This window comes from Somniosus microcephalus, chromosome 17, assembly GCF_052327205.1.
Source record: "Somniosus microcephalus isolate GS21.2 chromosome 17, FLI_Smic_1.0, whole genome shotgun sequence".
Taxonomy (NCBI): Eukaryota; Metazoa; Chordata; class Chondrichthyes; order Squaliformes; family Somniosidae; genus Somniosus; species Somniosus microcephalus.
Window position 1 is genome coordinate 42,294,504 of NC_141003.1, and position 72,089 is coordinate 42,366,592.

Sequence of the window (72,089 nt, forward strand, 5' to 3'; positions counted from 1 at the left end):
CTGTTAGTTCACCTCCAGACTTTGTTCAGTAAACACCTGTGAAACCAACTCCTGCATTCCGTTTCTCCATTAACACACGGATACAACATTACCTTTTTCTTCGTCTCTATTCGTCTCGTCTCGTTTGCCTCATTTCCTCTGCCCTCTCTCGTGGCTCGGGTGACTTCGGACTCGGGTCTCGTTCCCCTCCCCTGCGCTTGGTATGGATGTCCTTGACTGTTGAAAATTTACTGCGGGGAGCGAGGAGAGAACCCACCACGAGGCCAGGGCACGAGTACAGGCGGCGGCAGCCCAAGGCCCGACAAGAGGTCAGAGTCGAGAGAGCAGAGAGCAGAGTCAAGAGCCAGATTATTTATGTGGACAAACTAATGGCCTCATGTTAGGCCTAACTGGTTTTGATTTGTCTACAATCTGGCGTGATGCACATTCAGCGTAGCTGTCTGGCTTTCAAAACACAAAGTCCTTTTCACAGAAACTGCATTTTAAGTTTCGATTTCCCAAAGCTGCTTGTGCTGCCACAGAGTCCAAGCTTTTTAAACTCTTGCAGGCTTTTGGTCACGAGGTGCGGACGCCATCTTTTGGGTACCCTTTTTAAAATGTCCATGCAGGGTCTCTTTTATTAATAACCTTGGGGGAATATGGGAATTTTGCAAACCTTACACTCCCCATGGCCCACGTGATCCCAGGGCCTCTGGGATACGTGGGCCCTGCACATTTCGAGTTGGAGAGGCCCAGGAGCGGAAGTGTCTGGACCTCGGGAGCCCTCGGGTAAGTCCATAGATTTTTTCCAGATCGGAGGCCTCCGCACGCAGGAAGCCTCCGATCGGAAAATACGGGCCATTTCATCTCTTTGCTATTGGTGTATTGTTGTTGATCTGGAATGGCTTCTGCATGTGTTGACATAACAGAGCTCTCTAAAAGTAATTCATTGTGTAATGCTCTTTGAGACATTTCAACAATGTGCAAGTATTTCGTTTACAAGAAGAGCCTGGGCCTCTGGCCTCTGGTGCGAGATTTAAACTCTAGAATGCCCTGGTAGTTGCCTGCGAAAGGCTTCTCAGTAAATGGACTATTTCTGCAGCCACTTCTAAATGTAACCGAAACTGAATTAAAACAGCTTGAATAACGCTCAAACATTTTGTATTGTCTGTTAGATTCCAGCCTGTAACTAACTCCTGGGCATCTATTCCATAAATAATTCATCATAACCCCTCAATTAGATTCAAGCCTGTAACTCCCGCTGGGATATCTTTTATTTCATATATAAACCATCCGAACCTTTCAATTAGATTCCAGCCTGTAACTTACTTCTGGGTATCTGTTATTCTTATATAAACCACCTGAATTCCTCAATCAGATTCCAGTCTATAATTCCCTTTTGGATATCTGTTATTCTACATGTAAACCATCAAAATCTCAGAATTATATTCCAGCCTATAACTGACTTCCAGGTATCTGTTGTTATAGAATCATAGAATAGCACAGCAGAGAAGAAGGCCATTCGGCCCATTGAATCTGCGCTGGCTCTTTCGAAGAGCAGTCCAGTTAGTCCCACTCCCCCGCTCTTTCCCCATATCCCTGCAATTTCTTCTCCTTCAAGTGTTTATCCAATTCCCTTTTGAAGGCTACTATTGAATCTGTATCCACCACCCTATCAGGCAGTGCATTCCAAATCCTAACCACTTGTTGTTCTATATATAATATCAGCCTTGTCTCAGTGGTAGCACTCCCACCTTTGAGTCAAGCGGTTTTGGGGTCAAGCCATACTCTACAGGCTTGAGTACATAATCTAGGCTGACACTTCAGTGCAGCACTGAAGGAGATCTGCACTGTTGGAGGTGCCATCTTTTGGATGAGATGTTAAACCGCGGCCGTACCTGCCCTCTCAGGTGTACATAAAAAATCCTATGGCTTTATTCGAGGAAGAGCAGGGGAGTTCTCCCAGTGTCCTGGTCAACATTCACCCTTCAACCAACATTACCAAAACAGGTAATTTATCTCATTGCTGTTTGTAGGACCTTGCTGTGCACACAATGGGGTCGATTTTCATTCAGCAGTCTGGAAGGAGGCGGGACTACAACTTTCGGGTTTTAGTCCCACCTACATCGACGTCCGGCCAACTCACGCGATTTTCCCTTGATTGACCTTGTTGAGCCCGCCCAGCGGGCTCAGCAGGCCAATTAAGGGCCACCTGGCAACAGGTGACGTCACAGGCTGAAATTTCATCTGTCAAGACATCTTGACAGATGAAATATCAGTGTTTCACAGCTGTTTGAAGCTGTCAAACACTGACAGTCTGACTTCTAACCTGAGTCCTTCTACGCAGACTCAGTTAGAACTCTCACTGGCAATGAAAGCTGAAGGCTGTCACTTTTGACAGCTCGCAGCCATTTTGCTTTCAGTGCCGGCTGAGTGATGGACTCCCAAAACCTAGAGGAAGAAAGGCTGTAAAGGTAAGTACAGGTAATTTAAACTTCTTTACACACTTTAGACACACCAAACATACTTACCTTTGCACTCATGCACCCATCACTCACCTAAACACCGACACCGCGACCCCTCCAAGTCCTTCAACCCGACGGCCCGACTCCTCTAACCTGGCGTGGTTTGGAGCCGTCGGGAATCCCGCACAACACCCCTCAAAATAGGGATTAGGCTAAAAACTGCCTGTTAACTAACAGGCAGTTAATTGGCACTAATCCCTTCCCACCTCGAGTCGGCGGGTCCCAGTGCGGGGCAGGTACCCGCCTCCTGTGAAACTTATGTGGAGGCGGGTTTTGGGCGGGATGGTGTCGGGACCCCCGAATTCAGGATTTTAGCCCCCCGCACGCCTAAAAGCCCGCCTCACGGCACACTGAAAATCGAGGCCAATGGCTGCTGCATCTGCCTACATTATAACAGTGACTACAACTCAAAAGTAACTCATTGGTTGTGAATCACTTTGGGACAGCCTGAGATTGTGAAATACACTTTATAAAAGCAAGTTCGTTCTTTATTTTTCTTATTTTATTGCCCAAGGACATTTGGATTAGTACAGAAAAAGAAACCTGTCAAATCTCCAGTAATAAGATAGACTGGTTGATCTTGAAGGGAATTAACCATTCTACTGCAAATGCACTTGTACTAATCCCACCTTCAGTCACTGTGTGCATTCTAGAATACATTATTTTGTGAGCACACCATGGCTTCTCAATGCACTAGAGAATGTTGCAATGGAGCCAATTATCCTGCTTCAATATCCGGAATATTGGCAGATATACTCCAAGTTTACAACATTTCCAGGTAGAGATTTAATTTTGTTATACAGGCATGCTCCTTGTACTGGGCTGTGCACTCTCTGACCAGCTCAACTGGTGATAGAGCTGAAGAGGCCCTGAAAAGGTAAGTTTGAACATCGGGACAGATATGAGCCATGGAGGGTTGGTTTCCTGCACCTCAAAGAGTTTCTGATTTTATCTGCATTGCCGCGGGAGGCATCAACTGGACAGAGGCCTTGGAGCAGCTCACCAGTCTGTCCTCACCGCTGTAGCTAGTGCGTGGGCTAGGGAGAAAATACTCTTGAAAGAAATAGCAATAGAAAACTTATAAAGGAAAATCTCGTAGATCAAAATATCTAATAGCTGTTTTAACTAAAGAAAGATAACTTCACACTCCTCTGCTTAAAGGGGAAGGAAAACCAGTTCAAAGTGAAAGCTCCAGAGCCACTCCACCCCAAGAAACAAAGCTTAAAGGCAGAGAATGTGGTTTCCCAGGATCAGGCAGCTCCACAGCAGCTCATATTCTGGTCTATAGTTGTGTCCCCTCCCTCAATGTTTGCAACAGAGTCTCTCCAGGATGTTCAACTGGTGTTAGAGCTAAAGAGGCCCTGAAAAGGTTGTAGGAATCGATCGATCCCTAACTGAAGCACTGAAGTCGAGTCAGTTCAATAATTCAACTGAATTTAATCAAACAAGTGAACAAAACAAAAACATGCAGGAGCAACAGCAAACAGGTCTTTTCAGCAGCTTGTTACACGAGGTCTGGGCTTAGAACCTCCCACTCTCTGACATCATGACGTCATCACGTTTCCCGCCGTTCGGGACATCACACGACCAACGTGATGACGTCATCACGTTGTTTCAGGGCTTTTGCAGAAAACTTATTTACACTCAGCCAACAAACACAGATGCTGTAGCATTGGGTTAAAGATAGTTATGCATTTGTACAGAAGATCATTGGTGGTTTTGCCACATGCGCCCCCCCAGAAGTGTCTTTAATCGCAAAGGTCAATCGCAGAGGAGGTCGGACAATCCTGTCGGAGCGACTCCGATATTCCCGGAATCACCAACCGTCATTGTGGACGCGAACCCGACCTCGGTGTCGTTCTTCCGTTCTCGCGCACGGTTTTGCTGCTTTCTCGGTGCCGGTGGCACGAAACTACATGGGGGTCAGCAGTATCTGGCTTTCGGTCCGAACCGGGCGTGGTAGTAACAGAGGCCGGTCTGTGGAGGCGCCGAGGCGGGGTTCCTCGAGGCAGGATGCTTCGAAGTGGCACAGTACTGTTGCATCACCGCGTGAATGGTGTCGGCTTCGGCCGCGAGCGCTATGCCGTCCGTAGCCTCCGACCTGGCGAGGGCTGCTTGTACCTGCTCAGGGAGCTGGCTCAGGAACAGTTCCCGAAACAGAAAACACTGTGGCTCAGACCCGAGGAGTATGAGCATTTGGCTCATCAACTCGGAAGGCTTAGCGTCGCCTAACCCGGGGCGTGCGAGCAAACGTCGTGCGCGCTCCGCTTTCGTGAGACTGAATATTTGCATAAGGCGCGCCTTAAGCGTTTCATACTTGTCATCCACGGGCGGGTTCTCCAGCAGGCTGATGATTCGGGATGCCGTCGAGCTGTCCAGTGCGGAGACCACGTAAAAGTAACGGGTCTGATCCAGCACGATGTTCCGAAGTTGGAACTGAGCCTCCGCTTGCACGAACCAGGAGGCTGCCTGTCGTTCCCAAAATTGAGGGAGCTTCAAACTCGCTGCGTTCACATCCATCTTGCTCTCGAACTTTCCTCTGCGAAAATCGTCCGCGAAGCTTCGGGGTCACCAATGTAGGAATCGATCTATCCCTAACTGAAGCACTGAAGTCGAGTCAGTTCAATAATTCAACTGAATTTAATCAAACAAGTGAACAAAACAAAAACATGCAGGTCTTTTCAGCAGCTTGTTACACGAGGTCTGGGCTTAGAAGCTCCCACTCTCTGATGTCATGACGTCATCACGTTTCCCGCCGTTCGGGGCATCCGTCATCACGTTGTTTCAGGGCTTTTGCAGAAAGCTTATTTACATTCAGCCAACAAACACAAATGCTGTAGCATTGGGTTAAAGACAGTTATGCATTTGTACAGAAGATCATTGGTGGTTTTGCCACAAGGTAAGTTTTAAATTATTTTGTGGGGCCAGGAGAAGCAGAGTGAGCCTGACCCCCCACCCACACGATCATGTCCCCACCCTCTCGGCCTTACCTTGCTGTCGTCCAGGCAACCTCTGGCCCACCTGATATTGCGCTGGCCTGACTCCGCGGGCTGCATCGGGACACCCGTTTGGGACGGGCAGCTCGCAGGCTTCTAGTTAAATGAGGGCCTCCGCGGGCTGCATCGGGACACCCGTTTGGGGCGCGCAGCTCGCGGGCTTCTAGTTAAATGAGGGCCTGGGCCTCAAAACATTCTCCAGCCTTTTTGTTGCCGGAACAGGTGAGCGGCAGACACACCCCACAGGTCCTTGGCCCAAAAGTTAAAATCGAACCCTTCATTAATTCTATCTCTTCTGAGGCAGGATGATCCATAGTCTCGCCAGCTTTTGGGTGAAGAGATTTTTTTGTCAATTCTGTATTAATCACTTTAGTTTGAATTTTGAGATTATGTTCCCTTGATCTGGAAAGTCAATCGTACTTGGATTGCGGTGGAAGAGCTTTCCATAGGGTAACCCTGCTTTTAATTGTCCTGTTTCCCATTAAAAAATGCAACCAAAAATGTGATCACAATGCAGCAGTACAGGGACCCATGTGCATCTGGCATTGGCCACATGTGTAGGGTTACGAGCTGGACTTGGCCCATAATGTGAAGTCAGCTAATTTAAACAATGCTCCCAGAATGTAGTGCATGACGCAGTGGGAGAGTGCTGAGGTTGCAGGGGTAATTATTGGGAATAAGCAATGTTAAAGGGCTGCTGGCAGCTCTGAGAGCTCTGTCTGTCTTGCGTTCTAAAATATTTAGTTGGGGGAGTCTGCGCCATGGTTTCTAAGGCAAATCAGGCTTTAGAGGGCATGGTGTAGGAAGTCCTACCTTATGTGGAGTAGAGCGATACCCAGCAAACCAATCTTCCCACTTTTTACCTGGTCCCCCTTGAAGTTCCCATGTTATTAGCCCCAATGTCTCTTACTTGCCTCAGATAGCCTAGATGGTATATATGGAGAATATCATACTGGCGAATCATTAAGTTGCCGCCCTATGATATAGGCTTCAGTGCACTGGCTAGCTCAACACTTGATATATGAATTTGTTTGAAGGTACTTTTCTTCAGTGAAGACCTTTTGACCAAATAGATTCAGCTTGTGGTATGACAGTTGTAAAGTCACATAGTGTAAAATTACATTTGTATTCTCTGAAGAAATAATAACTATGCAACAGTTAATTGAGCGATGTCATTCAAAGTGACTACATGCTTCCAGTTTGCCTTCTAAGACACCTTTAAAATATTAACCTTTCAGTGTGTCTTTGGAAAAACAATGGAGCTATTAGAGCCCAGTCTAATGGAATATTATGCTTTAATGTATAGGGACTAAATCTTTTTACATTCTATGTAAATTGGTATTACCACTGTGAAGGATTTAATATTAAATTAAATACCCATGAAACACATTTTCTTTGATAGCCAGACAGAATATGCCTTGACTTATTTACTCCAAACTGGCAATAATGCATCGTGAACTTTAACTGTAGACAGTAACTGTGTTTACAGTCACTATGGGATCCAGTTAGCTTAATCAGATGATTTGCTCCCAGCAAAAACTGATGGGAAAATGAAAAAAGCATTCATTTAAAACTGGCTGTAGTTTCACAGCAGCTTTTAATCATAAAGCAATGGAATTAAAATGATTAAATCTGGCACTTAAAAAAGGATGTCCCAAAGCACTTCCTAGCCTCTGAAATACTTTGAAGTGTAGTCACTTGTTTTGTAGGCAAACTCAGCAGCCTATTTGCATACAGCAATGAGATAAATGATGAGATAATCTGGTTTTCGTGGTGTTGCTTGAGGGACAGGTATTGATCAAGATGGTGGGAGAACTCTCTGTTCTTTTTCAGACTCCTTTGCGATTTTTTACATCTACCTGACCAAACAGACTGGCACTGATTTAACCTCTTAAAGGTGGTCCCTCTGACAAGGCAGCGCACCTTTCGTACACCCAGCCTCGATTGTGTGCACGCCACAACCTCCTCTGAGCTGAGAGTGCAAACAACTGAGCCAGACTGATACTGCAGTTTTGTAAGTTTTTAGAAATATGATTATTTTCACCTGTGAATAATCATGGGGCCAGCCATGAAATATAGATCTTAAAAATTATAAAAACCAAGCTGGATGATCAAATAGGGACATAAAGGCAGTATAGAAAATATCTTGGAACTTGAGCAAAATTATTCCTTATTTATAGTGGTTAAGGGTGGGGAGGTCACGGGATGTGGGGGGGGGGGGTCGTGGGGTGGGGCATTCTTTTGTTGCCCAGGTGTCACCTCTAGGGTTATTGATTCATTGAGTTGATTCATGTTATTCATGGGCAATTACTATACAGAACTTTTTGCAAACCACTTTGCAAACAGTTGCCCTGATGGTACCAGTCTCTGCGCTCTGGAACCTGCCCACAAAAGCACCAAGAGCCAAGGCAAACCAAACAACTTTGATTTGAAATCATTTTGCATATTGTAAGCACAGATTGACAAAATTGCCTGCCTGTTGGGGGGGAATTTTAACCTAACTCGCTGGGCGGGAAACCCACGGGATCGGGTGGAAGGCCAGTTTTACACCCCGCCCAATATTACTCTCCACTGACATCAATAGAGAGTGAAATCGGACGTGGTGTACAACCAGCGTTGCTCCCGATCCCATCAGTTTCCCAATGGATGGGTTAGGTTAAAATGGCCCCCCAAGGTGTCTACAATAAATTGTTCCAGTATGGGACGAGCAATTCTTTTTCTTTGGATTAATTGACTGGCTTCCCTTCCAGTTTCCGTTCCATTGAATTCATTGCAAATAGACGAAATGATGATATGTATTACCGAGCTTCCACAATAAATACTAGATAAATAGAAGAAGCTGAAACAGAAGGACCTCAACCTCTTTTTATTTTAATTTGAGGAAACGCCACCCAAAGCACACAATATTAACGACAGTGCCGAAATCTAATGCTGATTTTTGAGAGGTGCTGCTTAATAGACAATGGTCTCGATTTTCATTGAGCCATGGAGTCGGGCTTGGAGGCGTGCGGGGGGTTAAAATCGCAAAAACTGTCGGGCGGGACCCCCCCCCCCCCTGGCCTGGTTCCCGACTCTGAGCTATTTTAACTCAGTCATGTCTGATGGTCCTGACACCGTCCTGCATCCAACAGGCGGGACTGGTCGTTAAGGCCCTTGACAACCACTAAATGGCCTCTATAATCCTAGTTTGAAAGGCCCTTGTGAATTTAACCCTTTTCCCACGTGAAACACGCCTGGTGGGAAACACGAATGTGAAACCTGGCGGGAGCACCATTGGATTGCTGACTATCAACTGCAGGTCAACGATTAAAGAGGAGATTTGATCAGCCATGATTTGCAGGTGGCAGGACTTAGTGGTATCAGGTCTGGGGCAACTTTTAGAAGGCTTAACCATACCTGTAGAAGGTTGGAGCCTCACACCCATCTCCAGTGTGACCTCCTGGGAAACCCCTCTCGCCACCTTCACTCAGCGCTTCCTCAACAGAGGCATATACCAGAAGCATGGGAGCCATTTATTTCCTCCCCATCTGGGCATTAGAGGAGCTCGAGCACTAGCTGTGGCAGCAGCAGAACCAGGAACCACAGCAGCAACAGCAGCAGCAGCAGGAGCGGCAGGCTGCTGCTCACCCACCGGAGGCTGCACAGGCCAGAAGGGGCCAGCGCCTGGAAGCCCATTGGTGCAGGATATAACCCCCAAACAGGGTCTACAGACGCAGGGTCAGCTACCTCAACATGTCTGAGCAGCAGTGCCAAAGGCGGCTCCGACTTTCGCGAGAGGTAGTGACTGACATCTGCGCAATGCTACAGCAAGACCTGCTGCCCAGAGGACCAGGTGGACAAGCATTGCCAGTGGCCATCAAAGTCACCACCGCACTCAACTTTTTTGCCTCAGGCTCATTCCAGGGATCAGCAGCAGACATCAGCGGCATCTCCCAGGCAGCCGCACACACTTGCATCATGCAGGTAACCGATGCCCTCTTTGCCCTCGCGCACAATCACATCCATTTCACCAAGGATCGAGCAAGTTTCATGGCGCGAGCGGTTGGATTAGCTAATCTAGCAGGCTTTCCAAGGGTGCAGGGTGTCGTTGACTGCACACATGTGGCCCTTAGGGCACCCCATCGCAATCCAGGTATTTTTGTCAACCGCAAGGGCTTCCACTCCCTCAACGTTCAGCTAGTGTGTGACCACAAGAAGGAAATTTTGCATGTTTGTGCCATGTACCCTAGCAGTTGCCATGACTCCTTCATACTGCGCCAGTCTAGTGTGCCTCCGCTATTCAGTCTGCCAGACCAACTTAACGGATGGCTACTTGGAGACAAGGGCTATCCCCTGAGGACGTGGCTAATGATGCCGTTGAGGAGGCCAGCCAACGAAGCTGAGGAGCGCTACAACTCCAGCCATATTTCCACCAGATCCATTATCGAGCAAACCATTGGTTTGCTGAAGATGCGCTTCAGATGCCTGGATAGATCAGGTGGAGCCCTGCAGTACTCAGCAGCCAGGGTCTCCAGAATCGTCATGGTTTGCTGTGCACTTCACAACATGGCACAGCGTCGTGGCTTGCAGATTCCTGAGGACCAAGTGGCTCCTCACATATCCTCCTCAGATGAGGAGGAGGAGGAGGAGTGCGAAAACAAACATCCTGCAGAGGCCTATCAACCAGTGGCAGCATTACGCGAGAACATTGCTGCCCGGGATGCAAGGAACGCATTCATCCTGGCTAGATTTGCTTAGCCTAGTCAATCAAACACTTTTGCCTCACTGCTTCTTACCAGAGCTTTGACAATGGTCAAGAACCAGAGGATTCCTAGCAATCTGACCACCATACTGACAGTTGCAAGTATTCCTAAGGCCTCAATGTGGAAGTCCCAATAGCGAAATGACAGACGCCACAACTGCAACATTTGCCATCAGAATTTTTATGTTCAATAACGACGTGATGGCGTTTTTACAATAAACACAAAATTGTACCCAAGTGACTACCCTTGTGACTACTTGTGCAGAATTTTCCTCTTATGTGTGCTCCTACGTGGTGCCTCCCCTGTGGCTTCAGCAGATGTGGAGGCCCCTTGCTCACTTTCCTGCTGCTCCTGTCTCGACACCTTTGGCGGGCGTCCTCTGTGGTTGCGAGCCTGTGAGGGCTCGTCAACAGTCTGCTGCTCCTGCGGCTGTGCAGGGGTTGAGACGTCTATCTCACTTGGGTGTGGACTCCAGTGGGGCTCTGACCAAGGGCTCTGCAGTGGCATGGAAGTGTGAGCGCCTGGAGAGGAGCCCCCACTTCCTTGAGGTCTGCCACCAACCTCCCTCTCATGGGTCAGGTCCCCCTCAGCACCTGCAAGTGGCTGGAGAGCAGCTTGCTGCACATCAGGGGGGTCATGGGGACCTGTATCTGCAATGGCAGTCCTACTCAAAAGGACTTCCATGAAGGTCTGGTTTCTCTGTTCAATAGATGCCCATCGCTCCTCAAGAGATGTCATTCTATTCTGAACAATGACCATATTTTCCATACCCTGGCGACTAAGCTCCTCCATGGCCGTAGCCCTCCTCTCCTCTACCGTAGCCATCCTCTCCTCTACGGTAGCCAGCCTTACCACGGAGGTAGCAATCCTTTCCACGGAGGTAGCCATCCTTTCCGTGGTGATGCGTTCATGCGCCAATGACTCCACAAAGGCTCTGCTCATGTTCGCTATGGACTCCTCCATTCGCTCCACACTCACAGCGACCCTAGAGACAAAACCTGCCAGAGACTCCTGCATCTGTGCCTGGAGTTCCATCAACTCTGATCTTATGGATGGACCCAGAGGCAGAGGGTCGACATGCTACTGAGTCGAGCTGGCAGAGTCCTGCGCCCTCCGACTAGGACTCTCCGCTGCTGTCCCTGTCTCCATAATCTGCTGATGCTCACTCGTGAGCTGTGATACACCAGGTGACAACACTACTCTATGCCCCGAAAGTCCCACCGAGGTGTGAGTGTCTGCGCTGGTGCTGGGTGCGCTGAATTCTGCTGATGCTGTGCCCTCAGATGTTATAGCTTCCTCTGAGGAGTCTGGCTGCTCAGCCTCTTCTTCCTGGCTAGGAGGGACGGATGCTTGTGATGGTCCTGTGGGGGAGTAAAGGAAAGAGTCAGAGATGTGATGCAAAGGCTACATGCACATAGCTTTTTGCAGATGCTCATAAGTCCATCTGTTACAGCTTCACAATCATTATCAGCGACTCATGCAATGTCAAAGAGACAGATGGGAAACTTTTCTGTCACCAGCTTGCTGTGTTACACCCGTCTGCCCATCCCCCACGCGCGAATCATCCCCTATTCCCATAATTTCCAGGACGGCCTCCTCCCAGGGGGTCAGCTGGGCTATTGAGGCTGTCCCTCCTCCTGTCCTGGCTCACTCTATTTTGTTGTGAGCTCTCTTTTCCTGCAATGAGGGAGACAAGTGGAGGTTGAGTGAGAATGAAGGAGTGAGTGTAGAGATTGCATAGCATAGATACTTAGAAGGAGACAAAGATGGAGTGAGGTTGCAAGACCAAGGGCCCTCCCTATGTGTTGTCAGTTGTGTTCAAAGCATCAGAGTGATAGGGAGTGTGAGGGCTGCATGGTCGAATGGTTATGTGAATGTGAGAACGAGAGAGAGGGAATGGGTAAGGGTGCATGGATGTCAGTGTCAAGTGGGATGTGGAGGAAGAGATTGCTAAAGCTGAGTGCTGGTGAGGAAAGGCAATGAGGATCAGATTGAGGGTGATGGGAAATTCATACTCACTTTTCCAGTGCGCTGAAGGTCATGAAATCTTTTCCTGCACTGTATCCAGGTTCTGCGGGTGACTCCCAAGGAGTTGACCTCCTCAGCCACCTGCATCCACACTGCCTTGGTCTGAGTGGGAGGCCTCTTCCTCCCTGATGAAGGGAAGAGCACCTCCCTGTTGGCCCTAGCCCCATCCACTAATGCCTGCAGCATGGAGCTGATCTGGCCCTCCCACTTGTCATATTTGCTGCAGCTCCCTCACACTGCACAGTCAAGAAGCTTGGCAGTCTGCAGAAGAAGCAAGGCTTGCTGTGGACCTTAAATGCAGCAGCAATGATGCCGTCATCGGAGGGGACTTTCAGTCTTCCCACACGTTGGAAATCAATTGGCCAATTAAGTTAAAATTGCATCAATCTCCCACATCCATTTAGATTTGTGTGGGAAACACGAAATTCGGATGACACGACACCATCCCGCACTTGAGTTAAAATGCCCCCCAGTGCATGTTTCTAAGGTGGTCGACTAGTTTCTCTCTCATCACTGTTGTAAGTAGCTGCCAGTAACTTCACCAGCAGTTCTCATGATGCAGGGAGCCATTTCCCCCCATTGGGTTACTAGCTGAGTTTATCAGAGATTATTTCATGCTTGAACAGCTTGTCTACTCTGCAAAGGGTTGTCCTTGATGGGTGTTTGTTTGTCAGTAGCAATGAATTGCCGAACAGATTGAGACACTTGCTGTGAGGCGAGCAGGATCAAACTCTATCTCTGATCCTTATTAGTTTAGTGGTTAAAATGAAATGCTGAGCTGATAGGAGGCACATTTATTGCAAGGTGACACATGAAAAAGCTCAGCCAAGAAACAGTCTTCATGAAATATAACATATCTAATTTAAGCATGTTGGTGTTTTTTTTTATGACCCCCTTACATTACAGGGCGGCTGTAAAATAAATCAGGTTATAATGCTGCTTTTGGACGCGCCACCTCAACAATTGGTTTCCCTGGCACCTCAGGAGGCAGCAACGCCAATGGTGGTAAATATAAACACTGCTGATAGTGGTGCCAACTGCTATTTTTTGTGGTCATTTGGCAGGCTGCAAGTTCAGTCCAGGCTATCAGTTTACCCCCCAGAATATTCATTGCTCACTTTACAACCTAACATGCATCGCTTACCTCACAGGAGACGAAGAACAATATGAAATGGGCACAAAAATGACAACAACTCTGCATTGAAACCCAACAATCCAAACAACACTGCCCCCAACAAGAGTAGAACAATTACTCCCAACCCCTTCCCTGTGTGCGCCACAGCAGAAGTCAGTTACTTAAGAACATTAGAAAAGTCAGCAATGAGAAAAGGCCCTTCAGTCCAGTGAAACATGCCACAATGTGTCAGCCTTGGCTCAGTGGTAGCTCTCTTGCCTCGGAGTCAAAAGGTTGTGGGTTCATAACCCCTGTTTCTGTGCCGTATATCCTATGTAATCCTATGTAATCCCCACTCCAGAGACTTGAGCACATAATCCAGGCTGACAATTCAGTGCAGTACTGAGGGAATGCTGCACTGTCGGAGGTGCCATTTTTAGATAAGATGTTAAACAGACCTGCCCTGTCAAGTGAATGTAGAATCATAGAATCATAGAATGGTTACAGCACGGAAGAAGGCTATTCGGCCTGTCGAGTCCGTGCTGGCTCTCTGCAAGAGCACTTCAGCTAGTCCCACTCCCCCACCCTTTCCCCGTAGCCCTGCAAATTTCTTTCCTTCAGATACTTATGGGCAGCACGGTGGCATAGTGGTTAGCACTGTTGCCTCACAGCGCCAGGGACCCGGGTTCGAATCCGGCCTCGGGTGACTGTCTGTGTGGAGTTTGCACATTCTCCCCGTGTTTGCGTGGGTTTCCTCCGGGTGCTCCGGTTTCCTCCCACAGTCCAAAGATGTGCGGGTTAGGTTGATTGGCTATGATTAAAAAAATTGACCCTTAGTGTTAGGGGGATTAAATATGTGGGGTTATGGGGATAGGGTGGGATATGTGTTGGTGTAGGGGTTACGGGGATCGGGTGGGATATGTGTCGGTGCAGGCTCGATGGGCCGAAATGGCCTCTATCTGCACTGTGGGGTTTCTGTGATTCTGTGATTCTGTGAGATACTTATCCAACACTCTTTTGAAAGCCGTGATTGAATCTGCCTCCACCACCCTTTCAGGCAGTGCATTCCAGATCTTAACCACTCGTTGCGTAAAAAAGTTTTTTCTTATGTCGCCTTTGGTTCTTTTGCCAATCACCTTAAATATGTATCCTCTGGTTCTCAACCCTTCTGCCAATGGGAACAGTTTCCCTCTATCTACTCTGTCCAGACCCCTCATGATTTTGAACAACTCTATCAAATCTCCTCCCAATCATCTCTGCTCCAAGGAGAACAACCCCAGCTTCTCCAGTCAACGTAACTGAAGTTCCTCATTCCTGGAATCATTCTCGTAAATCTTTTCTGCACCCTCTCCAAGGCCTTCACATCCTTCCTAAAGTGTGGTGCCCAGAATTGGACTCCAGTTGGGGCCGAACCAGTGTTTTATACAGGTTCATCATAATTTCCACACATTTGTACTCTATACCTCTATTTATGAAGCCCAGGATCCTGTAAGCCTTTTTAACTGCTTTCTCAACCTGCCCTCCCACCTTCAACGATTTGCGCACACATACCCCCAGGTCTCTCTGTTTGTGCACCCCCTTCAGGATTGTACCATTTGGTTTTTATTTCCTCTCCTCATTCTTTCTACCAAAATGTATCACTTCACACTTTGCTGCATTAAATTTCATCTGCCACATGTCCGCCCATTTCACCAGCCTGTCTGTGTCCTCTTGAAGTTTATCACTCTCCTCCTCATTGTTCACTACTATACTTCCAAGTTTTGTGTCATCTGCAAATTTTGAAATTGTGCCTTGTACACCCACATCCAAGTCATTAATATATATCAAGAAAAGCAGTGGTCCTAGTACTGACCCCTGGGGAATACCACTCTGTTTCCTATCACTTAGCCAATTCTGCATCCATGCTGTCACTGTCTCTTATTCCATGGGCTTCAACTTTGCTGGCAAGCCTATTATGGCACTTTGTCGAACGCCTTTTGGAAATCCATGTACACTACGTCAACTACATTACCCTCATGAACCCTCTCTGTTACCTCATCAAAGAACTCAATCAAGTTAGTTAAACACGATTTGCCTTTAATAAATCCATGCTGGCTTTCCTTAATTAATCCACACTTGTCCAAGTGACTGTTAATTTTGTCCCTGATTACTGTTTCTAAAAGCTTCCCCACTACCGAGGTCAAACTGACTGGTCTGTAGTTGCTGGGTTTATCTTTACACCCTCTTTTGAACAAGGGTGTAACATTTGCAATTCCCCAGTCCTCTGGCACCACCCCCGTATCTATGGTGGATTAGAATATTATGGCCAGTACCTCCGCGATTTCTGCCCTCAATTCCCTCAGCATTCTAGGATGCATCCCATCCGCTTCTGGTGATTTATCTACTTGACGTACAGCCAGCCTTTCAAATGCTTTCTCCTTATCAATTTTTATGCTATCAAGTATCTCCACTACCTCCTCCTTTACTATGTCTATGGCAGCATCCTCTTCCTTGGTGAAGACAGATGCAAAGTACTTATTTAGTACCTCAGCCATGCCCTCTGCCTCCATGCGTAGGTCTCCTTTTTGGTTGCTAATTGGCCCACCCCTCCTCTTACACTTTTATTATTTATATGCCTATAGAAGACTTTTGGATTACCTTTTATGTTGGCTGCCATTCTATTCGCATACCGTCTCTTTGCCCCTCTTATTTTCTTTTTTAATTCTCCTCTGACCTTTCTATATATAGCCTGATTCTCAGATGTATTTGCAACCCGACATCTGTCATACACGCTCTTTTGCTGCTTCATCACATTCTCTATCTCTTTCGTCATCCAGGGAGCCCTGACTTCAGTTGCCCTGCCTTTCCCCCTAGTGGGAATGTACCTCAACTGTATCTAAACTATTTATGTTATATTGCTTTGCGTGTCAGCTTGGCTCAATTGGTAGTACTCTTGCCTCTGAGTTAGAAGATTGTAGGTTCAAGTTCCCCTCAGGTCTTGAGTACAGAATAAATGCTGACATTTCAGTGAGGGAGTGCTGTATTGATGGAGCTGCTATCCTTCAGATGAAGTGTTACACCTAGACTTTATGGATGTAAAAGATCTCATGGCATTATTTGAAGAAGAGCAGAGAGTTTGTCTGGAGACCTGGCTAAGATTCCCATTTCAAGCAACACTGCCAAAACCAGTTTAAATGTTAATATCTCATTTGCCTTTTGTGAGACCTTGCTGTTTGCAAATTGGCTGCCATGTTTGTCTACATAACAACAGTGGATAGACCTAAAAAAAATAATGGGTGTAAAATGCTTTGGGATATTCTGAACAACAACAACAACAACTTGTATTTATATAGCGCCTTTAACGTAGTAAAACATCCCAAGGCACTTCACAGGAGTATTATAAGACAAGAAATTTGACACCGAGCCACATAAGAAGAAATTAGGACAGATGACCAAATGCTTGGTCAAAGGTTTAAGGAGCGTCTTGAAGGAGGAAAGAGAGGTAGCGAGGCGGACAGTTTTAGGCAGGGAATTCCAGAGCTTAGGGCCTAGGCAACAGAAGGCACGGCCACCAATGGTTGAGCAATTATAATCAGGGATGCTCAAGAGGGCAGAATTAGAGGAGCGCAGATATCTCTGGGTTGTGGGGCTGAAGGAGATTACAGAGATAGGGAGGGGCGAGGCCGTGGAGGGATTTGAAAAAAAGGATGAGAATTTTGAAATTGAGGTGTTGCTTAACCGGGAACCAGTGTAGGTCAGCGAGCACAGGGGTGATGGGTGAACGGAACTTGGTGCGAGCTAGGACACGGGCAGCTGAGTTTTGGATGACCTCAAGTTTACATAAGGTAGAACGTGGGAAGCCAGCCAGGAGTGCATTGGAATAGTCAAGTCTAGAGGTAACAAAGGCATGGATGAGGGTTTCAGCAGCTGATGAGCTGAGGCAAGGATGGAGACGGGCGATGTTACAGAGGTGGAAATAGGCTTTGTTATGCTGCAGGTATGTGGTCGGAAGCAGATTTCAGGGTCAAATATGACACCAAGGTTGCGAACAGTGTAGTTCAGCCTCAGACAGATGTTAGGGAGAGGGATGGAGTCAGTGGCTAGGGAACAGAGTTTGTGGTGGGCACCAAAATAAATGGCTTCGGTCTTCCCAATATTTAATTGGAGAAAATTTCTGCTCATCCAGAACTGGATGTTGGACAAGCAGTCTGACAATTTAGAGACTGTGGTGGGGTCGAGTGAAGAGGTAGTGAGGTAGAGCTGGGTGTCGTCAGCGTACATGTGGAAACTGACGCTCTATTTTCGGATGATGTCACCAAGGGGTAGCATGTAGATGAGAAATAGGAGGGGGCCAAGGATAGATCCTTGGGGGGCACCAGAGTTAACAATGCGGGAGCGGGAAGAGAAGCCGTTGCAGGTGATTCTCTGGCTACGATTAGATAGGTAAGAATGGAACCAGGCGAGTGCAGTCCCGCCCAGCTGAACGACGGTGGAGAGGCGTTGGAGAAGGATGGAGTGGTCAACCGTGTCAAAGGCTGCAGACAAGTCAAGAAGGATGAGGAGGGATAGTTTATCTTTGTCACAGTCACAAAGGGTGTAATTTGTGACTTTGATGAGAGCCATTTCAGTACTGTGGCAGGGGCGGAAACCTGATTGGAGGGATTCAAACATGGAGTTGTGGGAAAGATGGGCACGGATTTGGGAGGTGACACCACGTTCAAGGACTTTGGAGAGGGAAGGGAGGTTGGAGATAGGGCGATAGTTTGGAAGGACGGAGGGGTCAAGGGTTGGTTTTTTGAGGAGAGGGGTGATGACGGCAGATTTGAGGGAGAGGGGGACAGTACCTGAGGAGAGAGAACTGTTAACAATGTCAGCTAACATGGGAACCAAAAAAGGAAGGTGCAATATAAATGCACATTTTCTTTTTATTACTTATAAACAAAATGTCATCATATAGTTTATCATATTTATATATACAGGTCCACATAAATGTCCCGCATTTTTTAAAAACAAAATATTTTAAGCGGGGCAGGTGTGATGGTTTTACTGGGAGAGATGACTCCAGCATACTATAGGTTTTAAGCTTCTGCTCTTACCAATGACTTTCTGTGTAATAATGAAATGTGTGGTAATCCTCTAGAATCACATCCATCCTCGATATGAAGAGCTGCATATAAAACTTATTATAAAGTGATGGTAACATTTCAGTTAATAGGCAGTCAAGTATCTCCAGAATCCATTACTGCCTGATCGAATTATCTAGGTTTCTGCTTAAGAAGGTTTACACATCAATGTGTAATCCATAAGAGCTACTAATCATATAATATTGATTCAGATGCTGCAGAAGTAGGTAATCTAATTGCAATATTGTGAAAGCTTCTGAAGGATTCTATAATGACTGCTTTTTTAATCCTGTTTGCAGGTGAAGGTTCTGAAGTACATTCGTGAAGTGCATATTGAAAATGTAGCACTTGGTCAGTACTCTGGCAACCCAGCAGCTGAAGGAGAAGATGCGAAGGAGTATCTGGACAAGTCAACTGTTCCGTAAGACTTGCTATTGTTGTTGTCTACATACAGGATGAGAGATGGGGGTGGAGCGGGGGCGGTAACTTTCAGTCAATGTGACTGTAAGATACTTTTCAGTTTCTTGAGGGCAGCTTTAGCCTTTCACACGCAGCTTCAATGTTTTCTTCAATAGGATTTTTGTGGGCAGAGGTGGATGATAAAATGTAAGTTTGTGCAGAAACGCAGGTTCCAAACCATCTCTTATACTTTTTACTTGCTGCATTAAAATGCTTCAGATGTATCACTCTGTTTTGACTGGACTCTGACAGAAGATTACATAAGTTTCTGCAAAGTCAGATAATGGAAACAAGCTCCTCAAATTAGTAAAAAAAATGTCTGTTTTACCCAAAGATGGAACATCTGAAACACATCAACAGGTTTGCTTTCCTAAACCTCTCCGCCTCTCTACCTCTCTCTCCTCCTTTAAGTCGGTCCTTAAAACCTACCTCTTTGATCAAGCTTTTGGTCAGCTGTCCTAATATCTCTTTATGTGCCTTGGGATGTTTTACTACATTAAAGATGTTATATTAATGCAAGTTGTTGTTGTTACTCCCATCGCTGCAATGTCACCAACTATGTATAAGAAAGCCTTACCTGGAGGAATAACCAAAGAAGTGTTTCTGTGGAGGTACATCGTGGTACTTCAATTACCTATTTTAAACTAAATATTTGTTGATGCGGCATTGCACATAATGGAGGCTTCAGAACTTTACTATTTACTCAGTATTGCCCTTTAATACAGACTTCTTCACAGCATTCAAATTTCACCTTTTTGTTATCCCTGCTGTGTGTCTAACAATTTCTTTTGTAGCTTAATAGAACGCTAAAAAGGAAATGTCACTTTTTACAGTTTCACAACCGTAAGCCTTCCATATATCATAAGTGTAGTGTATGTATCCGTCTACCTTTAAGAAAACCATTGTATGTAACCGTTCACCTTTAAGAGAACTATTTTAGGTGTGGCACTACTTTGTTGGCTTCTGTATACTGTAATACCGACGGTGACCACACCGGTATATAAGTGCTGTGTCAGGAATTATTGGGCAGATTCGCCCTGACCTTCGAATAGTAAAGTCCTGTTTTAAGTTACTCTTGGAGTCTGTGTATTAATTAACTAAACAACCCACAGACTTTACAGTGGCGACGAGTCCGATCGTACCCTGCGGCAACAATACTTCCGAAGCAGTTAACGAGCGTCGAGAAGAGGCAACCGCCCTCGTCGTTCTGCTGGGAGAAAACTCGAGGCTGCAGAACTAGAAAGGAGGAAGAATTTAGAGACAAAGACTTCCATCAGCAACAGGCACTGACTGTCCCTTCTGCCACGGTGAGGAGTGAGCCGATCAGCACGAGAAGCAAGCCGGCCACGGTGACTGTGAGTAAGGGAAAAGTAAAAAGAATAACCGGAGGATAAGGGCGGTGCACTCGACCACGGTCGAGGGGGAAAGGAGCCGGACAGAAGTCGGGCCCAGAGGCGCTGAGACTGGGGCAGCGTGGAGCAAGGAAGCCGCGGTACAGACAGGCTGGGGACGCAACGGCGTCGTGAGACAGCTAGACCGCGACCGGCGAAAAAGGCCGGGCAGCGACCGAAGCCACGAAGCGCTGCGACCGGGAACGTAGGCGCGGGAAGAGATAAACTCAGCCGCAGCCGGGGAGGGAAGCACCGGACTGCGAGAGGGCTGGGAGGCGCGATTGGGAGCTGAGCGAGCGGGAGAGGCAGAGCCGACCAAGGGAGACTGAGCGAGAGCCAGTCCAGCGGCTGAAACTGTTCTCCGTCAACGGGGTGTACCCAGCGCCGGTAGAGCCGAGCGAGCGGGAGAGAGACAGAGCCCGAGCAAGGGGAACTGAGCGAGAGCCAGCCCAGCGGCTGAAACTGTTCGCCATCAACGGGGTGTACCCAGCGCCGGTTGCCCTGCCGAGAAAAGGGAAAGCACTGAAGCCGACGCGCAGGCTGTGAACCTGAAAGCCAGCGGCCGTCGCCCGTGGGGAAAGTGTACCCCTCCTGCCAGGGAAAAAACGCAGGAAGCCGCCAATAGGCGGGGAAGAAGACACAAGCGGGAAACCGCCATTTTCGCGGGAACTGCCATCTTGAAAGAAAAAAAAAAAATTTTAAAGAAATAATTCGTGGTGTTTATCAGGAAGAGAGGAAGATGCCTAAGCGTGGTAACATCAATGATTTTAATTCCAAGGTCGAAGACTGGGCCACGTATGTGGAACGCATTGAGATCTATTGTGAGGCCAATAAAATAGAAGAAGATGACAAAGCTATAACCTTGCTAAACTCGATGGGCGCAAAGACATATGGGCTCTTGAAGCATCTACTAGCACCGACTAAACCGGCGGATCAGACTTTCGATGATATTGTGGCTGTTCTGAAGGATCACTTGAACCCCACACCGTTGATGTTGGCGGAACGATTCAAATTCTATGCGAGAACACAACGGAAAGACGAAAGCAACGCAGAATACTTGGTCGAACTGCGTAGACTAGCGAAATACTGCCAGTTTGGAGGGAATCTGACAGAGGCATTGCGAGACAAGTTCGTGTGCGGATTGGCAAAGGAAGGAACGCAAAAGGGACTACTCGAAGAGAACGACCTTACACTTGACAGGGCTGTCCTTATTGCAGCATCGCACGAAGCCGCAGCGAAGGGAACTGCGGAAATGCAGCTAAAGACAGCGGCACTCAGTGTGGATCAAATTACCTCGACAACAACAAAATGCTATCGTTGTGGGAAGACAACACACGACCAGAACCAATGCTGGTTTAAGAACCAGGAATGTAGGAAATGTGGCAAACTGGGTCACATAGCTAAGGTATGCCGGTCAGGGAAGAAGACCAACAACCAAAGGACCAACAGCCAAAGGAAGCCATCACAGGAAAAGTACAACAAGGTACACAAGGTGGCTGAGAAGAGTTCAGACGAACAGAATTCAGACTCAGACCCAAACCGCCAGGAGCTGGGTAGTCTGAGAATTCACAATGTGAGTAAGGAAGCTGACCTACAAACTATCTGGGTCATGCTAAAAATAGCTGGAGTCCAAGTGAAAATGGAGTTGGACACTGGATCAGCTCTATCAGTCATAAATCGAAGGGATTACCACCAGCTATTCTCACATATACCCTTAAGGGATACCAAGTTCGTATTGCAGACATACACGGGGCATAAAGTATACCCCATGGGAAAGATAAGAGTTAAGGTGAGAGATAGGGGTAAAGAACACCCAAGAATGAACTTATACGTACTACCTGAGGGAGGACCACCACTTCTAGGACGGGAGTGGATCAAGAAAATAGACATGGAATGGCACTATCTAAAAGCCATAACGAGTGAGGACTCGGTGCAGACAATCAGCTCAGATTCTGAATCGGATGACGATAAGACCAACCCAAATGTGAAAGACAAGGCTAAAATGGACTTGCCGACTAAGGTTGGAAAAACGAAGGCATGCAGAAAGGCTTATGCTCCAGAGAAGAACAAAGTTTCAGAACAGATCTCCACCGAACAACGACAACATAGTTTGACAGAGAATTCTGAGTCTGTTCAGTTTAAGGACATATCCATGACGGAAGAACACCGAGCTCGGACTCAACTTTATTTCAAATTACGACAACAATTAGAACAATTGAGTTACCGTCTCGTACAAGAGATGAAAACAATGAAAAAGTTCTATGACACCGAATGGGAGAATCTGGAAAGACAACAGAAGCAGCTAGCTCAAGCAGAGAGCGACCATAGAGCCATCGTGACCAATCACCGGTCACATCTCCCTTATGATGTTCAGGAGTTAGAATATTTGCAGAAAGAAGCAAATGAAGAGGAATCTTCAGGAAGCCAGGATTTTATTCCAGTTCTTCTCTACGACTCCTTACAAGCAGAGTTTGAGAAGTTGAAGGAACAGTATGAACAGGCCCAGACTACAATCCTGGAGGGGGTTAACTCGGCAACCTCCAAAAAGCTAGTTTCAGTGGAAGCATATGAGCAACTAAAGGTTGAACATGAACAAGAAGTCCAACGGCTGCAGGAAATTCTTGATGAGCTCAAGGCCAAGACAGACTCATCGGTAGAAGTTCCATCCATAGATGAGAAATTAGAGGTGAAAGACATGGCAGAACATGGAAGTCAAGAGGTCCAAGAACTCATAAAAATATTGAAGGAAACCCAAGACAAATATGAGGCGGCAATGACCGAGGTTCAACAACTTGAAGAACAGATTCAACTGGGAATTCTTTCAGTGAAAGAAAAGGCAACTGTAAGAAACACAGAGACTGTAAGAATGGCCCCTGAACATGAGCTAGAGAGCATCAAGGCGCAACTTCTCCGAGCGCTTAAAGCCAAAGTACAAGAGGAAAAAAAGGTGAAAGCATTGGAGGAAAAGGTGGATGAAATGGAGAAGACTCTGATCCACAGGGTCCCCGTGGAAGAGTTAACGGTCAGCCAACTCCTTCATATGCTGAGAGACAAGACTCTGCAATGGGAACCATTTGAACACGAGATTCAACCTTCAAAGGGAAGGAGTTCGGAGCTCTCAAAAGTTATGGAAATAGCTGAGGTTGCAACACAGATTTTACTGGGATGCCGAAAGTACGCTGAATCACGTCAATGTGAACTACAGAATGTTGAAACAGCTGCTCCAGTAGAAGGAGTGAATAGCCCGATCAATCAATCCCCGATGGAAGGGGAAGTATTGGAATCACAAATGAGGTCATTAGTGAAGGATTGGCAGGAAACCCAGGAAGAGCGGGATGAATATGAACGCATGAAGAAGTCTCTTCAGGAAAGATGTCTAGGGAGGGAACAACAGTCGGCTAACGTCCAGTTGGGTAAGGAAGAAGTAGCAGGCCCTCTCGCTAGACTAGTTCAGGACGACACCGAATATTAGCATGACCTGTTGAGTGACACGGAATATTACGAGGACTTGGTCTGCCCAGCTTGTGATGAAAACCCCCAAAGTGCAGAAATCAGGATGAAGCACTTAAAGTCTAAGGAACATAGGGAGATGGTGGCGCTACAGCTGGCAGCTGATAAGGGAGCCCCGAGAGTCTCCAAGAAGCAGAAAAGAAAAAGACGAAGCAGAAAGTGATAACCATCTAAATCATTATCACTTCTACCAGATCATGTACGTGGGCCCTACGAAGGGAGCCAAATCAGTTGGCAAGTAGGAAAAATTACCAAGGCAGTCCAGCTGTTTGTAAAAGTCAGCACTGCTGGTTCAGCAGGACGGAAGTTCAAGATGTTAAGTCAAGGGAAAGACTATTGGATGAGTCACGCTAGCAATGTGAACCGGCTACACCACAGAGATGTTGTTCGGACCGAGTCAAGACCAGAGACTGAATCTGTGAACTGTTCCCGCAGAGACTGAATCTGTAAATCACAGAATCTACAGTGCAGATAGAGGCCATTTCGGCCCATCGAGCCTGCACCGACACATATCCCACCCTATCCCCGTAACCCCACGTATTTAATCCCCTAACACTAAGGGTCAATTTATCATAGCCAAATCAACCTAACCTGCACATCTTTGGACTGTGGGAGGAAACCGGAGCACCCGGAGGAAACCCACGCAGACACGGGGAGAATGTGCAAACTCCACACAGACAGTCACCCGAGGCCAGATTTGAACCCGGGTCCCTGGCGCTGTGAGGCAACAGTGCTAACCACTATGCCACCGTGCCCCCCATAGATTATACCTGTGAATTGTTTTACATGAAGTTGAATATATGTTATGTTTAATGGGGGACTAAGTATGTTGTAAGCTAAAAAGGGAGGATTGTAGTGTATGTATCCGTCTACCTTTAAGAAAACCATTGTATGTAACCGTTCACCTTTAAGAGAACTATTTTAGGTGTGGCACTACTTTGTTGGCTTCTGTATACTGTAATATCGACGGTGACCACACCGGTATATAAGTGCTGTGTCAGGAATTATTGGGCAGATTCGCCCTGACCTTCGAATAGTAAAGTCCTGTTTTAAGTTACTCTTGGAGTCTGTGTATTAATTAACTAAACAACCCACAGACTTTACAATAAGCGCTGCAAAGTGATTTTGAAGCTATTTCAGATTAAGAGGCTTTTTTCCCTAAACTAGTTGATCTCCTATGGCATCGCTGACTGGTAGTGCAGACCCTGGAGCATGAGTTGGGCATTGGTCAATGACGGATTGTTTGAGGGAAGTATCACAGTGGCAGAGGAATAACCAATGGAGAAGCATTGCTGGCTCCTCACATTTGTCAGGGTGTCACTCGGAGGTCAGGGGTTTGTCAGACACATGCTGCCCGTACCGCTCCATCTCAATTCAGGTCAGGCTACTCAACTGGTGCCATTGGCAGTCTGAGTTTTGTTTTTAACTGTCATGGTCACTTTCTGTTTTTGGTTTTTCATTCTGACTGGTCATTATTGGATCAATCAGAAGTGAGTCAAAACCTTACATCAAGCCCGCTCTGCCACTTTTGTTAGCTGTGACAGCTTTATCTTTAAGATGATGCTACTTCCCTACTTTTTCCATATTCCTGGTCCCAAAAATGGCAGAAATGGGTTTGAACTGGCCCACCGCACAAGCGTGCCTGTGCCAGCAGCTCAGACGTTTAGCCATCCCAAAGTTTCAAACAGGAACATAGAAATAGGTCTCCCGCCTCCCAATTTAAATAGACTCCTGGCACATGAAAAGCTCACCCAGAAAGCTTGGCCTTTAGCACACTTGACTTAAAAGGACATTAAAGTGGGAATTGTGGTGGTGACAGAAAAATTCACTAGTATCAGCTTGGCTCAATAGTAGTGCTCGTGCCTGTGAGCCAGAAAGGTCACGGGTTCACGCCCTACAATGGACTTGAGCACTTAATCAAAGCCAACACTTGATTGCGGTACTGAGGAGTGCTGAATTGTTGGAGGTGCTGTTTTTAAGATAGACATTAAATCAAGGCCTCATCTGCCTGTTCAGGTGGACATAAAAGAGCAGGGAGTTCTCCCAGTGCCCTCGCCAAAATTCCTCCCTCAACAAACATTACTGCAAACAGATTAACTGGTCATTAGTTCAATTGCTGTTGATGGGGACCTTGCTGTATGCAAATTGGCTGCCATATTTGCCTACATAATGACAGTGGCAACACTTCAACAATAATTAAATGCCAAAATGATTATGGACATCCTGAAAGTGGCTTTGTAAATGCAAGTTCTTTCTTTCCTCTTTAATTGTTCACAATGGTACAGAGGAGACACGTAGGCAGCACTGCTACTTTTGATGAAGAGTTGGAGGTCCGGCTGCAAGAGATGTACAAAAGGAGAGTGTCCCTAACTGGGACTGAAGGCCACCCCTTAGTAAAAGCATGGGTGCCTGCTACATGAAGGGGAGTAAATACAGTCACCCAGGCCCTTTGTAGCTGATTCTAAATGAGAAAGAAGTTTGAGGTATCAGAACAAAGGCAATTTTTCTCAATTTTGCTGATATTTCTTTTGGATCCATCAACTACAGCACAAACCTAAGTTTAAAGCACTGGCCTTTTGCACTCATTGTACCAAAACTCCATGGCAACCATTTCTTGCAGGTGGAAGAGGCAGCTGGGAATTATCAAATAGATGTTGAGGTATCCAGGCCAAGGTGCGTCTCTGCTGTTAAAGGCTTTCTCAGTGGACTCAGCAGCTATGATGCAGAGAACAGCCCTGTTCTCCTAAGAGACATCACACAGCATTTCTTCTCTTTCAAATAAAGAAAGACTTGTACGATAGCAAAATACTGCAGATGCTGGAAATCCGAAATAACAACAGAAAATGCTGGAAAAACTCAGCAGGCCAGGCAACATCCGTGGAGAGAGATTAGAGTCAACGTTTCGGGTCAAAACCCTTTATCAAGACTAAAGAGGCACAGGGAATGAAATAGATTAAGAGGCCGGGCTGGGAGAGAACAAAAGAGAAGAAGAAAGAGGTATTCAAAACGAGACGAGATGGTGATAGGACTAGTGGAGACAAAAGACAGCTCTAGATTAGAAAGACTTGTATTTACATAGTGCCAATCATGACCTCAGGACGACCTGAGGCGCTTTACAGCCAATGAAGTACTTTTGAAGTGTAGTCACTGTTATAATGCCTGTGCACATGACTGTGTATATATGATCAACTCATTTCAGCCCAGCAGTATTGGTTTTTGCTTTGCCGACTCGCTACTTACCTGGATGGATGCAGCTGCAATAACACTCAGGAAACTCAACACCATCCAGGACAAAGCAGTTCACATAATCAGCGTCCCTGTCTTCTGCTATTTCTTCAGTGCTTAGCAACCCGAGATACTCACTGAGAGTAAATGAGGCTATAATGAGGAAAAAACGCGACAGAAATTACTACACCATTACCGCCTGATTTAAATATGCCCATCCATTTCAGGCTGGGTGCTTCCCCTGCCCACCAGAAATGATGTTGGAAGATTTGGTGGTCAATAAAATGGGTGGGGATCTGAAGGAATGGACCCCATCACATTTTCTACCACAGCCTGCCCAAAAACCAACTAAAAATTGAGTGGTAAGAAAAGGAGAATCCAGGCTACTATTTCGAGTTCATGTTTTAATTTCTACATTAATAATTAACTTTGTATGAATGCACCAGTATTCACTCAAGTATGGAATGCCCTGATCTCTTTGAAGCACAAAATGTACACATCCAGTTAACTTCTGTCCAAGCACTCAATTCTACTTAGTTAGAGAATATTAAATTGTAAATTTTTGGAAGGCTTCTTTCCTGGCATGGGGCCTCAATTTGGAGTGTGAATTGGGCAATCAGGCGCAGACATCACTGTGCCCAACACTTGATGTTTCCAATGTTCTCGTGATTCATTTTAATAACCAGAAAATCAGGAGGTGATTCTGAGCCTGATTCTGCAATCCACACTCCCATCTGGTGAAGCTCTGCACTGGGACGAGCTACGTACCAAATCTTATCCTTTTACTTTTATGGCTCAAGGTTTTCTTTATGAAGATTTAAGACCAGACTTGAGTGCATAATCTATGCTGACACTTCCGTGCACTCCGTAAACTGCAGTTCACCCAAACTCAAAAAATGTCACTATTTTTATACATTATTGTATTTTCTGGTTGGCTGGTTCGAATGAAGCAGATACCATTGATACCAGTGCTGATGAAGAGATAGATTGCCAGAGGTCCCATCTTCTGGATGAGGCTTTAAAGCAAGACGCATCTGCCTGGTCAGGTAGACATTAAAAGGTCCAATAATACTATTTGATGGTGTCCTAGTCAAACATTCCTTCCTCAACTAACACCACTAAAAAGTAGATGAATTAGTCATTCAAAACTGCTTGTGGGATCTTGCTGTGCACAAATGGCTGCTGTATTAGCCAATATAACAACAGCGACTACATTTCAAAAGTAATTAATAATAAAAACAGAAAATGCTGGAAATACTCAGCAGGTCAGGCAGCATCTGGAGAGAGAAACAGAGTTAACGTTTCAGGTCGATGACCTTTCGTCAGAACCGGGAAAAGTTAGAGATGTAACAGATTTTAAGCAGGGAAAGGGGGGGAGGGGAGGAAGGAACAAAAGGGAAGCTTAATTAATTGGTTGTGAATTGTTTTGAGCCATTCTATAGATGTGATGAGACCGTATAAATGCAATTATTTTTATTTTTATAAATTAGTACATTGAGTAACTGAAGCCGCTTTTATATTTGTTAGGAGGTTCCTGGGGTGCGGGGCTCAAACGGAAGTGCATGACCTCTGTATGCCACTCTTCCCTGCTGTGGCCGTTTCTAATGAAGACAGGTAGCGAGCTGAGATCCATGATTCCTAATGCAAGTGAATTCAAATACTTTGAAGTAGAGATTAAACAGCAGCTTGTGAGACCCGGAAAATCTGGAACAACTAAAGGCTGGGTCCTTTATCTTTACAAATGCAGCCCACATTCGGAGAAACTTGAGTTTCCAATCAGGTGCACTCTTCTACTGTGAAAGTACCTGAACAATCTTTTATTGTAGCCCAAATATCATTGACTACCACTCAGTAAAACAACCTCAATAATAGTATTCTCTCGCTTCAGTCTGTAATAGTGCTTCTGCCAAATAACAACCAATTACTTGTTGGCATAAAGTCACTGAGAGTGTGAATTGCCTTAATCTTGCCCCTTTAGCAGCTGTGCAGGGTGGGCTGAAAGGTGTTAGCAGTAATGAGGCAGGGGGATACCAAAGCACTGATGGATGACATCTGGGGGACTGGTGCTTTAAAAACAGTTGCAAAAATACAGCCACCCGGTGGCACAGAAATAGGTTTTCAAAATCTATGTACAACTTGCCAGCTGTTTTAGGAAACCCAGGAAATTCCAACGCATTTACCAAGCTGCAAAAATCTCACAGTTGATTTTAACGTCCCAATATTCATTGTTGTATTTTCTGTTAATCTGCAGCAGATACATTGCAAACATATACCCCGAGCTGATGCTTAGTCAAAATATTCCTTTACAACCAATGAGGTACTTTTGGAGTGTAGTCACTGTTGTAATGTAGGAAATGCAGCAGCCAATTTGCACACAGCAGGCTCCCACAAACAGCAATGTGATAATGACCAGATAATCTGTTTTTGTTATGTTGATTGAGGGATAAATATTGGCCAGGACACCGGGGATAACTCCCCTGCTCTTCTTCGAAATAGTGCTATGGGATCTTTTACGTCCATCTGAGAGACAGACAGGACCTTGGTTTAACGTCTCATCCAAAAGACGGCACCTCCGACAGTGCAGCACTCCCTCAGCAATGGACTGGAGTGTCAGCCTAGATTTATGTGCTCAATTGTCTGGAGTGGGACTTAAACCTACAACCTTCTGACTCACAGGTGAGAGTGCTATCCACTGAGCAACAGCTGACAAGGGAACAATAATGACCCAATCCAGGATTTAGGACAATTACGACACATCTTGAATCATCCTGGAAAACCAAGGATGATAGAGGGCTATGTTTTGAAGTAGTTGCCAAAATTGAATTAATTATTTAATGTAAAAGGTGTCGAAAGTAACACTGCCAAAGCACTGCTGGTACTATAACACATCATTTCAAGTGTTTAACTGCAACTATAAATTGTTACCTGAATTGCTGAATGATTTTCTATATATTCCCTATACATGCAGATGAGAATGCATTAATTGAGAAAACAGTTAAAATTGTTAAGATATTGTTATCCGTGGTGTGTAATGTTCTAAAAATATTGTTATGCGCTAAGACATTCAAGAACAGGGGACCCATCCAGTATAAGGCCAATGCAAAAACATTTTAAAACTATGGGTAAATGGCACATGATCAAATATCATGTGATCATAGCTCCAGGATACATCCACCCAGAGTTGGCAACTCTAATTGCAATACAGCACAATGTAAAGCAGTGTGGTGCTCCATATTGGAGTGAAGAGCAGGGGGCATGGGAATAAGATAGTAGGACCATTCTAACACTGTTTCAGGTATCTTGTGTTGACCAGTGATCATAAAGTGGCACTGGTGGCATCTATGCAGGAGTCTGGAGGTTTGATGGCAACTGTCTAGCATCCCACCTGTGAACATCCCCTTCCTCTTCCAAAACCTGCAGATATAGAGGATTGCCCGAGGAATGCTCATATAGGCATCTTATAGTTAAAAATCCTTGGGCAAACAAGCACCTTTAAGAAGCTGACTATACAATTTTTTCTTCCTGAAGCAGCTAAATAGCAAAACACCTCTCCATTTGGGTCAAAAAAATACAGCACATACTGGCAGCAATTGATGAAGCAGTGGGCCTTTTAAGAACCACGAACCATTATGAGGGAAGCAACCTCCCTTCCAGTACCTATTTCATATAGGTGCTAAGGGTCTATAATACTGTCCAGATGCTCCAAATACATTATGGGACAAAACACTCATTTAAATATGTTTTGGGAGTATAATGTGTCTTGCACATAACAGGTGAGCAGACAATGAGTGCTACAAATGTTTATGTGGCACATTATACCTAGCTGGACTCATACCTAGCACAAAGGAAGATGGTTGTGGTTGTTGGAGGCCAATCATCTCAGCCCTAGGACATTACTTCAGGAGTTCCTCAGGGCAGTGTCCTGTGCCCAACCATCTTCAGCTGGTTAATCAATGACCTTCCCTCCATCATAAGGTCAGAAGTGGGGATGTTCGCTGATGACTGCACAGTGTTCAGTTCCATTCACAACTCCTCAGATAATGAAGCAGTCTATGCCCACATGCAGCAAGACCTGGACTACATTCAGGCTTAGGCTGTTAAGTGGCAAGTAACATTCATGCCACACAAGTGCCAGGCAATGACTATCACCAACAAGAGAGAGTCTAACCACCTCTCCTTGACATTCAACTGCATTACCATCACTGAATCCCCCACCATCAACATCCTGGGGGTCACCATTGACCAGAGACTTAACTGGACCAGCCACATAAATACATAAAAAGAGCAGGTCAGAGGTTGGGTATTCTGCGGCGAGTATCTCACCTCCTGACTCCCAAAAGCCTTTCCACCATCTACAAGGCACAAGTCAGGAGTGTGATGGAATACTCTCCACTTGCCTGGATGAGTGCAGCTCCAACAACACTCAAGAAGCTCATCACTATCCAGGACAAAGCAGCCCACTTGATTGGCACCCCATCCACCACCTTAAACATTCACTCCCTCCACCACCGGCATACCGTGACTGCAGTGTGTATCATCTACAAGATGCACTGCAGCAACTCGCCAAGGCTTCTTCGGCAGCACCTCCCAAACCCGCGACCTCTACCACCTAGAAGGACAAGGGCAGCAGGCGCATGGGAACACCACCACCTGCAAGTTTCCCTCCAAGTCACCCACCATCCTAACTTAGAAATATATCGCCATTCCTTCATCACTGCGAAGTCAAAATCCTGGAACTCCCTCCCTAACAGCTCTGTGGGAGTACCTTCACCACACAGACTACAGCGGTTCAAGAAAGCGGCTCACCACCACCTTCGAGGGTAATTATGGATGGGCAATAAATGCTGGCTTTGCCAGCGACGCCCACATCCCATGCATGAATAAGAAAAAATTAGGGGCAGTGTATATTGGCACTCCGTATGCCCCAGGCCTCATAATCCAGGGCACTGGTGCCTGAAGCACAAGTGGTACAGGCACCAAAGTTTGCATTGTTGGCCTCATAGGATATCCCACAAGAGTGCCATTTTATTATTTAAAGGATAACAAATAAACAACTGTCCAAACGGAAAATTAAGTTATTGCTGTCTGAAGTACGGTTTATTTGAACCTAAACATAGGTTTGTGTCACTGAAACGATTCAACTTGAAGGTACAGCTTCATTGTATTTTTGTTTCTTCACATAAATGTAAATTGCCTTCATAAGGAAAACAAATAGAGGTCTGCCACAAAGTTGAACTATTTAAGTTCAAAGTACCATTAGCTTTAGGTATAAGGAATGAGCAGGAGATACAAGAAGTAGAAATTCTTCCTCACCGGGTCATAACAAACGTGCTGATTCCCAATTGCCTGTTGTGAGAGCAATTAACAATCTGAAGCTTTGATTCCAGCATCCGATTTACATCTAATGACATAAATATGTAAAAGACTGAGAGAGCTATTCCCTGTACATACGTGCACAGACAGCCACCACCAGGTCTGTCTCACCGTGAGGCTCAGAAGGACAAGCATGGTGTCACACCATTTATTAAGGTGTGTGATTCTGCTAAATATTTATACCTTGATGTCAGTTTACCCTCAGGAATAACAAAACGGTGGCAGTAACATTGCTGGCGTAGCTACACTGGATTCCCAGTCATCCACGTTGATTTTAACTGGAGATGTTTGAAGGCTTGCTCTTCAGCTGTCATCTTCCAGCATTGCCAGCCAGTACAACTCCCGAGAGTGAGTTGAAGCAGAGGTATAAATATTTAGCAGAATTCCTCTGAGTGAGGTATGTGGCTGAGATGACATGTATAAATAGCATCCTATAGATACAAATGACAAAAATAAGAAGAATCTAAGAAGCCAAAACGCCATCACAGCTGATCTGAATCACACAGGATTCAGTGAGAAATAAACCAGGGAAGAGTCAGGACAAGGGGACATTGTAGGCTTTCAGTTGACTCTCTGCTACTCCATAGTGCAGTGGAGTAGATTTGAAATTCAGTAGAAACATGCAACACAGAAGGAGGCCATTCAGCCCATCGTGCCTGTGCCGGCTCTTTGAAAGAGCTATCCCATTAGTCCCACACCCCTGTTCTTTTCCCATATCCCTGAAAATGTTTCCTTTTCAAGTATATATCCAGTTTCCTTTTGGAAGTTACTATTGAATCTGCTTCCATCACCCATTCAGGCAGTGAATCCCAGATCATAACAACTCACTGCGCAAAAAATCATTATCCCCATTTTCCCTCTGCTTCTTTTGCCAAGTGCCTTTTTCCCATAGTTGTTGATCAGCTACTGGATATAGAAATTAAGTGCAATTTATTTCTAAATAAACTTACAGTAATGATGTCACTGTCGGTATGAATGATATAGTGCTTCAATGACACCAAGCATTGTTGTCTGTGCTGACAAGTGCTGGCAACAGAAAAATTGATCCAAAATTAAATTAAATCACTTTATGAAATTAGCAGCATATATTATAAAAATAGCAGATTCGCGGGAGTGATTTCAAGGCTATAATCCAATTTCAGGGTTGAGATCATGGTTATAAATGTGCACTCTTGAGGTTTATGGATTTGATTTCTGCTTGGTAATCACTCCCAGGTATCCATTATTTTCTCTGCTTTAGAGCTGTTGCTTCTCCATAATCTAATCTGGCTGGCAGGTTTATCTTTCACTTTTTTTAACTATAACATTGCTGAAAAAGAGCTGTGCTCTTAGCCTGCCGCTGGTTTAAGTCTGACACTTGCACACATACAGAGAACAAATGCAGATTTGTGCAGAAATAATAGGAGCAGACATAGACCCATGATTAAAGTGGCACGTTCAAGAAAGTAAAATGGCAAAATGAACCTGGAGCTTCAGTGTTTTTTCTGCTAAATATATCTATTTAAATAAGCATTATATTTATAGAAAAATGCTTAGATCATAAGAACATAAGAATTAGGAGCAGGAGTAGGCCATACGGCCCCTCAAGCCTGCTCCGCCATTAAATAAGATCATGGCTGATCTTTGACCACGACTCCCTTTCCCACCCGATACCCATATCCCTTGATTCCCCTAGGGTCCAAAATTCTATCTATCTCTGCTTTGAATATATTCAACGACTCAGCATCCACAGCATTTTAGGGTAGAGAATTCCAAAGATTCACAACCCTCTGAATCAAGAAATTCCTCCTCATCTCAGCCTTAAATGGCTGGCCCCTTATCCTGAGACTATGCCCCCTGTCATAAATCTCATCATCGAGAAACTACCTATGAAATAACACTGGACGGCCAGCTGGTGGCACCGTCCAAGGAGTATAAATACTCAGGCGTTGGCCCCAGCTTGCCAGGGACATTTTGTAAAGGCAAGGAGCTAATGGATACAACTAGACCTCCATGTTCTGAAACAAGTTGATTAAAGCCTTGCTTTATGCTCAAACCAAGTGCGTAGTGAGTTTTATTACGTCAGTTTAATCAACTTGGTATCGACTCCACGCTTTGGGTGATTTCGGGAACAGCCAGCTACGACTCGAACCGTAGAAGGGAACTCAGACAAGTAATCGATCCATCATGGAGAAACTACTCAGCCCCGCCCGTCTCGACCTGGACCCGAATTCACTTACAGTTGCTAAGGTATGGAAACACTGGTATCGTACTTTCAGCAACTTCCTCAGGGTGTGTGGTGAAAATGTTCCTGATAAATTAGAGATACTTGCTAATTATGTATCCCCTCATGTGTTTGTTTATATCGATGACTGTGTAGACTATGACGCCGCTATCCAAATACTACAGCAGCTATATGTCAAGTCCCCAAATGAATTTTTTTCTCGGCATCTACTGGCCACAACTCGACAACAACCTGGGGAATCACTTGACGAATTCCTTCAGAAACTTCGCAGGCTCAGCAAGGATTGTAATCTTAAAGCTGTTACAGCTGAGCAGTACCAGGAGGAGTTAATTTGTGATTCCTTTATTAATGGGATTGCGTCTTCCTTCATACGTCAGCATCTGTTGGAGAATAAAACCCTCAAGTTACAGGCTGCCTATGACCAGGCATGTTCTCTGGACTTAGCAAAGAGGAATACACGGGCTGCTGCTATCTCTTTTAGTGACTCTTTCAATAGGCCTCGGGCGGAAGCCCTCACGGATGACGACTCCAACCCAGCTGATGATAACCCTACCCTAGAAACCTACACTGATGATGACCCCGCCCTAGCGGCATCTTGGCAATCTGGAAGGAAGTATTTCTTCTGTGGAGGAGCGTTCCATTATAGGAAATTTTGTCCTGCTCGTAACGCGACCTGCAATCATTGCAGCAAGAAAGGTCACTTTTCTAAGGTATGCCAGTCAAGACCCGCTGTTAGTAAGAAAGGCCACTTTTCTAAGGTATACCGGTCGAGAGCTCCTGTTAGTTTTGCAGCTACTATCTATAAAACTGCTCCTCCCCCAAGAGCCACTACTAAGGTTACAGCTGCAATCTATAAAACTGCTCCTCCCCTAAGAACCACTACTAAGGTTACAGCTGTCAAGGGTAAAACTGCCCCTCCTCCTATCACAGCTGTTTTTCCCCAAAGTTTGTCCCATGCAGCCACGAAGGTTTCGATAAATGGACACATTTTGAGTGCACTAATCGACTCATGCAGCTCTGACAGCTTCATTAGTGAGCGTGTAGGATTCACAAAATTGAACTTTATATTATAAAGGGTCAAATGGCAGAAGAGGCCATGATTTTTAAAGACTGTTTTAAAAGAAGCCCAGAAAAAGGGGCATACAAAATGGCCACCATACCACATGACCGGCTTATTGGGACACTTTAAAATGGTTCCTGCGAATCCTCAGACAGCTTTGTGGATTCAACCCACAGTAAGTTCTGGAAGCCGTTTCTGAGAGAACGAAACCAGACTCCCACATATACATATGGATTAGATGCAGATCCAGTCAAGATCGGCCTGGAGACAGAGGCCATCTAAATGCTGACCCAGACAAAAGGGGACAATTTCATATTCATGAGAACAGCACCAAGGACTAGATAACGAGATCAGCAGGACATTAAAAACAATGAAGGTCATTCCAGACTAGAGATGGGCCTTTACCGGCCATCTAAAATATTTTAAAATATAACAACTACCCCGCTATGCTCCCAGCCCGCCAAAAGTTAAACAAAGACTAACCTGATTTTGGGCGGGAAGGGGAAGCTTCTGAAGGAAAAGTATAATTGGAAGAGGTTGGAGTGGAATTACACAGTTGTCGGACAGTCGAGTCGTTGGAGAGTTGAATTCGAGCAGTGGAATCCGGCGGTTGTTGAGCTGGGTAAAGAGGAGCTGGTTTGGGAGAAGATCAGCGAACTCCTCTCCACCATCGGAGGAAGAAGAAGAAGTCTAAGCTGCCATCAAGAAGACCGTTCGAGCCGGCGTCCAGCCCCGGGGTCAAACATCGGGAGATCATCGACCATCCCCGGGCCGTTGACGAAAACGAGAGGCCCTCTCCGAACTCGGGAGAAGAGAGAAAAATAAACTGAAGAAACGATGGGGGCCAGCCCAAGGCTCCTCTGACCGGGGTCGAGCCGACGATCCCCGACCCCGCCGACATCCAGAACCAGCCGGTGTCCAGCCGCCCCTGACCCCCCACCTCAGGAGAGGTGTGGCGCAGCTCGCTGGGGCTCCACGATCCACGTGGAGACGGAACGCCTGAAAGGATCAAACGCAGACTGGTTCAAAACCTTGCACTTCCTAGTGGGATTGGTGAGCATGTTTCTGGCCCTTCACAATCAGATCTAGATAGGTTTAAGGGGGTGGATTTAAGGGTACAATTAACATGAGTTGTTGTCCCTCGATGTTCCGTGTGTTTCCTTATTTCATGATGATCTTTGTAGAGTATAAGATGCCTGTATTTGCCTTAGTTAGTATTGTGTCATTATGATTTGTTTGTGTTTTTCCCTCCCATGTACTCCCTTATCTGCTTGCATTTGATTTAATTTTCCTTATGCAATAAAATTTCATTTCGTTTCATCAAACTTGGTCTACAAGAGTTTTCTCTACATTGTAGTTCCTGCCCCAAAGTCCAGAGTATAGAATCTAAGGGGCGAGTGGGTCGAACCACTCAAGGTTTACTGTGCAAGAGAGAGAGGCCTCTAGAGAGAGAAACCTCTGTGATCTAAAACCCCTTACAAGCAGGCTGTCAGTAAGTTAAAACTGTGTATTTACCCCTCGGACAGGGAAATTGCAATGGCTCTTACGACACTGACCACCAATTCTTCCGGCTTTTGTCTTGTCGACCTTATTCTCAATGGCCGCACTTATTTCTCCACCCGGCTCGGGGTGCTCAAAAGCCTATGCAGTGATGTGCTCCTGGGACAGGATTTTCAGAAACAACACAAAAGACACACTTTCGAGTTTGGAGGGTCAAAGCCGGAGCTTACTATTTCCAAAGTACCATTTTGTGCGCTTTCGGCGGCTTCGCTCGACAAGCCCTCCTTGTTTGCCAATCTTTTCCCCCGATGTAAGCCCATAGTCACTAAATCACGATGTTTCAGCCGAGATGATCGAGCCTTTATCGAGGCAGAAATCTCTCACCTTCTAGCTGACGGTATCATTGAGCCATGTTCATCTTCCTGGCGGGCTCAAGTCGTCATTGTTAAAAATCCTCTGAAGCAACACAAGAAACGTCTTTGCATCGATTACTCGCAAACTATTAACCAGTATACCGACCTGGATGCCTACCCACTACCACGCATCGATGACATGGTCAATAACCTTGCCAACTACAAGGTATTTTCAACTTTTGATTTAAAGAGCGCATATCATCAAGTACCGTTAAAGGACTCTGACAAAAAGTATATGGCCTTTGAGGCCAATGGTCGGCATTACCAGTTTTGTCGCCTTCCATTTGGGGTCACCAATGGGGTGGCCGTCTTTCAACGGGCAATGGATAGCCTAGTCAAACAGGAGAACTTAATGGACACTTTTCCATATCTAGATAATATCACCATTGCTGGTCATAACCAGAAGGAGCATGATGCCAATCTCCAGAAATTTTTTGACGTTCTCCGTCATCGCAACTTAACCTTAAATGAGTCCAAATCTGTGAAATCAGAACCATCAGTCAACATCCTTGGCTACTGGGTGGGCAACAGTGTCATCAAACCGGATCCAGAGTGACTTTGTCCGCTTCAGGAGCTCCCTCCCCCTACGAATCTCGGCTCTCTTCGTCGGGCACTCAGCATGTTCGCCTATTATGCGAAATGGATACCCCACTTCTCCGACAAGATCCAGCCCCTGCTTCATGCAAAGTCATTTCCATTGGAGGCAACGGCTATTTCAGCTTTCAACCTCCTCAAGCGACAACTGGAAAAAGCCACGCTTCGTTCCATTGATGAAAATCTTCCTTTCGTGGTCGAGTGCGATGCATCGGATGTGGCGATCTCTGCTACCTTGAATCAAGGTGGTCGACCCGTTGCAGTTCTGTCCAGAACTTTGCAGGGTAGCGAGCTCCATTATCCTCCTGTCGAGAAGGAGGCTACGGCCATCATCAAAGCGGTACGTAAATGGAGTCATTTTCTCGCTCGTCGCCATTTCACACTTATAACCGATCAGCACTCCGTGGCCTTTATGCTGGTTAACCGGAAACGCACTAAGATCAAGAATAACAAAATACAACTCTGGAGGATGGAATTGGCTGCCTTTGGATACACCATACATTATCGACCCGGCAAAGAGAATGTGGCCCCGGATACCCTCACGCGTGCATTCTGCTCTTCTATGTCAACTTCGACTCTGGCGGATCTTCATACTGACTTATGCCATCCTGGGGTTACCCGTACGTTTTGTGCAATCTAAAAATCTCCCATTTTCTATGGAAGATGTGAAAAGAACGTGCTCCTCCTGTAAAATTTGTGCGGAGTTAAAACCGCAATTCTTCCGTCCATCGGATGGCTCGCTCATACACGCTATACAGCCTATGCAGCGACTCAGCATTGACTTTAAAGGGCCATTGCCTTCCTCAACGCAGAACACCTACTTACTGACTATGGTGGACGAATATTCACGCTTTCCCTTTGCTTTCCCCTGTCCCAATATGCTTACTTCCACAGTGATCAAATGCCTTGATCAAGTCTTTTCCCTTTGCAGTACGGCCAATTTCATTCACTCTGATCGGAGTCCCTCCTTCATGTCAAGCGACCTCAAAAGTTATCTCTTCCCAACGGGGAATCGCCACAAGTAAAACAACACCGTACCATCCCATCGGTAACGGACAGGTTGAGAGATACAACGCAATCATTTGGAACGCTGTTCGTCTTGCGCTGAGGTCACACAATCTACCAGACCAGCAGTGGGAAACTATGCTCCCTGACGCGTTGCATTCCATCAGGTCTCTCCTTTCTACTTCTACCAATGTCACACCTCACGAGCGATTCTTCAGCTTCCAGCGTCGCTCCACCCATGGGACATCTCTACCGTCATGGTTGGCAGCTCCTGGCCCCGTGCTGCTCCGTAGATTCATCCGATCATCAAAAACCGATCCTCTAGTCGACGAGGTAGAACTTACAGACGTCAACCCACGTGCAGTACCTGGATGGCCGGGAGTCCACCATTTCGCTCCGGGACTGATGGAGGGACCCGCGGGGATGAGGCTGACACTCTGCGCTCCCCCGAGGATGACGCCCTACCTGGGACATCGAGGGATCTGCCAGCTGCCCCGCAGGATCCGCTCGGGGAGCCGAGCGCTCCCCGTGGAATGGTCACCCCGGGCCAGGGCGCTGGTCAATCTCCGGCTAACCAATGGGATGAAGCCAGTTCTGCGCCTGTGGGGACCCGCACCCGGAGTCACGATCTCCCCAGCCTCCCTCGGGTTGATCAGAGCAACACGGGCCCTGTCGATCCACCGGCACGGATCAAGCAGCCCAGGGACCAAGACACGGTCCGGGGAGACGTGCCTTCTGGCCATAAACAAAAATGTTAAAGACTGCGGCTATTCGTGGTCCGCCTAATCCATTAAGAGGAAGTCGTCGGACTTCCAAATCTTTTAGGCAGGAAGAATGTCATAAATCTCATCATCGAGAAACTACCTATGAAATAACACTGGACCGCCAGCTGGTGGCGCCGTCCAAGGAGTATAAATACTCGGGCGTTGGCCCCAGCTTACAGGGACATTTTGTAAAGACAAGGAGCTAGTGAAATACAACTAGACTTCCATGTTCTGAAACAAGTTGATTAAAGCCTTGCTTTATGCTCAAACCAAGTGCGTAGTGAGTTTTATTACGTCACCCCCTAGTTCTAGACTCTCCAGCCAGGGGAAACAACCTCTTAGCATCTACCCTGTCAATCCCCCTCTTAATCTTATATGTTTCAATGAAATCACCTCTCACTCTTCTAAACTCCAGAGAGTATAGGCCCAATCTACTCAATCTCTCCTCATAGGACAACCCTCTCATCCCAGGGATCAACCTAGTGAACCTTTGTTGCACCACCTCTAAGGCATGTATGTCCTTTCTCAGATAAGGAGACCAAAACTGTACATAGTACTCCAGGTGTGGTCTCACCATAGCCCTGTATAATGGTAGTAAGACTTCCTTACTCTTGTACTCCAACCCCCTTGCAATAAAGGACAACATGCCATTTGCCTTCCTAATTGCTTGCTGTACCTGTATGCTAACTTTCTGTGTTTCCTGTACGAGGACACCTAAATCTCTCTGAATATCAACATTTAATAGCTTCTCTCCCTACTCTTTCTGTCCATTAACCAATCCTCTATCCATGCTAATATATTACCCCCAACCCCATGAGCCCTTATCTTGCGTAGCAACCTGAATAGGTCAACCGTCATTAATCATACTGCCACCTACATGAGGGTGCAACCCTCAAATACACCTATGTAGATGACACAATAACTAATGACCTTTGACCCATGCAGGTTCCAGTCTGTAACTTTATTCCAGTATCTCACATAGATCAAAAGCAATGTAAATAGAGCATATCTCCAGTATAAATCATTTTTGAATAGTTTTATTAGTAATAAATAAGCATAAAAATACCACGGGTTACTAATGAAAAAGGGTGTGTAATTACTATGTTATCCCAATGGCCAGTGCCTTTTATACGTTACAGGGTCAATCTTCTGGTCCTGGCAATGTAGTGGTGGGACCGGAGAGCAGTGAGCTCCATGGCCTCGCCCCACCCTAGCTCTGTGAATTCCTCCAGCCCTACAGCCTTCTAAGATCTCAGCGCTCGTCCAATTCTGGTCTTTTCCGCATCCCCGAGTTTAATTGCTCCACCATTGGTGTCCATGCCTTCAGCTGCCTAGGCCCTAAGCTCTGGGATTCCCTCCCTAAAACTATCTGCCTCTGTACCTCTCTCTCCTCCTTTAAGGCACTCCTTAAAACCTACCTCTTTCCTGTCCTAATAACTCCTTATTTGGCTTGGTGTCAAATTTTGTTCGATAACGCTCCTGTGAAGCACCTTGGAACATTTTACTACGTTAAAGGTGCTATATAAAGTTATAGTTGTAGTAGTAGAAGGTTAATGCTTGCTGCCATAGCAGTTTACTGATTTTGCAGGATATCCCGAGAGCGGCTTCATTATGTATTCAAAGTGGGACCACCATCTGAATTGGGAGATGGCTGTCAATGGGGGTCAGGACCGGGTGCACTGCTCTTAAAAGGCACAGCTGCTATTTAATGGGACTGCTTGATTGTTGCTAGGCAGAAACCGCAAAAGCAGCACCATATCCAGATGCAATGTTGGAGGTGTCACCGCAAGTTGTGCAGCAAAGTAGGGTTGTCATGTTTGGGACACCAGAGCATTGTTCCCATGGGAACAGATGAGAAAAAAGGTCAAATGGCCTCAGGAACTCTGCCATAGTAAGGGTAACCAGTAATTCACTATACCAAATAGATGGGCAAATTTGCAATCTACAATGCGTTCCTTCTCACACTATCAAACCATGACTGCGGCTCTATACTAATCTCTTAGAGAGCAACTTTTCCATGCTTCGCATGTATACCCACACTGCAGCAGGGCACATTTTATTGCTGCCACTTCAAACTGGAACTGTTGTTGCATTCTCATTTGAAAACTTGATCCCACAAGGAAAGCTTATTACACAACCTAGCTGCATGATGAATGTTCATTGCCCATTGCCTGTGCCACTCCAACACCACCACTCATGGAGACCAGAAAAATCAGCCCTTATGTGACCTGTGTGATAAATGAAGAACCTTTAATTATTGAAAAATATCAGCTCCACTTGCTCAATAAGCTCTAATTATTCAGTACTTGCACTTTATTCAAAACTTTGACTTTTTTCCTACCAAAAGTGCAGTACTAGAGGAGTGAGGTGGTACATTGCAGGGATGTACCAATGCCCTGTAATATGTTTGGGCCCTAAATTTCCCCATACAGTGAGTTCCTGATTTTGGCTGGACACCAGGCATTTTAAGGCATTGAAAAAAATGGAAGGTATTTTGCTCTGAGCCGCTGTTGTGCATCTCAATGTATTATTTGCACCACTGTCAACTTTAATAGATGTGCACAGTATACATCTAGCTAACACAGATCTCAAACAAAAGCAAAATACTGCGGATAATTGAGAACTGTGACAAAATGTTGTCAACTTGACACGTTAACTCGGTTTCTCACTCCACAGATGCTGCCTGACCTGCTGAGTATTTCTAGCATTTTCTGTTTTTATAACACAGATCTCAGTTTGTTAATAGACTGTACCTAGTGCAATTTGTTACAATGTTGAAATTGCTAAGGATAAAGTTGAAAGAGACTCTTAGTAGAGTCAATACTCAACATGTCCAACCAGTGTAATGCAGCAATTGACCAAGCAAATAGAAATGTTGAACTACATAGACAAAACAGTAGGATACAAGTCAGAGGAGGTCATGAGCAAATTGTACAGCGCTCTGCTCACCTTGAGTACTGTGTCCAAATCTGGTAATTGAGAAACAACGGAGACATTCAAACACTGGACGCAGTGCAGGGAGGAGCCATGAAGCTGATCCTCGTGTCAGGGCTTGGAGTAATGAGCAAACATGGGAGAAACTTAGGCTTTTCAGCCTGGAAAAGAAACGTCTGAGAGGTGATCTTCTCGAGGTATATAGGACACTAAATGGTATGGAAAAAATTAATGCAGAATATTACTTTAAATTAAACTGTGTGACTAGGACAAGGGGACACAGAATCAAACTATTACTAGTTTGAATGTGTCCCCTTGTCCTATATCAGGATATCAGGCAGTTTTTCTTCAAACAAAGAGCGATCAACACAGATATAGTAGAGGCAAAGACCATAGGATTACTTAAGATGCATTTATTTGCAACAGTCAAGGGTGTGTAGGGTTGTTCTGGCTAGATGGATTAAGATGGGCCAAATGGCCTTCCTCATCCATAACTATCTCGTGAAGAATGAAGTTCAGGCTTCAAAATTTGAATTGATCCAATTTGAGTCAATTCCAAATTTGTTGATGTTTTCCAGGGCAGACTACTTCAGACTTTTGCCAACATTAAAGGGCAATAAACTGACAAGTGACAGCCAAAGAAGCCACTAACAATAATTCCACAATTATGTTTGAATTTACAGCTTGGGATACAAGTATATGAGCACTCATCTGAAATTCCTTGCTCTACTATTTTAGCAAGAGACACTAACCTATTTGTTTTAAATGGGATATCACCTCTACTAAAGTAACAGAAGCAAGTACTTCAGACTAATGTGTTAAATATCCCATGATATAATTTCAGAGCCATGGGCCCTGATTTTAAAGCGCTGTGATTATCTGCATCAACATCTTTGCGGCCTTCTGCGCATGCGCGCGGGATCCGGGAGCCGCGCGTGCGCACCTGATCCTCTTATGCACATGCGTGTTGTGTACTGAAGCCAGACGTGCGTAGCACCCAACAATTATGGCTTGCACCGTGGGCCATGCTTTCCTCGGATCCGTGCGAAGAAGGTCACTAGATCTGGTGGTGGCTGGGGGGAAGAAAGAGGATTGAAAGTGGAGCGAGAGGGAATCTGAGGAGACAGGAGGGAGAGGGGAATCAGTGGGGGGAGAGAGAGGGGATCAGAGGAGAGAGGGGATCAGAGGGGGGAGGGGAGAGGTGAGCGGGGAAAGAGAAGGGGGGAGAGGGGTTCAGGGGGGAGAGAGAAAGGGAGGGGGAGAGAAGGGATGGGGGAGAGGAGGGAATTGGAGGGGGAGAGAAGGGATGGGGAGAGAGGAGGATGAGAGAAAGGGGAGGGGAAGAGGGGATCGGAGGCAGAGGAGGGGAGAGATGAAGGAGCGTAAAAGAGGAAGGGGAGAGGAGCGTGGGAGAGAGGATCGAGGGTAGAGGAGGTCAAGAACTCGGTGGGGGGGGAGAGGAGGTCAAGAACTCGGGGGGGGGGGAGAGAAGGTCAGGAACTCGGGGGAGGGGGTAAAGAGCACGGAGAGCACAGTGGGGATGGGGCAAGAACGATATTCAGGTCTAAGGGGGCGGGGAGGATGAGAGTGAGCACATGATCCAGAAGATAAGACAGATCACGTTCTTCCAACCCCACCCCCACCCGCTTTACACCCACACCAGGTTCTCCCTCTCCTCCCCCTAGACCTGTTTGATTTCTCAGAAAGCTCGGTGCATGTGTGGCAAGTGACATCATTGGACTGGACGAAATCCGGAAGTCATGACACTTTCACTATTCACTTCACACCCAATAAACCTGTTAACAATCTGTGACCCACACACAATGCCCCATCTTTGGGCGGGGGGGACTGTCAGGAACTTGTTGGGGGAGAAGATCAGGAACCTGGGCGGGGGGGAGGAACGTGGATGGGGAAGAAGGTCAGGAACTCAGGTGGGGGAAGGTCAGAACCTTGGGAGGGGAGGTCAGGACCTTGGGCAGGGGGAGAAGGTCAGGAACTTGGGGGGGTTGAGGTTAGGAACTTGGGCAGGGGGAGAAGGTCAGGAACTCGGGGGGGAGGGGGTGGGTGGGAGGAAGGTTAGGAACTTGTTTGGGGAGTGGGAGAAGCTCTTAATCCGCGAAGGTGAGCCCTATCTGTTCTATGTGAGCTCTGTTCTGTCTGGATCCTGGCAGTCAGAATGGTTCGATTTACACTTTGCAAAGTACTTGATTACTTAGGCAGGCAGGATCTAATAATACATTCCAGATAAACTGCTGGGTGTGTTTTGTCCTCCAAGGGGACCAATCAGAAATCAGGTCTTGTCCTCCAAGGTAACCAATCAGAAATCTGGTGTTGGAAATAAATGCGACCATTTTAAAGGGGGGGGGGATGGTACGGAGTATGTGAGCCCCAAAGCGGGCGGCGCACTGGGATCTTAACCGCCAATCCTCATTACCGTAACTTTAATTGAAGTCCTGCCCGAACGCGGCCAGATGCACAACCCGGCCAGTGGGCGGGAGTGGAAGATCGCAGGCAGGAGGTTGCAGCCGGGGACCTGCGGGATCGATCCCCGACATTCAGGTAAGTGGTAAGTGGGGGCAAAGTCAATCAGGGGGGTGGGGGGCGGGTCGGAACCAGTGCAATCGAGGCCCAAGGCTTCCTGCCTGGGCCTCTTGCCCATGATCCCCTTTCTGGTAGGTTTGGCCTGATGGGGAAGCTGTCACTGCCCCTCTTAGGCCTTGGACTGAAATTGGAGGAGGTAAGTCATTTCAACTGGCCCCCTCCCCCAACCGGTTTGCACCAGGCTGGGGGTGGGGGAGGAGTTAAAATCGGGGCCATGTTGTTTGGTATCTGACGCAGCAATACTTTAGATGCATTCTCCCAATCCCGCAGCCTCTGCTTTATCTGAACTCTAATACAAGATCCAGTTCACACTGGCATCTTCAGGAGAATATTGCCCAATTTATAGTTTTTCATTTATTATGTTTCATCCCTTCTGTCGTTCGTTTCCTAGTGGGATACTACTCTCGCCCTTGATTCAGAAGGTTATGGGTTCACAGTCCCACTCCGGAGACTTGAGTACATAAAGCTAGGCTGACACTCCAGTGCAGTGCTGAGGGAGTGCTGCACTGTTGGAGGTGCCGTCTTTTGGACGAGATGTTAAACCGAGGCCCCGTCTGCTCTCTCAGGTGGACGTAAAAAATTCTATGACACTATTTCGAAGAAGAGCAGGGGAGTTATCCCCGGTGTCCTGGCCAATAATTATCCCTCAATCAACATCACTAAAACAGATTATCTGGTCAATATCACATTGCTGTTTGTGGGAGGTTGCTGTGCGTAAATTGACTGCTGCGTTTCCTACATTACAACAGTGACTACACTTCCTAAAGTACTTAATTGGCTTTAAAGCACTTTGGGACATCCTGAGGTTGTGAAAGATGCTATATAAATGCAAGTTTTTCTTTGAGGAAGAATGGGCAACTCTCTCCACCCAGCCTCAGGCTATTTCTAGCCTGCTCACCAACTCAGAGCCATGCCACTCTCGGAAGGCCTACACTGTTAATTTGTTGTATGATTTAAAACTTGAATGAACACAAAGTTAAAATTTAAAAGAAAATCAAAAGAGCAACAGCTTCAACAAATGTCCTCAGACAACATAAACAAACACATACAGTACTTTGATTTTTTTGTGGTAGCATTAATACAGATGTGGGGATATGCCATGCACAATGGTTTGAAGGATTGCATCAATTATTTAACAAATTTAATAATGATTTAATTGTTTGAGAATGGCTCATTTAAATAGACTGTATTTAAATGTAGGACCAGCTGTTGTAATGGTGGAGGAGCTGATTGCTATTCATTCGTCCAGTATCTCGTATGGACATGAATTCCCATGTGATACACGCTCCAGTGTTATCAGTCATACTATGTGTGCTGTGTGTAAATTAACAAGGATAGCAGAGCCCTACCGCTGAGTGGCAGTATATGTACATAAGAGCAGGATCTGGTAAAACTCTGTCAAGTAGTGAGCTGTTGACTGGTTGCACAGCTGATTCGGAGACATCTTCAAACAACAATTTCCATGCTGCAAACATCTTTTGTATCTTTTACAGCATTTTCACCAGGGGCGGAATTTTAAACCAACCCGCCTGGCCTAGCTGCGTCTTTAAAATCGAGCATTCCGCTTTACCGCCCGTTCCCATTGGAATCCCGCTGGCCACCATTTTAACTGCTCACTGCAGTTGGGTGCCTCAGGCGTCCGCCGGTAGCGGTCATGAGCCTCATTGGTTTATGCAAATCGGATTACATCAATGGGACCCCAATTGGATTTTAACTCGGGCCGGAGCGGGGAGGAAGTCACAACCTCCTGCCAGGGTGAAGCGGGTCAGCAGCTGTCAAGAGGGCAAAGTGGCCCTCCAAATTAAGTGGAAATGCTTCCTTTGTGTCGCCAGAATGTGCCGGGGCGCTCCTCCAGGCCCCACAAGGAGAGTTGCAGCCGCCCCTGCAGTTACCCCGCTCCCCGCCTGCCCGAAACTTGCTGGGAGTTAAAATCAACCCCCATGTGTATTTCTGAACTTTTCTATTGAGTGTCTGAAAGGCTCTTGCAACAGTTTGAAGCCTAGAAAATTGATTGGTGAAGAAATAAAAATGATCAATTTTCAAAAGTTTGTGGCTCTGCAGCCTTTCTCCAAGATAATTTTCATTACGAGAAGCAATCTCAGGGGAGTGGCAATTGTTGCCCACTTTCACAATGACAGCACAACTTATCCCCTGCCATCCCTTCAACCATGGTACCAATGGGTCAGCTGGACCAGACTGTCCCAGCGCTGCTGAGATGATGCAGCCAGGCCTTCTCAGGCCCAAGCTCATAGAGGACACTGACCACAACCATCTCAAGAGCCCTTGACTGAGACACAGCAACCTTCCACCTCCCATGCTGCAGATACTGGGGGAACACCTTGTATGAGCACTAAAATAGCTAAGAGACAACTAGGCACTAGGGGCTTTCACCAGGGTGACAATTAGTATTAGGAATTGTTAGGAGACGATGGAAATTATAATGCTTTTTGAAATCTTTGTGTGCAAAGAATGTTTCGGGAGTAGCTGCAATGTTGGAAGGAATGGGAGAGGTGTTGGACATGACTGTGTTAATACAGGGGAGCAGGGACTGTTCAGCTGAAGCAGGGTTCAATGAGCTGCTGCAGAATAGCCCTCTATATCATCAGTGTCATCTTCCTCAGCATCCTGAAGATCCTAGTGCAATGGTGCCTCCATCTGTTCTCCCCATTGCAGAACAGAATTATGCAGCATACAGCAAACCACTATAAAATGGGACACTTTTCTGAGCTGTACTGTGGGAAGTTACAAGCCCTGTCCACGCAGCAGAATCATTGCTTGAGGACTCCAATGGACTACTCAATGAGGGCTCTAGTTGAGCCATGTATTTGATTATAGTGCAGTTCAGTTGGTGAGTGTGGATTCCTGAGCGGAGTCATGAGCCAAGTGTGCAGTGGATAGCCCTTGTCCCCAAGCAACCAATCACTTTCTTGCTGTGCAGGAGAAAAGATGGGAGAGGGAATAAAAGATTGGCACAAGACAAAAGCAATTTCTTAGCTGCCAGGTTAACAGACCTGTGTGATACATTGCTGGTCATCATATATCAGTTGCACATTAATGGAATGGAAATACTTGCAATTCATAAAGGCACTGGACTCATCTGAAGAAGCAGGGAGATGTGAGTGTTGTCAATGATGCCCTGGGCTTGGAGGGATCCTGCAATCTGAGGAAACCACAGAGCCCTATCATGCTGCTTTGGATGCCCATGGGGAACACTGCTAAAAGGCGTTTGACAAAGTGCCACATAATAGGCGTGCCAACAAAATTGAAGCCCATGAAATAAAAGGGACAGTGGCAGCATGGATACAAAATTGGCTAAGTGACAGGAAACAGAGAGTAGTGGTGAACAGTTGTTTTTCAGACTGGAGGAAGGTATACAGTGGTGACCCCCAGGGGTCAGTACTAGGACCACTGCTTTTCTTGATATACGTGATACAGGGCTTCATAAATTGAGGCATAGAGTACAAAAGCAAGGAAGTTATGATGGGCCTTTATAAAACACTGGTTCGGCCTCAACTGGAGTATTGTGTCCAATTCTGGACACCGCACTTTAGGAAGGATGTGAAGGCCTTAGAGAGGGTGCAGAAAAGATTTACGAGTATGATTCCAGGGATGAGGGACTTCAGTTACGTGGATAGACTGGAGAAGCTGGGATTGTTCTCCTTCAAGCAGAGAAGATTGAGAGGAGATTTGATAGAGGTGTTCAAAATCATGAGGTGTCTAGACAGAGTAGATAGAGAGAAACTGTTCCCATTGGTGGAAGGGTCGAGAACCAGAGGACACAGATTTAAAGTGATTGGCGAAAGAACCAAGGGCGACATGAGGAAAAACATTTTTACGCAGTGAGTGGTTAGGATCTGGAATGCACTGCCTGAAAGAGTGGTGGAGGCAGATTCAATTGTGGCTTTCAAAAGGGAATTGGATATATACCTGAAGGAAAAAAAATTGCAGGGCTACAGGGAAAGGGCAGGGGAGTGGGACTAGCTGAAGTGCTCTTGCAGAGAGCTGGCATGGGCTCGATGGGCTGAATGGCCTTCTGTGCTGTAACCATTCTATGATTCTATGTTGATAGGCATCAGTTACAGCTTAATACAATCATGAATCGCAGGCTGAATGATGTTGCTGCTTTCACCTGTGGCAGCCTGGAAGGACCTGCAGACAAAGAAGTCAAGGGCTGTAGTGATCGTGACAGCAAAACATTGTCCTTACATAGAAACATAGAAGATAGGAGCAGGAGTAGGCCATTCGGATTATAAAGATTGTTGGGAGGGTAAGGAGTCCTGCGAGCACACCTCCTTCTATTTGCTTTCACTGCAGCTGCAACTCTGTGTACCTCCCAATCCTCCTCTTTCTCTAGTCAGAGTGGAATTGCCAAAAGGACCCCCATGATGAAAACGGTGCGATACCGGAAGCCCCTTAAGTGTTGAGAATGTTGTACAGGCACTACAAGCACTTTGAAATTGTCTAAGTAGCCAAAAACCACAATATGATAGAAGGGAAATGTCACAGAATCACAGAAACCCCACAGTGCAGATAGAGGCCATTTCGGCCCATCGAGCCTGCACCGACACATATCCCACCCGATCCCCGTAACCCCTACACCAACACATATCCCACCCTATCCCCGTAACCCCACGTATTTAATCCCCCTAACACTAAGGGTCAATTTATCATAGCCAATCAACCTAACCTGCACATCTTTGGACTGTGGGAGGAAACCGGAGCACCCGGAGGAAACCCACGCGGAGAATGTGCAAACTCCACACAGACAGTCACCCGAGGCCGGATTTGAACCCGGGTCCCTGGCGCTGTGAGGCAACAGTGCTAACCACTATGCCACCGTGTCTTCCCACACTTTCCATTGTTTTACCTGAGAGAAGCTAAGGTTCCTTTTAAGTAGCTTTGCAAATGGCGGCCTCCCAATTTGTACTGCCCATGGTTTGTGGGTGGGTTGAGGAACTGACAATCTCAATGCTGGTGGCAACCAAAATGGCTTCTGGGACTTAAAACTGACTAAGAACCCTCATACATGCATGCATTAGCCTCCTGCCTTTATTGGCCACTCGAAAATCACATCAGGCCAGCTTCAGGCATGAAATTAGCACAGGGTGTTTTTTTGTCCCACTATGTCCCGTTCACGCTGATTGTGGAGTGATAGCAGGATGAAAATTGCCTGCTAAAAAATAATTTAAAAAGGGAATCAGCTGCTTGAAAAGTAGGATTAGACCAGGTGACTCACACAGAGAAATACAGGGGTAGACTAGGTAACTCACACAGAGGCTAATACAGGGGTAGACTGGGTGACTCACACAGAGAAATACAGGGGTAGACTGGGTGACTCACACAGAGCAATACAGGGGTAGACTGGGTGACTCACACAGAGGCTAATACAGGGGTAGACTGGGTGACTCACACAGAGAAATACAGGGGTAGACTGGGTGACTCACACAGAGCAATACAGGGGTAGACTGGGTGACTCACACAGAGGCTAATACAGGGGTAGACTGGGTGACTCACACAGAGACAAATACAGTGCTGGGACTAGAGTCCTGGCGGATCATATAACTAGGGCTGTAGAGAGGGCTTTAAACTAACTAGTGGGGGGGAGGTTCCTAGAGAGCAAATAATAAAAATGACAACAGAGATGGTCATAGACTTAGGTAGCAGTGAGGAAATTAAAAACCAGAGCGTGTCAGGAAGGGGCAGAAGGTATGGAGTAAAAGGTAAAGTAATAAAAAGGGCAAAAGCAGGAACTAAGTGTCACAAAACATCTTTGAAAGTTCTCTATCTGAATGCACGTAGCATTCGTAACAAAATAGACGAGTTAATGGCACAAATAACTACATATGGGTATGATCTTGTGGCCATTACAGAAACATGGCTGCAGGGTGACAATGCCTGGGAATTAAACATACCAGGTTATTTAACGATCAGGAAGGACAGGCAGGAAGGAAGGGGAGGTGGGGTGGCTATGTTAATAAAGGAAGGAATCACTGTAATACAGAGAAATGATATTGGGTCAAAAGATCAGGATAATGAAACAGTTTGGGTGGAGGTAAGGAATAATAAGGGGAAAAAAACACTAGTGGGTGTAGTCTATAGGCCTCCGAACAGTGGCAACTCTGTTGGACGGAGTATCAATCAGGAAATAGTTGAGGCTTGTAATAAGGGAACATCTATAATTATGGGGGATTTTAACTATCATATTAATTGGACAAATCAAATTGGGCAGGGCTGCCTTGAGGATGAGTTCATTGAGTGTATTAGGGATGGGTTTCTTGAGCAGTATGTAACTGAACCGACCAGGGGGCAAGCAACCTTAGATCTGGTCCTGTGTAACGAGACAGGATTAATTAAAAATGTCCTAGTAAAGGATCCCCTTGGAATGAGTGACCATAACATGGTTGAATTCCATATTCAATTAGAGGGTGAGAAGGTTGGATCTCAAACAAGCATGCTAAGCTTGAATAAAGGAGACTATGAAGGTATGAGAGCGGAATTGAGTAGAGTGGATTGGGAAAATAGATTAAAGGGTAAGACGATACATGATCAGTGGTGTACATTTAAGGAGTTATTTTACAACTTCCAAAAAAAATATATTCCACTGAGAAGAAAAGGGTGTAAAAGAAAAGACAGCCATCTGTGGATAAGTAAAGAAATTAAAGATAGTATTCGACTAAAAACAAGGGCTTATAAGGTAGCCAAATCTAGTGGGAGGATAGAGGATTGGGAAAACTTTAAAAGACAGCAAAAAATAACAAAAAGATTGATTAAGAAAGGGAAGATGGATTATGAAAGTAAATTAGCAAAAAATATAAAAACAGATAGTAAGAGTTTTTATAGTTATATAAAAAGAAAAAGGGAGGCTAAAGTAAATGTTGGTCCCTTAGAGGATGAGACCGGGAAATTAATGGTGGGAAATATGGAGATGGCAAAAACACTGAATGAATATTTTATATCAGTCTTTACAGTAGAAGACACTAAGAATATCCCAACACTGGACAAACAGGGGGCTAAAGGGGGGGGAGGAGCTAAACACGATCAAAATCACTAAGGAAGTGGTACTCGGTAAAATAATGGGACTCAAGGCGGATAAATCACCTGGACCTGATGGCTTACATCCTAGGGTCTTGAGGGAAGTGGTGGTAGGGATTGTGGATGCATTGGTAATAATTTTCCAAAACTCCCTGGACTCGGCAAAGGTCCCGGCAGACTGGAAAACTGCTAATGTAACACCCTTATTTAAAAAGGGCAGTAGACAGAAGAATGGAAACTATAGATCGGTTAGCCTAACATCTGTGGTAGGTAAAATTTTGGAGTCCATTATTAAGGAGACAGTAACAGGACATTTGGATAATCATAATTTAATAGGACAAAGTCAGCATGGTTTTATGAAGGGGAAGTCATGTTTGACAAATTTGCTGGAGTTTTTTGAGGAAGTAACATATAGGGTGGATAAAGGGGAACCAGTGGATGTAGTGTATTTAGACTTCCAAAAGGCATTTCACAAGGTGCCACACAAAAGATTATTGCCTAAGATAAAAAATCATGGAATTGGGGGTAATATTCTGGCATGGATAGAGGATTGGCTATCTAATAGAAGGCAGAGAGTTGGGATAAATGGTTCATTCTCAGACTGGCAAACAGTAACTAGTGGTGTTCCGCAGGGGTCAGTGCTGGGTCCCCAACTCTTTACAATCTATATTAACGATTTGGAGGAGGGGACCGAGTGTAACATATCAAAGTTTGCAGATGATACTAAGATGGGAGGGAAAGTAGTGAGCGAGGAGGACATAAAAAACCTGCAAGGGGACATAGACAGGCTAAGTAAGTGGGCAGAGATTTGGCAGATGGAATACAATACTGGAAAGTGTGAGGTTATGCACTTTGGCAGGAAAAATCGTAGAGCAAGTTATTATCTTAATGGCAAGAAACTGGAAAGTACTGAAGTACAAAGGGATCTGGGGGTCCTGGTGCACGAAACTCAAAAGGTTAGTATGCAGGTGCAGCAGGTGATTAAGAAGGCCAATGGAATGTTGGCTTTCATTGCTAGGGGGATAGAATATAAAAATAGGGAGGTACTGCTTCAGTTGTATAAGGTATTGGTGAGACCGCACCTGGAATACTGCGTACAGTTTTGGTGTCCATACTTAAGAAAGGACATACTTGCTCTCGAGTCAGTACAAAGAAGGTTCACTCGGTTAATCCCGGGGATGAGGGGATGGACATATGAGGAGAGGTTGAGTAGATTGGGACTCTACTCATTGGAGTTCAGAAGAATGAGAGGCGATCTTATTGAAACATATAAGATTGTGAAGGGGTTGGATCGGGTGGATGCGGGGAAGATGTTCCCGATGATGGGTGAAACTAGAACTAGGGGGCATAGTCTTAGAATAAGGGGCTGCTCTTTCAAAACTGAGATGAGGAGGAACTACTTCACTCAGAGGGTGGTAGGTCCATGGAATATGCTGCCCCAAAAAGCTGTAGAAGCTACATCATTACATAAATTTAAAACAGAAATAGACAGTTTCCTAGAAGTAAAGGGAATTAAGGGTTACGGGGAGCGGGCAGGAATTTGGACATGAGTCTAGGTTCGGAATGGTCATGGCCCTGTGGGTAGCGGAGCGGGCCCAGGGGCCGTGTAGCCTAATCCTGCTCCTATTTCGTGTGTCTATTTCTGTTAGATTCAGGAGATGGTTCTGTGATAGTGGATTGGCGGTTAGGATCAGATCAGCCATGATCTTATTGAATGGCGGAGCAGGCTCGAGGGGCCGATTGGCCTACTCATGCTCCTATTTCCTATGTTCCTATGTCCTAAATACAGGGGTAGACTGGGTGACTCACACAGAGAAATACAGGGGTAGACTGGGTGACTCACACAGAGAAATACAGGGGTAGACTGGGTGACTCACACAGAGGCTAATACAGGGGTAGACTGGGTGACTCGCACAGAGGCTAATACAGGGGTAGACTGGGTGACTCACACAGAGACAGATACAGGGGTAGACTGGGTGACTCACACAGAGAAATACAGGGGTAGACTGGGTGACTCACACAGAGACAAATACAGGGGTAGACTGGGTGACTCACACAGAGACAAATACAGGGGTAGACTGGGTGACTCACACCGAGAAATACAGGGGTAGACTGGGTGACTCACACAGAGGCTAATACAGGGGTAGACTGGGTGACTCACACAGACAAATACAGGGGTAGACTGGGTGAATCACACAGAGGCTAATACAGGGGTAGACTGGGTGAATCACACAGAGGCTGATACAGGGGTAGACTGGGTGAATCACACAGAGGCTGATACAGGGGTAGACTGGGTGAATCACACAGAGGCTGATACAGGGGTAGACTGGTGACTCACACAAGCAAATATGATTCCAGGGATGAGGGACTTCAGTTACGTGGATAGACTGGAGAAGCTGGGAATGTTCTCCTTCAAGCAGAGAGGGATAGACTTGATGGGATCAATGATCAGTTTCTGTTCTGTAACATTTTTTGATTTGATTTTATTCAGCTTTTTAATGGTAGGTTTTGCTGTCAGCTTATGTTTAGCTGTTTTCATATGTTCTTAGTAGTTCATTATTGGAGGTTTCTCTGCAACCTTTGCTTATATGTTTCATGTTTGTGTTTTGTACCTGTTCAGATCTGGTTCATTGCTGTTATATAAATACAAATTATGAGCCAATTAGATGCAAGCAATTTGCATAAATACACATAATTCATCTCAGGAAAAGTCCAAAAATATTTGCAAAAAATATTTATCTCACTGGACTGGAAAGATATGGGGCTTCCGTACAGCAAGTTCCAGCATGCTCTGTCAATGCTAACTGGAATCAGAAGGGAGGGATCCTCAATGGCATTTGGAGCCAAAATGAAGAGGCTTCCCTTGATTGACTTGTCCGGACAAGTCAATCAGGAGGAACTAAGGTATTTCAAGAAAACAAGGGCTGTGATTTTATTTACCTTGGCGGGTCCAGGGCGGGTGACGTCGGTGGCAGGTCTTGACCCCGCTGCTGGCTCCATCCCGCTCTGGAAAATGATTTTCCCTTGATAGGGCTCGTTAAGCCCACCCAGCACGTTTCCTGGGCCAGTTAGAGGAAGCGGGTCTGGTGATGTCATTTCATAACGCGTCATCAGCCAGTTTCCTTAAAGGGACCATGGCCAACTTTATTTTGACATTTGTGTTGTCAGTGTTCTACAGCATTGAAGTGCTGCAAACAGGTGGAAGAGGCTTCCCCAGGAGACCAAGACAGCCTGGTTGGACATTGCACAGGAGGACACAAGCAGGGATGTTGTCAGGAGGACCTGGGTGCAGTGGTGCAAACCTTTCAATGATCTCATTAGATCACAAAACGTTAGTACAAAGCCACACTCAACTCACCCTGCTGTGCCTCTCATCACATCCCCATCACTCTGCCTTTCCTACCCTACCCCTGCATATCCTTACTCACACCAACTTACCTTGCACCTCCACCCATCCCTCTCTCTCTATCTACATTATCATTTCCCCATCTCACTAGCCACCCCTCACACTCACCCTCATCCTAGGGCAATCATACCAACTTACAACACACAAGGGTAGGCACTTGGGTGTTTTATCCAATGTTCATGTAAAGTTTCTGTTAATGTGCTGTCAAACATTAAAACCTTTATTTTCAACACTTTGCGTTCTTGGACGGATTTGTGTGCACCTTTGGAAGTGGCTTAGTGAGTTGCAGTGAATGGTAAGACATAATGGTAACCCCACAATGGTGGTGAGTGTGAAAGGAATGGCTTGGGCATTGTAGGAATGCTTTATGCTGTTGGTGTGGGGTGGTGCCAACCTGGTGCATCATGTGGCAGCCAGGGTGTACAGCGTCAAGTGAAGTAAATCTGGCCATGGTGAGGCCATCCCTGGCCTCCCGGGCAGCAATGTGCTTGGGTGCTGATGCCTTCTGTCCTGTGCAGCATCAGGTGATTGCAGAGAAGGATGGTGTTGTTGTTGGTGCTGCTGGTGCTACTGGTGTTGGACTGATCGTGTTTGGATTCTGAGGACCAAGGTGAGACAGTATAAAGGGCACCCATGTTGATGGAATAGATGGCAGGTGAAGTAGAGATGACAGAAGCAGTCTGTCAATGGTGAGAGAGTTCTTCCAAAGAGGTGAGAGTAGATGTAGAGTGGAAAGTGGAAAGCCTGCAGAATCTGTGCTGGAAATGGACTGAGAAACAGCTTGTGGCTGAGGAAAGTGGTGATCTGTCAAGTGGGAGCTTTTACTGTACATTTGAAGCTGTCAAGTAATCAGCTGGAGCAATGGCCACTGAACTCCCGCCTCAGGTTGACAGCCATGGTCCCCGAACAGCGTGGTTCCCGTGGCCATAAAGTTAAAGTGAAAAGGTAAATTAAAAAAGCCTGTTAATGATCTGTCAACAAGGCAATAATGAGATTAATTGGGTCCCCCGCCACTGCCTGTCGGGTCTGCTCAGCGCTGACGGACCCGACATTGGGAAAGGCGCGTGGCAGCGGGTTGACAGCGGCGTCTTGCCCCGCTGTCAAAAAAAACACTTTCCCACCCAACCTGCCACCGATTACTCCCGCTGACCCCCTGGAAAATTCCCCTCAATGTCTTCAAAACCCAGCCCAATAACTCGAGCTGCAGCTTAGGAATCCAAATTGAACCTTAGGCTCATGATACAACCTCTCTGGAAAATTAATAAAACCAACCAGTTTTGACAAATTACGAGCTTCTTGGTTATACAACTGGTTAAACTAATTGACTGTGATGTTAATCATCAAAGACTTGTTAACAGATCTACACGTCAACCTTCTTCACTGGGTCTTCTCTGAAGTCTCTTTGTTTTGAAAGATTTCCAACTAGTAAAAATGATTGTTAATGTATATACTTAAGGGTCTAAAAGAGATTTTGACATTTAGTAATGACTGCATGTTTATTTTGACAGATTTATGTGAGCTATGGCAAGTCCCAGTAAAATAAATGATCAAACATGAGTTTTATGCACATTAGAAGCAGATGTTAACATTAACAGATTAAAACTTGTTCTAAAATTTTATGAGATATAATTATAATTGATAAAATATTTAATTGTGTCATAAATTTAAAGAATTGGAGCTATTTTTGAATCTGTGTATACTGATTTCATTAAAATTGTAAATGGGCAGTATTTCTGGATAGCAAATTAATGCAGAAATAAAAGAATTAAATAATTAGAGGGAAGAATCAAGAAATCAATTAGTGGTAAGAATCAAGAAATGTTAACAAAGACTTCATGGTGTGTTGAGAATAAAAATTAATATGTGACAATTATGAGCTCTGCATAGAATTAAGAAAAAAATTAGAAACATTCAGTGAATGCTTAATAGTATGCTATTAATATAAATGGGAGTATATTTTTCTCTTTGGTATAAGTTTCTTTGCACGATTCTTTTAATAGCCACTAATCTAGTTAAAACCTGGCAGCTGTTTTCCTGCCATCAATTTCTAAAACTCAAATTTGATAGAAGTAACATCAGAAAATTGGCCAAATGGGACTACCTGAAATGAAACTGTTTAACTCTTCACAATCATAGAATCATAGAAACTTGCAACACAGGAGGCCATTCAGCCCGTCTTTGAAAGAGCAGTCATGCTAAGTCCTAAACCCCTGCTTTTTCTCCATAACTCTGTAAGTTCCTCATCCTCAAGCACCTGTCCAACTCCCTTTTAAAATTATTTATGGAATCAGCTTCCACCACCTTTTCTGATAGAGCGTTCCAGATCCTGACAACTCTCTGAGTGAAAAAAACCTCCTTATCTTCCCTCTAGATCTTTTGCCAATGATTTTAAAGCTATGGTTATTGACCCACTCACCAGCGAGAATCATTTTTCTTTATCTACTCTATCAAAACCTCTCAACATCTTGAAAACCTCTGTTAACCTTCCCTGTTCCAAGGCGAACAATTCTAGCTTTTCCAACCTCTCCTCAGAACTGAAGTCCCTCATCCCTGGTAACATCCTGGTACACATCCTCTGTACCTTTTCTAAGGCCTTTACATCTTTCCTGAAGTGTGGGGCCCAGAATTGTCCACAATACTCCAGTTGAGGCCTAATCAGTGATTTATAAAGTTCTAGCATGATCTCTTTGCTTTTATGCCTCTATTTATAAACCCAAGTAAACCCATGTGCTTTTTTAACCACCTTATCAAGTTGCCCTGCCACCTTTAAGGATTTGTGTATATGGACACCAAGGTCATAGAGTCATAGGGGGAAAAATTCGGTTGGTTGCGCCACCCATTAGCGCCTAAAGAGGTCGAGAAGTGGGGCGCTAACCAACTAGCGCCCGGGCGCAGCGAACCCTGCGCCTCTTCCCAAATTGAGCGGACATTTAGCGCCGGCGCTAAACCGTTGTGCCCGCTCACCGGCGCACGCAGATCATGACGTCATTTCAGTGTGCAACGCCCTTGAGGCGCCCCGAACCTGAAATTCAGTGGCGCCCCCCTCCGTTCCGCCTGGCGCTAACAAGGACAGGTTACCTGGAACGTTTCCCAGTCGCTGTCGGGCTGGGGGGGGCGCTATTTAAAGGGGACTCTTCCTGGATTATTAGTGGTAGCCATTTTTGGACCACACTTTCTTTGAGAGAGAAAGAGAGTTGCTCAGAGACAAACGGAGAGCCATTTCTGCAGTGAGCCAGCGCTGGCTGAGGAACTTTAGCCTTCTGAACATAACTTTGCAGTTGGTAAGCTTCTCAACCGGCATAACTTTCAGTGTGCACTTACTATGGGGGCTGCATTGGATGGGAACGTCGTCCTTCTCAATCATATTGACAGGGCACAGAGACGCAGGGATAGAGTGGCAGGCATGGCCAGACAGAGGAGGGCCTACAGACGTCGGCACACGAGACCTTACGCTGCCAGGGTTTTCCGCCAACAGTTTTCGTATATCAACATGTCGGAGGAGCAGTGTTTCCGAAGGCTGCGCTTCAGTAAGGAGGTTGTCACTGAGCTCTGCCACCTGCTTCAGCCAGATCTGCAGCCTCAACTAAGGTGCAGGACATCTCTGTCGGTGGCTGTGAAGATCACTGTGGCTCTAAACTTCTATGCCAGCGGCTCCTTTCAGGCCGCTACTGGGGACATTGCCAACATCTCACAGTTCGTGGTGCATTGCTGCATCCGTCAAGTGACTAATGCCCTCTTTAAAAGGAGACGGCATTACATCTCCTTCCCAATGACCCCGGACAAGCAGCGAGAGTACGCAGAGGGCTTCGCAAGGATAGCGGGCTTCCCCATGGTGCAGGGCGCCATTGACTGCACGCATGTGGCTTTGCGGGCGCCTCTAGAGAATGCGGAGGATTTCCGCAACCGAAAGGGGTTCCATTCTTTGAATGTGGAGCTGGTCTGTGACCACCGACAGCTGATACTCGCTGTCAATGCCCACTTTCCAGGCAGCAGCCATGACGCCTTCATCCTGCGCCAGACTTCTGTGGCAGACCTTTTCGAGACCCCAGCTCACCCAGGAGGCTGGCTTCTCGGGGACAAGGGCTATCCTCTGTGCCCCTGGCTGATGACCCCACTCTGTTCGCCCAGCACCCCTGCTGAAGAATGTTACAATAAGAGCCATCAAGCGACCAGGAACATCATTGAGCACACAATCGGCGTGCTGAAGCAACGGTTCCGCTGTCTGGACCATTCCGGAGGAGCCCTTCAGTACTCACCTGAGCGAGCCTCCCACTTCGTGGTTGTGTGTTGCATGCTGCATAACCTGGCAATCCTCAGGACCCAGCCAATGCCACCAGACATTGAAGCACCAGCAGAGGAGGAGGAGGAGGAGGAGCACCAAGACAGGAGGGAGGCACAAACTGCAAGGGCTGTCCGTCAGAGGCTTATAGCAAGTTGCTTCTAGGCACCTCTGAGGGAATGCTTTCTACCATTCCAAGAACATGAATGGAACCGTTCTGCTACCCCTAAGCCGGTCAAGGCAAAAATTAGTGCAAAGAACAGACATGGACATTGTGAATAAATAAACTTCTTTTATTTAACAAAATGTGTATCCTTCCCGCATGACAAAGCAATGGAAACAAACAGCAAAACAAACAGACAGCCACATAACTATCTCTCACACCCTGGAGACTGTCCAAAACATATCTGTCTCTCACACCCTGGAGACAATGTCCAAAACATTACTGTCTCTCACACCCTGGAGACAATGTGCAAAATATAACCAACATTCAGACCAGCATCCTCGGCCTTGAATGAAAGAAATAACATAATTTAGCAGCACCTTCTACTTTTGTCCCCTCGATGGTGATCTGCTTCCCTTGCAGAATTGCCCCCTTCCCGCCCTGCAGCTCCTCCGTAATGGGACCCCAGCGGCTGCAGCAAGGCTGGGGGAGGCCTGCTGACTGTCTGAAACTGAGACCGCAGATGCCCTTGAGGGACGGCCTGGACCAGCTCTGGGCCTGGAGGGCCCGGCTGCTGACTGCTCCAACTCCGCATGGGCGGAAGCAGTCTGTCCTACAGGTGGTGGCAGCTGCAGTGGAGAAGTGCCAGTGGTGGCATCAGGAATGCTGTCACCCTGAGAGCGGACAGCAGCTCCCTGGTCGGCCGACACACTGGCACTCTGACGGGGCAGCACCGCAGCATGCGCAGCAATTGGCTGGTGCACAGATTGCTGGCCTGCTGTGGCGCGGCGAGGTCCCCGGGGAATCCTGCCCGATCCAGCGAGGGTGGCAGCAGTCAGTGCTCGCGTGGCCTCAATCTGCGTCTGCATGAGACCAGCCACTGACTGCGTGGCAGCACTCAGCACTTGCGTGGCAGGTGCCAGTGCTTCGCCGAAGTCCTGGAGAATCCTTGCCAGTGCTGCGCCGAAGTCCTGCACACTCCTTGCCTGTGCTGCGCCGAAGTCCTGGACACTCCTTGCCAGTGTCTCAATGGAGTTGGGCATCCTTGCCACTGCAGCCATGAGCTCAGTGTTCCTCAGCACAGCCTGGGCGCTCATTTCTGCAAGGGCACGCACCTCTTCTGTGCTCTGTGCAGCAGCACTTGCGGCCCAACTCGCCCTCCGGGGAGACGCATGCCCCCGAGCTTCCCTAACCCCCTCGCGTTGCTGCAGGCCGCTGGTTCCTGGAGCTGCATCCTCCTCAGACCATTCCGCCCCCCCCCCGCTCCCCTCCAGGGAAGGCGTCTCCCCAGTCTGGACATGGGCTGGTTCGCCTGAGGGTGGTACGGATGGTCTGGCTTCCTCCTCCTCCTCACCTCCAGAGTCACTCGCACTGGCAGCTTGAGGGCCCGCCTCCCGAGCTGGTGATGCAGCATCTGAAACCAGGGAGGTTCAAGAGTGGCTTTAGCGAAAGGACAGGGTGGCAGCAAGGAATGCATGAGTGCTGCAATGCTCTTGAGTTGGCTCGAGAGTGAAAAAGCATGCTGGTGTGGGGAACAAGTGGAAGGAGAGCGGTCAAAAGGGTGATGACCTTACCATTGCTGTCCACAATGGGGTCGGCATCTCCAGAGGCGACGGGGCCAATCATCCGGCTTGCCACAATCTGGTGGACTCGCTCCTCCAGGTCTGTAAGGGTCTGCAGGTGAGGCCGGCCTCCTATGGTCTGATGCTGCTGCCTTCTATTATTCGCCAGCTTGGCCTGCAAGAGAAAGGACGGGGTGTGATGAAACCTGCAGTCCTGATCTGGCATGACATGCCTCCCATGGTCAATTAGCCCATACATTATGCTGCCCTGATCTGGCATGACATGCCTCCCATGGTCGATTAGCCCTTACATTATGCACAGAGCTGAATGTGCGTGTGTGTTTCCAGAAAGGGCCATGGGTGCTGGATGACAGCTGGCCATTGGGGCTTTGCACACCCTCTGGCCATAAAGTGAGGTGCAGATGGAGGGATGAAGATGATTCTGAAAAAGGCACTCACCCTGACGACCCGAGTGAGGTTGTTGAACTTCTTCCTGCATTGCATAGGAGTCCTGGGAACCATGCTGCTGGAGGTGACTCTGTGGGAAACCTCCCTCCAAGCTCTGCGGTAGTCGCTGTGTTGAGGCCTCCTGCCATTCTCTGGGTAGAGCACAGATCGCCTGCGCTCCACCGCGCCAACCAGAGCATCCAATGCCCCCTCGCTGAAGCGCTGTGCTCTCTCCCTGGCCCTCTCCATATTGATGCAGTTGTCGACGCCACAGGTAGGTTACCGCTGAGTTTGAAGCCTACGAGGCGCAGGGTGCGGCTGCAGATGATAATCGATTCACCCCTTTAAGAGCTGGCCAGCGCCAGCGTGTCTGGCTGAAATCGATAATTGACAGCACCTGCGCTGCGCCCGCCCACGGAGAAATTGCATCACGCCGCCGGGTTAGCGCCTTAAGACTATCGTGCAGTGCCTGATTTAGCGCCGCAATCACCTTCAGGGGCGCAGCTACCCAATATCGCTTGAGGAGGTGATAAATTGCGCCTGGCGCTAAACTTTGCGCACTGCCAATACTAGCACCCCAAACGGGGCGATACCAAATTTCTCCCCCATAGAGTTATACAGCATAGAAAGAGACCCTTCAGCCCATCATGTCCACGCCGGCCATCAAGCCCTGTCTATTCTAATCCCATTTTCCAGCACTTAGTCCGTAGACTTGTATGCTATGGCGTTTCAGGTGCTCATCTAAATGCTACTTGAATGTTGTGAGGGTTCCTGCCTCTACCACCCTTTCAGACAGTGAGTTCCAGATTCCAACCACCCTCTGGGTGAAAAGGTTTTTCCTCAAATCCCTTCTAAACCTCCCCCCCCTTACCTTGAAACTATGCCCCCTGGTTATTGACCCCTCTACTAAGGGGAAAAGTTCCTTTCTATCTACCCTATCTATGCCCCTCATAATTTTGTACACCTCAATCAGGTCCCCCCTCAGCCTTCTCTGCTCTAAGGAAAATAACCCCAGCCTGTCCAGTCTCTCTTCATAGCTGAAGCGCTCCAGCCCAGGTAACATCCTGGGGAATCTCCTCTGCACCCTCTCCAATGCAACCACATCCCTCCTATAGTGTGGCGACCAGAACTGCACACTATTCCAGCTGTGACCTAACTAGCGTTTTGTACAGCTCCATCATAACCTCCTTGCTCTTATATTCTATGCCTTGGCTAATGAAGGCAAGTATCCCATATGCCTTTTTAACCACCTTATCTACCTGTCCTGCTGCCTTCAGGGATCTATGTACATGCACACCAAGGTCCCTCTGATCCTCTGTCCTTCCTAGGATCCTACCATTCATTGTGTATTCCCTTGCCTTGTTAGTCCTCCCAAAATGCATCACCTCACACTTTTCAGGGTTAAATGCCATTTGCCACTGTTCTGCCCATCTAACCATCCCATCTATCGTCCTGTAGCCTGAGGCTTCCCTCCTCGCTATTTACCACTCCACCAATTTTTGTGTCATCTGCGAACTTACTGATCATACCTCCTACATTCATATCTAAATCATGAATGTACACTACAAACAGCAAAGGACCCACCACCGATCCCTGCGGTACACCACTGGACACAGGCTTCCAGTCACAAAAACAACCTTCGACCATCACCCTCTGCCTCCTGCCACTAAGCCAATTTTGGATCCAATGTGCCAAATTGCCCTGGATCCCATGGGCTCTTACCTTCTTGACCAGTCTCCCATGACTTTGTCAAAAGTCTTACTGAAGTCCATGTAGACTACATCAACTGTACTACCCTCATCCACACACCTAGTCACCCCCTTGAAAAATTCAATCAAATTGGTCAGACATGATCTCCCCCTGACAAAGCCATGCTGACTATCCCTGATTAATCCCTGCCTCTCCAAGTGGAGACTAATTCTGTTCCTCAGAATTTTTTCCAACAATTTCCCTACCACTGATGTTAGGCTCACTAGCCTGTAATTCCCTGGTTTATCCCTACTACCCTTCTTGAACAATGATACTACGTTAGCTGTTCTCCAGCGGGCATGGACTGTTTCATTATTTGTGGAGTTGTGAATGGCGCTGAATTCTGTGCAGCCATCAGCGAACATCCCCATTTCTGACCTTATGTTTGAGGGAAGGTCATTGATGAAGCAGCTGAAGATGGTTGGGCCCAGGACACTGCCCTGAGGAACTCCTGCAGCGATGTCCTGAGGCTGTGATGATTGACCTTCAACCACCACAACCATCTTCCTTTGTGCTAGGTGTGATGAAATATATGCCTTCATCAGCCCCTGTGTTTTACCTGCTTTGTATTGTGTGTACCGCCCCCTTTTTCCTATTGTGTGTATTGGCTACGCCCCTGTCTTTTGTCATATAAAGGTCTCAAGAGCTGTATGAGTCATTCTATCAGACGAACCCGATGTGGAAAGACCTGCAATGTTCTTAGTGATTAAAAGCCTTCAGTTGAATCCTTTAAACTCCTTGTCTTTGAGTTATTGATGGCACATCAATTTTAATCACTAAAACACCAAGATGGATCGACTCCTGAAACCAGAGCGCTTGGATCTGGACCCCCATGCCTCAGACGCAGCCACACAGTTCGGACACTGGTTCCAATGCTTCGAATTTTTCATCGCAAACTCATCCACTGCCATAGCAGCCGCAACCGCCACCGGAGACGTGAAACTGGGAATCCTGCGAAACTGGGTGAGCCATCGGGTCTCCCCTCTCATCCAAGATGCCACCAGCTACGGGGATGCCTGCACCATTCTGAAGGCCCACTACGTGCGGCCAATAAACGAGGTGTACGCCAGGCATCTTCTGACTACTCGCACGCAGTGGCATGGTGAGTCACTAGAGGACTTCATGCTAAGCCTAAAAGTACTGGGCAGAGACTGTAACTGTAAGGCCGTGTCTGCCATCGTGTACACGGAGGAGCTAATCCGAGACTCCTTTATTGCGGGCCTCAGTTCAAATTACATTCGGCAGAAACTGTTTGAAAAGGAGGGACTGGACTTAAAACAGGCTATGGGCATAGCGCGATCGCTGGATATGGCCCAGAGGAACTCTGAATCCTGTTCCTCGGGCCACGCGGCCCACTCCGCCTCATGCGCGCTGTGGGGGCCGCCATCTTGGAAGCCATCTTCACCTCCCAGGTCTCAGGCCAGCCCAGTACCATCGGAGCCCCAGCCTCCACCCAGGAGCCCCACTACTGCCGCGATGCATCGGGGCCTGAAATGCTACTTCTGCGGCCAGGACAAACACTCCAGGCATCTGTGCCCAGCGAAGGGCACCACCTGTTTTAAATGCAGGAAGAAAGGACATTTCAGCAAAGTCTGCAGAGGGAACCCCGCCTCCAACTCCGCCACCGCCGCATGCGCGCCGTGGGGGCGGCCATCTTGGACGCCATCTTGTCCACCCTCATGGAGTCCACCATCTTGCCCCGACTACACGGACCTCCAGGACCCACTGGTGGCCTCGATCACAGTGGATCAATCCAGGCCGCATCCGTTGTCTAGATCGATGATGGACATAGAGGTAAACGGGAACAAGGTTAAATGCTTGATTGACTGCGGGAGCACCAAAAGCTTTATTCATCCTAGCCTGGTAAAACGACTTTCACTAACGATAGTCCCCACACAGGGCAAAATTGCCATGGCTGATAAGACTCATACCTCAAAAATTACAGGTTTCTGCGCGGTTATGTTGTCGGTAAAAGGCACTGATTACAGAGATTTAAAACTATTGATAATGCCAGATCTCTGTGTGAGCGTGATCTTGGGTCTCGAATTCCAGTGCCACCACCAAAGTATCACGCTTACCTACGGTGGGTCCCAGCCGCCCCTCACAGTGTGCGGTCTGGCTACCCTGAAGGTCAAGCCGCCCTCTCTGTTCGCCAACCTCGCACCCAACTGTCGACCCATAGCGACCAAGAGTAGGCGGTACAGCTGGGAGGACAGACGGTTCATTGCGTCGGAAGTAGAAAGACTCAAGCGGGAGGGTATCATCGAATGCAGTACCAGCCCGTGGCGCGCCCAGGTAGTAGTAGTTAAGGGTAGCGAAAAGAAGCGGATGGTGATAGATTATAGCCAGACAGTTAACCTATACACCCAGCTAGACGTCTACCCTCTGCCCCGCATAGCGGATATGGTTAACCAAATTGCGCAATACCGGGTGTTTTCCACCATCGACCTAAAATCGGCATACCACCAGCTCCCCATTAGGCCGGAGGACCGTCCATACACCGCCTTCGAGGTGAACGGACGCCTCTACCACTTCCTCAGAGTCCCCTTTGGGGTAACGAATGGGGTCTCGGTCTTCCAGCGGGAGATGGACCGCATGGTCGATGAGAACCAGTTAACAGCCACCTACCCATACCTAGACAACGTCACCATCTGCGGCCACGACCAGCAAGACCACGACTCGAACCTCGCGAGATTTCTGAAAACCGCCCTCAGACTCAATCTCACCTACAACGAGGATAAGTGTGTCTTTAGCACCACGCGCCTCTGTATCCTGGGCTGCGTGGTGGAAAACGGGGAAATCGGTCCAGACCCCGACCGATTGCGCCCCCTACGGGAGCTACCCCTACCAAACACTCCCAAGGCCCTGAAAAGGTGCCTGGGGTTTTTCTCCTATTATGCCCAATGGGTCCCCAATTATTCCGACAAGGCCCGTCCCCTCCTGAAATCAATGTCCTTCCCGCTCACGGCCGAGGCTCACGCCGCCTTCAACAGCATTAAACACGACATTGAGAAGGCCGCGCTGCAGGCAGTGGACGAAAACATCCCTTTCCAGGTCGAAAGCGATGCGTCCGACTTCGCTTTAGCAGCCACCCTCAACCAGGATGGGCGGCCCGTAGCCTTTTTCTCAAGAACCCTCCAAGGGCCCGAGATCAGGCACTCCTCGGTAGAGAAGGAGGCCCAGGCCATAGTGGAGGCAGTGCAGCACTGGAGGCACTACCTAGCCGGCAAACGCTTCACCCTGCTTACCGACCAGCGGTCGGTAGCCTTCATGTTTAACAACAAACAGAGGGGGAAGATCAAGAACGACAAAATTCTCAGGTGGCGGATCGAACTCTCCACGTTTGAGTACGACATAATATATAGGCCAGGGGCCCTCAACGAATCCCCCGACGCCCTATCACGAGGGATGTGTGCCAGCATCCAGGGGGACAGGCTACAGGGCCTCCACAATGGCCTCTGCCACCCGGGGGTCACCCGGCTATTTCACTTTATAAAATCCCGTAACTTCCCCTATTCCATCGAGGAGGTCCGGTCGATGACCAGGGACTGCCGCACCTGTGCGGAATGCAAGCCCCGCTTTTTCAGGCCCGACCAAGCCCACCTGATCAAAGCTACACGGCCATTCGAGTGCCTGAGCTTAGATTTCAAGGGACCACTCCCCTCCACCGACCGCAATGTGTACTTTCTCAACATTGTGGACGAGTATTCCCGCTTCCCATTCGCCTACCCCTGCCCAGACATGACCAGTGCCACGGTCATCAGGTGCCTCGGCAACCTGTTTTGCACATTCGGCATGCCTAACTACATCCACACTGACAGGGGGGCGTCGTTCATGAGCGACGAACTGCGCCAATACCTGCTGTCGAAGGGGATAGCCACGAGTCGGACCACTAGTTATAACCCCCGGGGTAACGGGCAAGTGGAGAGGGAGAACACAACAGTGTGGAAGGCGGTCACCTTAGCACTAAGGTCTAAAGGCCTCCCCACCTCCCGCTGGCAAGAGGTTCTCCTAGACGTACTCCACTCGATAAGGTCGCTACTGTGTACTGCTACTAACGCCACTCCTCACGAGAAGATGTTTGTTTTTCCCCACAAATCAACCTCAGGGGTGTCCCTACCCTCGTGGCTCTCCACCCCAGGGACAGTCCTATTACGGAAGCATGTGAGGTGCCACAAAACGGATCCCCTCGTGGAGGCAGTACACCTACTCCACGCAAACCCACAGTACGCGTACGTCAAGCACGCCGACGGGCGTGAGGACACCGTGTCCATAAAGGACCTCGCCTCGGCAGGAAGCGACGACGACCCATCACCACCACCCCCAGAAGAACCTCCACCATCCCCAGGCTCACCACCCCCAGAAGTACCTGCAACACCCCCAACACATGGGTATGCCCAGGAGGGCACCACAGACTCCCGGTCGGAACCCGAGGTACTGTTGCGACGTTCAGGAAGGACTATCACACTCCCGGACAGACTAAATCTGTAGAAGGGGTGAATGTGATTAAATATATGCCTTCATCAGCCCCTGTGTTTTACCTGCTTTGTATTGTGTGTACCGCCCCCTTTTTCCTATTGTGTGTATTGGCTACGCCCCTGTCTTTTGTCATATAAAGGTCTCAAGAGCTGTATGAGTCATTCTATCAGACGAACCCGATGTGGAAAGACCTGCAATGTTCTTAGTGATTAAAAGCCTTCAGTTGAATCCTTTAAACTCCAGGGCCTAGAAATTGAGTGCCCTTAGCGCCGATTTTGCGGCGCTAGAGGGCCTAGCGCTGCATTTGGCGCCGGCGCCGAAATTGCCTGGGGCCCTTACGCCGCGGTAGACCGGTAGCGCTGCGCCGGCACCGATGACGTCATCGGTGTGCGCAGCGTCCCGGTTGCCATGCCGACGGGCCCCAGCGCCGAAATTCAGTTGCGGCCGCCTCGCCCGTGACAGCCGCAACTAAGACTCTGGCAACAGAGTCTTACGAGTCTTTGCGCCGGCGCATTAAAGGCCCCGCGGCGGCCGGCCGCTTTCCCGCCGGCCGCCTGGCCGCAGCTCCCTCCCCGGACTTCCCCCCCCCCCCCCCCCCCCGGAACAGAAGCAAGCCCGGCACTTGTCCGAGGTGCCGGGCTCATTTTTTAAAAGATTTTCGCGGGCCGCGATCGGGTGCAGGCAGCTCCTCCTTAAGGGAAGGAGGAGGCCTGCACTTCCCGAGCCTGCCGCACCGCATCGGGTGCCGCAGCGCCGGAATTGCGGCGCGAAACGGCAGTTAGCGCCGATTTACCGCCGCAAAGACCCTTCAGTAGCGCCGGCAGCCGTTTGGGCGCGGTGCTACTGAATTTTTGGCGCGCGCAGGGGGACTTAGCGCCGGCACTAACTTCCGGCGCTAAAGCCCTGGCTAAGCCAAAACTCAATTTCTAGGCCCTTGTCTTTGAGTTATTGATGGCACATCACTAGGTATGACTCCAGCCAGTGGAGCGTTTTCCCCCTGATTCCCATTGACTTCAGTTTTACTAGGGCTCCTTGATGCCAGACTTGGTTAAATGGTGCCTTGATGTCAAGGGCAGTCACTCTCACCTCACCTCTGGAATTCAGCTCCTTTGTCCATGTTTGGACCAAGGCTGTAATGAGGTCGGGAGCCGAGTGGTCTTGGCGGAACCCAAACTGGGCATCAGTGAGTAAGTTATTGGTGAGTGAGTGCCGCTTGATAGCACTGTCGATGACACCGTCCATCACTTTGCTGATGATTGAGAGTAGACTGATGGGACGGTAATTGGCCGGGTTGGATTTGTCCTGCTTTTTGTGAACAGGACATACCTGGGCAGTTTTCCACATTGTCGGATAGATGCCAGTGTTGTAGCTGTACTGAAACAGCTTGGCTAGAGGCGCGGCTAGTTCTGGAGCGCAAGTCTTCAGCACGACAGTCAGGATGTTGTCGGGGCCCATAGCCTTTGCTGTATCCAGTGTGCTCAGCCGTTTCTTGATATCACGTGGAGTGAATTGAATTGGCTGAAGACCGGCTTCTGTGATGGTGGGGACCTCGGGAGTAGGCCGATATGTGGTAACGTCACTGGACTAGTAATCCAGAGACCCGGAGTAATAATCTGGAGACGTGAGTTCAAATCCCACCACAGCAGCTGGGGAATTTAAATTCAGTTAATTCAAAAAAAATCTGGAATTAAAAAGGTAGTATCAGTAATGGTGACCATGAAACTACCGGATTGTGGTAAAAAACATCTGGTTCACTAATGTACTTTAGGGAAGGAAACCTGCCGTCCTTACCCGGTCTGGCCTATATGTGACTCCAGACCCAATGTGGTTGACTCTTAACTGCCCTCTGAAATGGCCTAGCAAGCCACTCAGTTGTACCAAACCCCTATTAATTACACTACAGACATTGACGTACATATAATTTAATACCTCCTTCGTCACTTTTTCTACTTTCCTCAATCTGGTCCCTGCAATTTTTGGGATATTTCTAATTTTACTGCTGTTTATACCTCTCTGTCCTCTGATCTCATTGCTGCTCCTTTCTGCTATTTTCTGGTTTCCCTCCCCCTGCCAAATTAGTTTAAACCTGCCCCAACAGTACTAGTTAACCTCTCAGCGAGAACATTGGTCCCAGCTCTGTTCAGGTGTAACCCATCCATTTTGTACAGATGCCCCTTCCCTCAGAACTGGTCCCAATACCCCAAGAATCTGAACCCCCCCCGCACCACTTCTCCAGTCACGCATTTACCTGCGCTATCTTCCCATTTCTATACTCACTAGCATATGGCACTAGGAGTAATCCTGAGATTACTACCTTTTGAGGTCCTGTTTTTAATCTTTTTCCTAGCTCCTGAAACTTGGCCTAAAGGACCTCAACAATTTTTCTACCTATGTCATTGGTTCCAACATGGAGCATGACTTCTGGCTGTTCCCTTTGATCTAACCTTTTGTTCAATTAACTGTGGGTGGATAGGAGACAGGACAACTTTTAGTTAGTGGTGGCACCGAATCACAAAACACAACTCACACATTGTGATATAGATGATCTTTTTGATGAAATATTATAAAGAAGGAATTATCCTTTTGGTGCCACAGGGCATAATGTTCAGGCAACAAGCCTGGCAACTTATCCAGGCCTAGGTAAATTCAAGGTCACAAGCAATGAAGACCTGGTAGGAAGACAGCAAACATGAAAATAATTACCAAGGAAGGCTATAGTATTACAGTAAAGATTGATATGAAAATAATGATATACAGAGTTGAATTTGATTAAATCTTAAAGATTGTGAAATAGGAATGAACTAAAAATTGCCCCATAGTCCCATCTTAGTAAGGACTTTAGTTACCTTTGTGGATGTGAAATTAACTGTATTTACTAAGACAGAGATATGAATCAATTTTAAGCTGCCAAGTTATCTGGCTTTAAAGTATACTCTTACAATTTATTTTGGAAAAACTTACACATAACAGGAGAGCCTGGACTAGAACAGGTGGTGGAGGATTATAGGAGAATACAAGCATATATCCCTATGTCCTTTAAACACGTGAAAACATTAGTGTTTACTTGTAGATTTAGCTGGGCCAATGAATAATGAAATTAGGTTATAAATGTGCAATACAGATAAAGCCATTGGCGAAATCACTGTCTTCAGTATTGTAGGATTCGCAAAATTGAACTTTATATTATAATGGGTCGAATGGCAGAAGAGGCCATGATTTTAAAGACTATTTTAAAAGAAGCCTAGGAAAAAGGGGCATTCAAAATGGCTGCCAGACCCCGTGACCAACTTATTGGGACACTTTAAAATGGTTCCTGCAGTCCTCAGATAGCTTTGTGGATTCAGCCCACAGTAAGTTCTGGAAGCCGTTTCTGAGAGAACGAAACCAGACACCCACATATACATATAGATTGGATGCAGGTCCAGTCAAGATC